The sequence below is a fragment of the Epinephelus fuscoguttatus genome, linkage group LG2, assembly GCF_011397635.1.
Source record: "Epinephelus fuscoguttatus linkage group LG2, E.fuscoguttatus.final_Chr_v1".
NCBI lineage: Eukaryota > Metazoa > Chordata > Actinopteri > Perciformes > Serranidae > Epinephelus > Epinephelus fuscoguttatus.
In genome coordinates, this window is record NC_064753.1 from 39,159,930 (window position 1) to 39,220,877 (window position 60,948).

At 40.3% G+C, this 60,948-nt stretch overlaps 2 protein-coding genes across 8 annotated transcripts; both read right to left on the reverse strand.

Moving 5' to 3' along the window:
* Positions 1-19,205: 19,205 nt before the first annotated feature.
* LOC125899192 (kinesin-like protein KIF23) lies at positions 19,206-34,019 on the reverse strand. Of its 6 annotated transcripts, XM_049593273.1 has the most exons (24): positions 33,931-34,019; positions 32,829-32,895; positions 32,436-32,564; positions 31,967-32,072; positions 31,541-31,677; positions 31,319-31,431; positions 31,007-31,177; positions 30,475-30,516; positions 29,954-30,066; positions 29,643-29,764; positions 29,309-29,411; positions 29,119-29,198; positions 28,851-28,970; positions 28,012-28,171; positions 26,950-27,111; positions 26,619-26,785; positions 26,298-26,471; positions 25,643-25,855; positions 25,077-25,400; positions 22,129-22,362; positions 21,818-21,906; positions 20,231-20,291; positions 19,974-20,014; positions 19,206-19,847 (listed from the first exon to the last, which is right to left on the reverse strand). In XM_049593273.1, the coding sequence occupies exons 1-24, from the start codon at positions 33,942-33,944 to the stop codon at positions 19,832-19,834; spliced, it is 2,958 nt and encodes a 985-aa protein (XP_049449230.1). In that variant the 5' UTR covers positions 33,945-34,019; the 3' UTR covers positions 19,206-19,831. The 6 variants fall into 6 exon arrangements, with proteins under 6 accessions (XP_049449230.1, XP_049449238.1, XP_049449256.1 ...); XM_049593281.1 differs by lacking the exon at positions 30,475-30,516; XM_049593299.1 differs by lacking the exon at positions 25,077-25,400.
* Positions 34,020-35,158: 1,139 nt separating this feature from the next.
* LOC125899229 (membrane progestin receptor gamma-B-like) lies at positions 35,159-55,920 on the reverse strand. Of its 2 annotated transcripts, XM_049593339.1 has the most exons (8): positions 55,663-55,918; positions 53,730-53,857; positions 46,781-46,986; positions 45,522-45,648; positions 44,474-44,518; positions 41,964-42,060; positions 40,060-40,204; positions 35,159-37,720 (listed from the first exon to the last, which is right to left on the reverse strand). In XM_049593339.1, the coding sequence occupies exons 1-8, from the start codon at positions 55,714-55,716 to the stop codon at positions 37,440-37,442; spliced, it is 1,083 nt and encodes a 360-aa protein (XP_049449296.1). In that variant the 5' UTR covers positions 55,717-55,918; the 3' UTR covers positions 35,159-37,439. The 2 variants fall into 2 exon arrangements, with proteins under 2 accessions (XP_049449296.1, XP_049449304.1); XM_049593347.1 differs by lacking the exon at positions 44,474-44,518 and having other exon boundaries at positions 55,663-55,920.
* Between the last annotated feature and the right edge of the window lie 5,028 nt (positions 55,921-60,948).

Genomic DNA, 60,948 nt, shown 5'->3' on the forward strand with positions numbered 1-60,948 from the left:
TTTTACAGTGTATGTAGTGAAAACCATGAACTTCCCCATTAGCCAATTGATTTTTTCTTACATTAATTAAATAATTTGCAACTTTTGGTCATGATTATATAAAATGATTATTACAATGCAACATCTTCCCTTGCAACCCCTTGTTGCATGTTTATGTTAGCAGTTCTTTCTCAGATTGTATCATTTGAATCATTTTGGCCTGTTCTCATTCCCTACATAAGCAATCATCTTGCAAACCACTATATTCATTTTGATACCCCTTGTAGCGGGCCAGACCCCCAGGTCGAGAACCACAGTATAAGCTAAACAAACAGTTTACAGCCCAGTGGATCATCTGAGAAATGCACTGTCACAAGCTACAGTTGTTTTCTTTGCTCATTAAAAGCTGGTGTTTTAGAGATACATGCTTTCACAGCACAGCAACAGCATTGTTTTTGTGGTAAGGTAAGAGATTATTGTTAGAAGCCCTGCAGGAAAATAATAAGTCTGATGTCTGCCTCCAATTTTGTGCTAAAGATGATAAATATCTTCTAATCAGCAAAACAAGGCATATTAAAAAGACACGTCTGCATCGGAAACAAGTGTTGAACACATCAGATGGCAGAGTGGTGCAAGGGGTGGAGGTGAAGCTTGGAGAGAATAAACAGAGCTTGCAGACGTTGTAATGAGAATTTGCTCCATTTGGCAGTAGCCCGCAGCAAAGGTCTCCCATCTGTTTCCTATTGGAGAGGGAGTCAACAGTTTGAAGGGGGGCAAGGATGAGTGGGGAAACGCAAGAATGAACGGACCACAGTGACATCTTATGGCGGCAGCTGATAACACAGGGAAGGGTGAGGATGGGTGCATGCATGTGCAGACATCAGTTCATGTCTAAGAGAATCAACTGTTAAACCAATTACTAAGGGATATAGGGAAGCATGAATTCATTCATTTGCATCTAGTTTCAGCTTTGTGTAACTTTAAAGGGCAGTAACAGGGAATCTAAGTGGAATATGTATGCTGAGAGAGCTTTATATATAGCTAGAATCTGCAGGTATTTTAAGAGAGAGACTCAATTCAACTCATCTCTCTCCACAATGAACCGAAATGTGCTGACCTCATACTTAAGCAAACAGGGCAACACTGCTTGTCTTTGCCTCACAACCTCTCCTTTGTCTTTCTTATTTGCTCATATCTCTTATGTACATGTTCCCTTCTTGTCTTCAGATAGAAAGTGGGATACACCTCTCTTACAGCAAAGCCTCGAACATCACCTTCAGGCTAACCTCAACCTCAAAACTAATTTAAAAAGAAAGCAAAGCCTAAAAATACAAAAGAACAACACAATGTTTGATGAAAACCATGTCAATTATTCTAAAATGAACTTGAATCTCATAAAAATTCAGACCAGCCCTGTTTCTAGTTGACATATAAAGCCATAAGGGCACTGACAATAGCTTACATTGGCTTTAGAGTCTAATATTTTAATTATTTGAGGACATAGAAGAGTCTCAGCTTTGTCCTCGTGTTCCCCGTCTCTAAAGATCGTGGGAGTTGGCTGACAGTGACAAAAGATTTGTTTGCATATTAAGTGACGGTCGTTTGTGCAGGAAGATTAAACACTAAGGTCAATGCTGAACCTGCAGAAGCACTTGACAAAGAATGGCATTACAGTTGTTATTAATGTGTGTGTTTAAATTGGATACACACACTCATGTTTCGTGTGTGTGCGTGTGTTAAGGGGGTGTGAGAGGCTTTTAGCAAGATCAACAGGCAAAGCGGGTAAACAGGCTCAACAGTGGCCATCACCTGTGGAGGATGTTATAGCTTTAGCGAGCACACAAGCCCTGCCTTTAACTTTCAAACTGTGGCTGAAAGATTTCAGGGGATTTTCACAGGCTACATATGCAGAATTATCTCAGCTGCTGTCACAACCACATACACACAAAAATAGGTATGTGGCCGACATGAAGTAGCTGCAATGAGACTGTTTTGGAAAAAGTTCTGCTGTGACACAGGAGACTTAATTCTCATGTACTGCTGCTTTGATTTTAAACAGTCGGAAAATGTATGAAGAGTTGAAAATAACCTAGAACTACCTGACACTAGGCTGGATTTGATTTTCTCTTTATCTACATGTTAAAATGCTCAGCTTTTCAACAAAACACAAAGGTGACAAAGGTCAATTATTTAGGTCTGTACAGAAAACCTACACTAACGACTACTGCAGACTGTGACTTCTTATCCTGCAACCTGTGTCCTAAAATTACATTTATATTCTAATCATTTGCTCTATTTTCATGGTGACTAAAGCATGATTAACACTGTAATGGTTATTTAGGTATCTCAAAGTGTTTGGTTAAAATAGGAGAAGATCATCCCCTTAGTTAAATACTGAAAAAGTCATCAGGGACATCAGACAGGATGTGTAGCACAACCTTCAAAGCCAAAAATTACCCTTCAGACACAGTACCTAAACCCTTGGTCTGCTTAGCGTTTCCACCATAAACAGTACTCTTTCATGTGAGCGGGGTTGTTGTCACTCACTGCTCCGTCCAACACTCAGTGTATTTCCTCTGCACCTCGTTTATCGTCCACAGAACAGGGTTACACACCGACATTTTCAGAACAAAATAAAACAGGCTGCAGTGAGAGTCTCTCTCCATGGGATATCCAAAAACAGCGGGATTGCGCATTTAGTCCTTCTAAGGCAAGCTCAGGGGTTTAGTGTTGCCGGAGCCCACAGGGAAGACACACCGCGACACTTTCCTGTGAGTGAGGAGTAGAATATATGCAGTTCACGTAATTCGGTTGAAATTAGTATATACGTTTAAGCGCTTGAACATCCACTTATTACTAAAAGTCTGTGTCATCCAAGAGAGACAATAAAAACTAAAGTAATGGTCAAATGGATTCACGTAATCAACTCATACATTGAGTAACATTACAAGTAAACATTCCACCTTAAAAGTTGCCGGCAGTCGGCCCAGTGAATTAAGTTATTTTTTCTCAGACTGCAACTGCTGTGAGAGGCAAAAATCATCATTTTATGTTATAGGTACAGTCTACTAATGTATGTAAAACTCTCCATGGTATGAACAGTGGTTACATGAGCCTCAAAACCAGCCACAACTCAGCCCTGAGCTGAGTGACCTTCTGCTATTGACCAATCAACGAACTGCAGTATGCACAGCTCCAGATCTAGGTGCTAGGTATCCCAACAGAGGGGTGACCAAAAATGGGGACGGTGCAAAAGCTTCCATTGGTACCATCCACAACTTGTCACAATGAAAACGGAAAAAAAGTGTACTAAACTGTACTGCTCGATGGAAACAGGTCTTATGTCCACCATCTCCTTTACTACCTTCCTACTATTTCTGTGTGATACAAGAAAGCAGCACTTATTTCCAGTCAATGTAATCCAGCAAAATGTATGCAGTAATCCCATATAGTCGTCTATAAACATATTTTTAGGAGACAGGGTTGCATTTTGTTGTCCTTCCTTAAAAATTCCTCACAAGCCTGTCTTCCATCCACAATAAATGCATCCCATTGGTTTACCTCCATCTCTGCTACGTGCAACACTATTTACAGTTGCTACACATTTGTTTTACCACCACAAATGTGATGAAACTGTGTTGACTTTCCCACAACAAGGAAAGGTCTAAGGCAATAGGTATGGATCACTGAGGTGCGACCTGAAAATTAAATGGGAAACAAGGGAACCCAGTGCAGCTTCAAACCACCATTGTTTACTCTGAACGCTCTTGTACACACACACACACACACACACACAACGGCTGTACAAACACTGTTTGTTGACTCGGGAGGAGACACAGGAGGTAGGTGGAAAGAAGGGGGGTTGATGTGGAAGAGGGATGTCATACATTTTCTAAAGCATTTTAGGACAATGGTGTCAGAGGGTGTAATTTACAAAGACTAAAGGGTTAAATCAATATAGTTAATCTTGACACTAATTTCTCATTATGGTGCAATAAAGGGCCTTGGTTAAAAATACACACGCTATGGCAACTGACAGCAATATCTAACACACTGGCCACATCTAAAGATGATCATATCTACATACATCACTGTATAAAGCCAAAGATAAAAGAAAAAGCCCTGGTCTGAATGTCCCTTATCAGTACAAACCAACAGAGTAGCTATCAGCCACAGCTACCTAATTTAACCTCAACATTGTATGTAAGACAAAGCTAAAGCACAATACAGAATGACTGACAAGCCAGGATTCAAAGGGAAATCTTTCACTCCCTAGGCGAGCATTCAGATCAAAAATAGCCCTGCATTAAACAACACAAGGGGCGGCACTGGTGTGGGCATGCTGCTAAAGGTACCAGTAGGAAGATGAAATGTGATACTATCAGGCAGGGTTTACAAAGGCAAAGTTATCAGAGCAGCAATTGTTTTATCCTGTGTTGCTATGATTGCAAAGTAAACAGCAAAATTCTGCCAAATGCGTGTGCTCTTGCACGTACTTGATTAGTCGTCATAAAGGGTTCACATTTACTTCCATGGGATATTTAAGGTACAGGGGCAGAACTGTATGATGCACTGTACTCTCAATGTTAATTATTGTATTGTGATTACATACAGTGAATAAACAGGACATGTTAAAGCATTTAAGAGGTATTTTACATCAACAACTCCCATGACCATAGAAGCCCTGACAAAAGTTACCAATGCAGCAAAAGTTCAGCCAGGTTCAATTTTTTGTCCTCTGTGTCAGCACCCTCACTGAGCCAATGCAGTGTCCTCATTAAAATTAACAAGCCAGACATGTACTTTTGAGGTGACATTGTTGGTCTAAACACGGCCATACAGTACAGTATGCACACCAAGCATGACCAGCAAAATATGAATGCGACACAGGACTCCAACAAGACACCAGAGACATTTGTGTTCCTGGTTCATGGACAGTCCCTAAAAAGGTAGTAAAAATTTACCAAACACTATAATATTACACAACAATATGAAATTATTGTTGTATCTAAAACACAATGAAAAAACTTTCAGTTTTAAACTTTGAATTTTCCTAAACTGTGGTCAGTTTAGTAGTGATACAGTGTGATAAACTGATAACTATTTTTGAATCCAAGAATATACACTCATCAGCCTCTTTATTAGGTACACCTTGCTAGTACCAGGTTGGACCCCTTTTGCCTTCAGAACTGCCGTAATTCTTGGTTGCATAGATTCAACAAGGTGCTGGAAAAATTCCTCAGAGATTCCTGGTGACTGTGGAGGCCATTGGAGTGCAGTGAACGCATTGTCATGTTCAAGAAACCAGTTTGAGATGATTTGAGCTTTGTGGCATGGTGCGTTATCCTGCTGGAAGTAGCCATCAGAAGATGGGTACACTGTGGTCATAAAGGGATGGACACGGTCAGCAACAATACTCAGGTAGGCTGTGGTGTTTAAACCATGCTCAGTTGGTACTAAGGGGCCCAAAGTGTGCCAAGAAAATATCCCCCACACCATTACACCACCACCAGCAGCCTGAACCCTTGATACAAGGCAGGATGGATCCATGCTTTCATGTTGTTCACACCAAAGTCTGACCCTACCATCTGAATGTGGCAGCAGAAATCCAGACTCATCAGACCAGGTAACGTTTTTCCAATCATCTATTGTCCAGTTTTGGTGAGCCTGTGTGAACTGTAGCCTCAGTTTCCTGTTGTTAGCTGACAGGAGTGGCACCTGGTGTGGTCTTCTGCTGCTTCAAGGTTGGACGTGTTGTTGGTTCAGAGATGGTCTTCTGCAGACCTTGTAACCAGTGGTTATCTGAGTGACTGTTGCCTCTCTATCATCTTGAACCAGCCTGGCCATTCTCCTCTGACCTCTGGCACCAACAAGGCATTTTCATCCAGAGAACTGCTGCTCACTGGATGTTTCCTCTTTTGGGACCATCCTCTGTAAACCCTAGAGATGGTTGTGTGTGAAAATCCCAGTAGATCAACAGTTTCTGACAGACCGGCCCGTCTGGCACCAACAACCATGCCACGTTCAAAGTCATTTAAATCACCTTTATTCCCCATTCTGATGCTCAGTTTGAACTTCAGCAGGTTGTCTTGACCATGTCTACATGTCTAAATGCATTGAGTCGCTGCCACGTGATTTACTGATGAGCTATTTGCTTTAACAAGTAGTTGAACAGGTGTACCTAATAAAGTGGCTGGTGAGAGTGTGTGTGCATATAGATAGATAGATATTTAGCTCCATTATAACATAAAGATAGCTTGTTCTGGTACCAGTGTTATAGAATCTGCAGGTGACTGTAGAAAAATATGAAACTATGTGACAATAACCCAGTTTTCCAGAGCACACTGTAACTCACCTTGTCAGCTGTCTTCAGTAACATCATTAGACAGTGGGCGGAGAGCTGGTGCTTCAGTCCGTGGTTTTTTTCTGAGGGTCATGTGTTTCTAAACACTGCTCACTTGGCCTGGAAGTAACAGATAATAATCTCATATGGATTTTATGAAACGTCATGGTGGCCCCAGCTTCTCCTACTTCACTTCATAAAGTGACGTCAACGTACAAATCTCAATACTATCCAATCAATCAATCAAACTTTATTGCAGACTCCAACGTCCAAACAGACATACAATCACATAAAGTACATAAAACAAAAATACAGTAAAAAGGCGTTATATCACATAATATTAAAAAAGTACTTGTGCATATTCAGTAAAAGGCATCTAATAAATAAGAGCAACAAAAAATGCAATTTAAAAAAGTGCTTATACACATTTTATAAAAGGCACAAATACCAGTGTTTCCACATATAGGATTGGTATCTAACAGAACTACACCTTGGATAGGTCAACTGTATAATAAGATTATTCTGGGACCCCTGCAGTCTACATATAAACTTAAACATCAGTCTTCTCAGGGTGGCCTGGAAGGTGTTTATCCCTAAATCACAAAAAGCTTGCTGGCACCACTACCCCTGGGCTGCTTGAGCAGGATTCTGAGACAGTCATTATATGCAACCTGGAGTTTACGCAAGCTCTCTTTCTTATACCTCACCCAGAGGGCGGCCGTGTACATAGGGGTGCAGTAAGCTCTAAACAAGTTCACCTTCACTTCACCAGAGCAGTAGTGAAATTTTCTCACTAACATATTAGCTTGGACATATAGCATTCTTCTCTGTCTAAGCATGTCAGCATCATCCTCCATCTTATCATTGATGATGTGGCCTAGATATTTTGCATTGGTACTCACAGACAGGGTTTGACCAGACAAATAGAAACCTGGGAAATTAAGATGTTGATCCTCCTTGGTCCTACATATCATTATCATACTCTTTTTGGCATTATACTTGATGTCAAAGTTGACTCCATAGTCTGAGCATATGTTGAGAAGCTGTTGGAACCCTGCACTACTGAGAGATATAATGGCCAAATCATCAGCGTACATAAAGTGGTTGATTAAGGTGTTACCCATTATGCACCCTGTTCTACAATCTCTCAACTGCCTTGACAGGTCATCCATGTACAGGCTGAATAGGCCTGGGGATAGAAGCCCACCCTGCCGTACCCCATTGCCAACTCTGAAGGGAGAGGATAAGATACTCCCCCATTTTACCTGCATAGTCTGCCTGTCGTACCAATATGCCAGGATACGTATGATGCTTCCCGGAACACCCCTATGCTTCAGCTTGGTGAAGAGCTTGTGATGGTTGACTCTGTCAAATGCCTTAGAGGCATCAATAAAGCCTACCAACATTGTTGAGCCCTGCCCTCTGTACTTTTCTACTGCTTCTTTTAATGCATAAATACACAAATCAGTACTGTGCTTGCTCTTAAACCGAATTGGTTGTCTGTGGTGCAAATAAGATCCCCAACTCTGTCTATTATTACACTTTCTAGCACCTTAGACAGTATGCTGGCTAGGGTGATGGGTCGATAATTGTCCATACTCCCTACCTTACCAGCCTCGTCTTTAATGACAGGTACTAGAATAACTGTCAGCATAGCATCTGGCAGGATGCCATGCGTTACCAACCCTGTAAGACAGATGGAGAGCAACACAGCAACCCTAGGGCTGGCTAGCTTCAGGTGCTCTGCAGTAATATTATCCATGCCACATGCTTTGTTACCAGCCAGTTGCCTTATGGCTTGGGAAATCTCATAGGGGCTGATGTGTACCACTTTTTCTTCTATGTTACCTGTACAGGAGGGCTCACTTCTGACACAGTTGAACAGAGCAGCATAGTGCTGCCTCCATAGTTCAGTTATATTTTCTCCACCAGATACACCCTCAATGTTACATGGCAATGCTGCTTTAACCCTATTTATATTTTTAACTTCTTTCCAGAAGCCAGTGACATTGCTGTCAAGCAGTTTTCCAAACAGCTAGCTAGTTAAGACTGCTATTTAGCATTTTATCTCCGAGAATATGCGCAAAATGTAAAAAGTTACTGTACTAGAACTGCAATGTTTTCCTAACTAGCTAATTAACGGTAACAGTTACATCACTGATAAATTCGTCGTTAGTTAACGTTACGGTTAGCGCTACCTGTCAGGCAGCAAACCGTTAACGACACTAAAAAGCTCACCTTCTGTCTGACGGACGACTGTCGTTCGTTGCTCCCTTATATTTTAATTGTCTTGTACTTTTTCTCCTTCTGACGTGCTCTGTTAATAATCTAACAATTTAACCTTTGACTTTATATAAAAGTTTAAAGTAATAAATCGACGGTAACTGACGATGGTACCGACTGTAATCAGTGCAGGTGCGGACTAAACCATCTGCGTCACAAGGACGGGGGTTCGAAGGGATTGCTACGTGCTGCGTCACCATGGTAACCGCCACATTCGAGGCCCCCAGTAAATTTAGGATTTGCTTTTGTATTTAAATGAGATCTACACAATACACACATAAATAGTTTTTGTCTAACTTTGGGGCTGTGTCACGAGTTAATGAGGGTTTTTTTGTTTTGTTTGGTTTTGTTTTTTGTCAAATAAAAGTTAAAATTATAAAAAAAAAAAAAAACGCACGCATAACAGTATCCTTAAAGGTCCAGTGTGTAAGATTTACGGGGATATATTGGCAGAAATTAAATTGAATACTTTAGTGTTTAATCACCTGATTATTAGGAATAAATGTGTTTTTGTTACCTTAGAATGAGCCGTTAATATAATAAGTATGTTTTCTTTGGTGTACAATCACCTGAAAATTGTGTTTTCCTTGCCTTAGCATGAGCCGTTTATATCTACACAGGGAGCAGGTCCTCCATTCACGTTTTCACGCTGGTCACCGTGGTTAGCAGCCCCTCCACAAGGTCCAGTGTCGATTTTTTATCGTGAAACTGCTTTAGTCAGTGTTATTACCAGCTTAAATCACCTGTTGCGTTTGATTTGGAAAGACCATATTTAGTTATCGGAGAAATAATGTGAGCACACATTGGCAGGTGCTGGGCAAGTGGCCTGTTTGCAATGTGCTAAACATCATCAGAGAAACAGATTTGTTGTATGAAATAGCTTGATTCAGTGTTTTTACTGGTTTTTATCACCTGGTCCGTTTGTTTTGGAGAGGTAAAGAGGTAAAGGGTTCATTGTACCTCTTGTACAATGAACCCTGAAGGAAATCTAACCGAGTGAAGTTTCAGCTGGTTGCAATTTGCAATCCTCACCATTAGATGCCACTAAATCCTGCTAAATCTTACACACTGGACCCTTAAATTCAGTGTTTCAATTTCAATCAATCAATTTTATTTATAAAGCCCAATATCACAAATCACAATTTGCCTCACAGGGCTTTACAGCATACGACATCCCTCTGTCCTTTGGACTCTCGCAGCGGATAAGGAAAAACTCCCCAAAAAGACCCCCTTTAACGGGGAAAAAAAAACGGTAGAAACCTCAGGAAGAGCAACTGAGGAGGGATCCCTCTTCCAGGACAGACAGACATGCAATAGATGTCATACAGAACAGATCAGCATAATAAATTAACAGTAATCCGTATGACACAATGAGACAGAGAGAGAGAGAGAGAGAGAGAGAGAGAGAGAGAGAGAGAGAGTTGCAGGTAATGACAGTAGCTTACAACAACATTAATGAAAATAATAATATTATCGTTATAGTTCTGGCTACTGCAGTACAATATGTTGAAAGTATATATTAATATCTGGCAGTATACATGTGTGACAATAATCATATGTGTTAATAACACATAACAATAACAACAGTAATAACAGTAGAAGTATGACTAATGACTAATGATAGTAGCAGCAGCAGGAGGCATCTGGCAGGACCACGGCAGCAGCACAACCACACACGTCACGTTATCCAGGCACCGCTGCGATATGAGTTAATCTGAGAAACAGTGGAGCACAAAGGCTCTGGAGAAGAAGTTGAGTTAGTGACATCCAGAATGGCCAAATGTTTCTGTGTTGTGAAAAAAAATTGAATTAAATATAAAGAAAACCTTGAAAAAGAGGAATTTACAGAGGGGGGATACATCCAAAGCCAACAAAACAAACCCAGTCACACCACCTACTCAATACTGTATCTATTTTCACATTTCTAAAAGACCATATAAAGTAGGTAGATAGTGACGATTTTTTTTTTGGTGCACAATGTACAAAAATGTGCGTCCTTATAAATTCCAACTCATGGCTTTCTGTCCTATAGTGAGGCCTATATGCAGATATTGCACCATATTATTATAGTCAACTGGTTTCAGTCATTTCACTCATATAAACCAAGTTTGATCTGGCTTTTCATCACACACTTGTTTTTTCCACCATTTTTTTTTTATTTCCTTATGCATCAGCACATCTTTGTGTGTGTGTGAACACAGGTCAGCAAAACCCACAACACACTCTGTATCAACGTCATATTTGTGTCACACCGGAACAAAACTTATCCTGAAAGTAAAAAGCCTCAAACATCAAATACAGCGTTTTGTAACCTCTCACTTTCACTCTCGTCAGTACACAGAAAAGGTGACTGGTCTAATACAATGTACCAAAGCAAACACAAAGCCCACGGTGGATAAGAGGAGTCCTGTTTAAGCAGCCATTAGCGAGTGTTTGAGTTAAAGAAGCCATTTAGTAAAGCAGTGCTGTCATGTGGTATTTGCTCCGACACTGCTTAAAGGCTGGCTAGTTAAACAGGCAGGGGAGGAAGGGTCAATATTTTCTCAGGCAGGTCTGGAGACACAACGGTTGAGATTGGCTGTTTCCCACATTCTTACCACTTCCAACTGGTGTTTAAACTGGTCAGGCACAAGACAGGACGGACATCCTGTGGTCAGCAAATATCAACACAGGATGAAATGACCGGCTAATATTTGGTGATTTATGGTGAGAAGTAATGCGTCAGACATGTCACCATTTTTTACAGTGGTATACCAAAAGCCCTGTTTACACAGCCAGCTGTGAGCCAGGGATTAATAAGACTGTTTATTAAACTGGGCCAATGATTAATCACCTCAATATCATGGTATAAAGTAAAACACAGTGCTACTGCAAAGGACAGAGGGGCACCCAAAATACCCACTGACAATACTGTATTGTTCAATCAATATTTATTCCAGCATTCTTTGCACTAATACACCCACCCTGCACTGTTGTTTACAGAATCAGACTTGTATATAGACATTCAACACATTCTCACTCCGACCTCATCACATATCGTCGTTTGGTCATGGGCTTTCCACGTCCAGATACACTGTGAAGGGTACCCTGGATGTGTTGGTTGTTGACATTCTGGGACGCCGTGTCAAGTTCTGCCTGTTACATGCATTGTCTTCTTTCAAAATACACCTCAGTTTTCACAGGAAATTGTGTTGTTTGTGCACATTGAGAGTCAAATTGGAAGCTATGTGTAAAACATGCTTGGCCACTACATCTGATTCAAATTGTGAACACATGGGGTTACTTTAAGGTCCAGTGTGTAAGATTTAGGTGGATTTATTGACATCTAGTGGTGAGGATTAGAGATTGCAACCAGCTGAAACTTCTTCAAGTTAGATTTCCTTCAATGTTCTTTGTTCAGGAGGTTGTTACTGGGAGACAAGTTATCAGCAGAGGTCTCTTCCTCTCCAAAATAAACAGACCAGGTGATTTAAACTGGTAAAAATACTAAATGAAGCAATCAACCTGTTTTCTCTTATAACTTATGAGGTTCGGTAGGTTTCCACCGGGAACCGAACTATCCACAGAGGTTTCCTTTTCTCCAAAACAAACAGACCAGAGGATTTAAATTTGTAAGAACACTGAATAAAGCAGTTTCATGTTAAAGGTCTGTGTTTTTTTCAAAGCTGTATGGCTTGTCGCAGAGGGGCTGCTAACTATGGTGGCCAACACAAAAACACAAAAACATAAATGGCCCTATCTGGAGCCAGTGTTTGATTTGCCCATTTTAGGCCACCATAGAAGAACAAGGCCTTCTCCGTGGATGACGACCAGCTCACTATGTAGATATAAATGTCTCATTCTAAGGTGACAAGAATTTTTATCATCAGGTTGTTATACACCAAAGAAAACATCTGTTATAGTTTATTTCTGCCAATATACCCCCCTAAAACCCACACACTGGACCTTTAACCTTAAAGATTCAACCTCACCAGTATGTAACGTAACAGAAAGTGTCACTGGAACATCAAGATTTTAACCCCCTATGAAATTGTCACCCTCCAAAAACATATTCAAGTGAGTAGACAGTGTGACTTAATGTTCAGTGGCCTTTAAAAAGAAAAAGAAACCCAAGCTCATCTAAGATCAACCAGTTCCAGTAACCTAATTGCCTTCCATAGTCAATTTGCCAAGTGCACATTGCCCATTACCACGCACACTTTTCAGCTTCATTTGCTGTGAAGTGAAAATGCTGCAATTTCAATCTTAGGGTGACATTAATGACAGCTCATCATCCAGGCAGAAAAGTAGTTCAGCAAATCAGTGACCTCGTCATCCTGGTTGTCCAGGCATTCACTGTGAAATGATACCAACGAGGCAGCAGGGCGTCCTGGGAAGCACAAAGCTGTCTGGAGTCAGTGGCACTGAGCACACCTCCATTAATGGAGGACTGTCAGACTCACAGTGTTACTGGATCATTTCAGGTATGAAGAGTAACTTGCAGACAGCACTATTCTAAAGCTTTTTTTAAAAAGTGATAATATATATAACATCAAGCCCATATCTCAGGCATTTGAACAGACCTGACAAACATATTCCTCAGTGATAGACATTCAGAAACATCAGCTTTCTAAAGGTATTTAGTTCCACCTGCTGTTCAGATTGTAAACTACACATGTTGTCACTGCTGAGCGTGGCCATCACTTGTGCCAGACACTGGATTTCACATATTAATGTTAATAAACTCACTGCCTGCACACTGCACTGCTCCTTTCATCACATTAATATTAATAAAAGCTGTTAACAAATAAACGGAAGAATGTGAAGTGTTTCCTTCTAGGTTTACTTGTGCTGAGGTAAATTTAATTTACCTGTTATTTTTAACAGAAAGGTCAGAATGAAGTTTGTAGAATGGGGTCTCATGCAGGAAGCAATGAAAGAGCATTTTTTTCTTTTATTTCTGATCGAATCCACAGTTTGTTTTTATTTTGTTGATATCTATTGATTTCTGTGACACACCAGTGTTTTCTTATATTTCCTCTTTTCTTAGGGAAGAGAAAATTTCACAAGTGGTCGAGAGGGTTCTTACTAAGATTAGAGAAAAACATCTGGTTATGACAGTCAACAAATTATTTGTCCAATGTGAGAAAGTTTGAAATCTGAGGAACATAGAAAATGCATGAATATCATGTAATTAAATTTAGATCATTTTATTTTAGTTTTTATTTATTATTTTGTTATTCATTATAAAATAATAAATCTTATATTATATTTTTTATTATTTTATTAATTATTTCTTTTTTATATTATATTTAGATTATTATTTCAGAGTTATTATAATGGTTGGATTACAACATTCATGGTCTAAAGAAATACTACTATACTGAGCCAAGTGATCCCGGTTACTGTGATACCAGTAACTAAGATGACCAGTGCTGGAATGTAACTAAGTACTGTACTTAAGCACAGATTTAAGGTACTTGTATTCTACTTTTTTTTTTATTTTATTTTCTGCTTCCACTCTAGTAGTTACTAATTACTTTACAAATCAAGATGATGTACACAAACCATAAGAAAATATACAAGTTCAGCTGAAATAATTATTCAGTTGATTAGAAAAATTAATTGGTGGCTCTTTGATGACTGTTTAAGTCATTTTTCATGCACAAATATTTCATGGTTTCAGCTTCTCAAATATAAGAACTTGCTGCTTTTCCTTTTGATTATTTTGATATATGAAATTGATTTAATGTTTTCAGCATGAACTACTTTTACTTTTGATACGTAAATACATTTTCCTAATTATACTTACATACTTTTACTTCACTAACATTTTCAATGCAGGATTTTTACTAGTAACAAAGTGTTTTTACAGTATATGATATTCATGCATTTTTTAATGTTCCTCAATTTAAAACTTTTCCTCATGTTGGACAAACAGTTTGTCTGCAGACACATCATTTAACAGCTTGATAAATATTGTGCTATTGCTGGGTTTTTGATTTTCCTGTAGTGCCAGTGCTCACACTCACAAATCAAATTTTATCTTTTTAAAGTTTATTTTAAAAGGACGTCAGTTTCACTTCTGCAGATGTTCCTCTGACATCCTTCTGTGGTGGCACCTCTCCAATTCTGGGGCATGTACTGTTGTATTTGCCCTTATATAAAACACCTGCCCTTATATAGTGTTTAGAGGGCGTTACCTATGCTAATAGGTTACTTATGATCACGTGGGATTCATCATTCAGCACACCTGGGTAAAAGCAGATTTGGGTGGTTAAGAATGTTTGATGCATCTGGAGTTGTCTTCTCTTAAAGGAAAATTAAGAGAAAATAAAAGGAAACTTTAAGAGAATGTTGCTGCATGAGGCCCACTGTTGTAGTCATAAAGTACAGTGCAGTACACCAACATAAATGAGCCTTTGTCAGACTAAAACATAAACAAACCAACACTGAAATATTATCACCAGGGAGAAAGAAGAAAGAAGTGGCTCTGCTCTGTAAATACTTTAATTGTTCACAATCAGCACTTTGTATTGGATGACACAGTGTTCCCAGAAGCTGACGCTACAACAATCTGTCACCCAATATTTGCAACACCGACATCCTCAAAGCATTTGAAACATGTTGTTGGAATTCTACACAACCAGAGTGCAGGCAGAGAGCTCCAGCTCACAGGATTTCAGCAGCAGTGAGAAGAAAAACATACAGTCTTGCTAGTGTACGCTGCTACCTGGTTGTGTAGTTTGGTTGGACATTTCTCACCCACTGACAGCCCAAACTGTTGCACAAACAGGCCCAGAGTGTCGACTTGTCAGCAAGGCTAACTGTGTGCTTAGCCTTAAAATGAGCCTTTGACTTCAGGCTGAGTGGGTCATTGTGGCTTTGACAGAAAGTTGGAGGAGATGAGTGTTTGACCTCTCGCCTGTGGAGTTTAGGCTGTTTATGTAACTTATTTGACAGGAAGTCCTGTTGCCATTAAAATTAATTAAAAGAGTCATTCCTGTTATGCAGCAGCATTTCTGTCCCAATGAGTTACTTCTTCATACTTTCTTTAAAATGTGTCAAATATTAATGACGAATGGCTTAAGTTATTGATTAAGGTCTTCTTTATCACACAAACACAAAATAATGCACATGAAAAATACTTATTTTTGCTTTACTGAGATTTATTTGGTACATGTGCTCAATTATACCATGTCACCTTCAACCTTCGGCAGAGGGCAAGCAATTTAACAACAAGGCTTATTACAATATACAAAAGAACACAGACATATAATACAGTAAGGGGGGCAACAGTAGTCACTGGTATCAGACAGATAAAATAAATAGTGGCCAAATATAACTAAAATGACCCAGTGCAAAGTGATCAACCTCTACAAGAACTATAAGCCATTAAATGATACAACACATCACTCATTCTTGAGATTTGGGACTCACATGTCCCACCAAACAAAAAAAAAATATATATATACAGTACAGGCCAAAAGTTTGGACACACCTTCTCATTCAATGCGTTTTCTTTATTTTCATGACTATTTACATTGTAGATTCTCACTGAAGGCATCAAAACTATGAATGAACACATGTGGAGTTATGTACTTAACAAAAAAAGGTGAAATAACTGAAAACATGTTTTATATTCTAGTTTCTTCAAAATAGCCACCCTTTGCTCTGATTACTGCTTTGCACACTCTTGGCATTCTCTCCATGAGCTTCAAGAGGTAGTCACCTGAAATGGTTTTCCAACAGTCTTGAAGGAGTTCCCAGAGGTGTTTAGCACTTGTTGGCCCCTTTGCCTTCACTCTGCAGTCCAGCTCACCCCAAACCATCTCGATTGGGTTCAGGTCCGGTGACTGTGGAGGCCAGGTCATCTGCCGCAGCACTCCATCACTCTCCTTCTTGGTCAAATAGCCCTTACACAGCCTGGACGTGTGTTTGGGGTCATTGTCCTGTTGAAAAATAAATGATCGTCCAACTAAACGCAAACCGGATGGGATGGCATGTCGCTGCAGGATGCTGTGGTAGCCATGCTGGTTCAGTGTGCCTTCAATTTGAATAAATCCCCAACAGTGTCACCAGCAAAACACCCCCACACCATCACACCTCCTCCTCCATGCTTCACAGTGGGAACCAGGCATGTGGAATCCATCCGTTCACCTTTTCTGCGTCTCACAAAGACACGGCGGTTGGAACCAAAGATCTCAAATTTGGACTCATCAGACCAAAGCACAGATTTCCACTGGTCTAATGTCCATGCCTTGTGTTTCTTGGCCCAAACAAATCTCTTCTGCTTGTTGCCTCTCCTTAGCAGTGGTTTCCTGGCAGCTATTTGACCATGAAGGCCTGATTCGCAGTCTCCTCTTAACAGTTGTTCTAGAGATGGGTCTGCTGCTAGAACTCTGTGTGGCATTCATCTGGTCTCTGATCTGAGCTGCTGTTAACTTGCGATTTCTGAGGCTGGTGACTCGGATGAACTTATCCTCAGAAGCAGAGGTGACTCTTGGTCTTCCTTTCCTGGGTCGGTCCTCATGTGTGCCAGTTTCGTTGTAGCGCTTGATGGTTTTTGCGACTCCACTTGGGGACACATTTAAAGTTTTTGCAATTTTCCAGACTGACTGACCTTCATTTCTTAAAGTAATGATGGCCACTCGTTTTTCTTTAGTTAGCTGATTGGTTCTTGCCATAATATGAATTTTAACAGTTGTCCAATAGGGCTGTCGGCTGTGTATTAACCTGACTTCTGCACAACACAACTGATGGTCCCAACCCCATTGATAAAGCAAGAAATTCCACTAATTAACCCTGATAAGGCACACCTGTGAAGTGGAAACCATTTCAGGTGACTACCTCTTGAAGCTCATGGAGAGAATGCCAAGAGTGTGCAAAGCAGTAATCAGAGCAAAGGGTGGCTATTTTGAAGAAACTAGAATATAAAACATGTTTTCAGTTATTTCACCTTTTTTTGTTAAGTACATAACTCCACGTGTTCATTCATAGTTTTGATGCCTTCAGTGAGAATCTACAATGTAAATAGTCATGAAAATAAAGAAAACGCATTGAATGAGAAGGTGTGTCCAAACTTTTGGCCTGTACTGTATACATATATACATATATATATATATATATATATATATATATATATGAAAATTGCAACTTATCAACACACTAATTTTCTGAGGTGACACATTATTTATTTAATACTTATTTCTTCATTTTTTAATTTCATTTTTATCCATTTTTTTCTCAGCTGCGTCAACGCTGTAGCCTATCTCAATCGTAATTAATATAGAACTTTTTGTGAACTTTCTAAGATGTGAACTCTGTCAGATCTCACCTCTGACATCCATTATGTTTGCTATTAAAAAAATGAATCACTGGGTTGTTGGCTAATTACATGGTCAAATGGTCAAGACTTAAATCTTTTAGAATATATATTTCCAGCCCAAAAATGTAATCCTCCCAAAATAAGGGCTGGGCTTAATCAGGACTGAAAAATGAAGCCAACTGAGAGTGCCAAAGCTGCAGTTCCTTGAACGGCCACTTGAGGCTGGCTCCAGAAGAGAGTCAATCCCCATAGACCCCCATGTTAAAATGTCAAACTTCACAGCAGAAATACAAAAAAACTTTACAGCCTGGTACAAAAACAGTTTTATGGTATATGGCTATAGCTAATTTCAACAAGCCTGGTGAGACCATCCTGATGACATGAGCTCAACATTCTGTGTCATTCTCTGTATGTCTGGACTCACTGCCACCCAAACACTTTCAGTGAGCCAGAGCCCACACCCTGACAGACAAATTCCTTCAGCCAGTCAGTGTGACAAAATATCAGGGAACATCTTCATCATCAACAGAGCCAGTTGGAGGAATGGCAAATTACATCTTATCTTCAGAGAAACTAGCAGTAATTGTTGCTATTGACTCTATTTCTGCAGTAACTTCACTTACTGCTGTGTTTACTGTACTGATAGAGTTGGCGCTCGTTGCTTTGAGCTGCCATCATGGTTCTGCATTCTGCGGCCTGCATTTTACGCCATAAACTACAATGCAGTCCCTGACTGGCTGCTTAATTTGTCAACAACAGTGTGGATGCATGATTGAACCCGACTGAATTCTGATTTCTGGAAATTGAAAGAGTGAAACAGAATGTTGAGCTAACATCATCAGGTTGGTCACACCAGGCTAAATTTCAGCACTCATGACATCTGTACATTTTATTAAGGCTCTGCGTTATGCAAAATTAGGGGCGGGCCGCATTGAGTGACAGACTGTCAGTCTGTTGAGTGTCCTTGGCCTCTCTCTCAGATCCACCCCTCGCTCCTCCACAGCGCCAGCCTCTTGCCTAAATATGGTCACTTCAAAAAACCAAGATGGCGACGGCCAAAATGCAGGACTCAAGACTTCAAAATGGGAGTCCAAAAACCAACACGTGACATCACGGTTGCTAAGTCCATTATTTTTAGTCTATGCAGGAAACTCAGGAGTAAAGTAGGATACTCAGTTAAGAAAAATGATGTGGTCTGGATATGCTCACGGCCTTACAGATGGAGGCTTTAAACCCTTCTTCAGTTACAACACAGTTCACAATTAAAGAAATCATAATAACAAGACTTGGTGTTCAAATAAATTTAATGACAGCAAAAAGAGTAGTGTGCTACACATCTCAGTTGTTTCAATAAACAAATGCAAAAAGCTTCATAATATTTACAGAAAGTCAGAGCTTGATTTCAGCAAAACCTACTTAGCAGCTCGATATTTACAGGTCTACACATTTTAACTCTGCGACAACTTTGTTCTGGACTCTATTTTTTGTAATCCAACATATGCTCAGTGTAACATCCAATAAATGTATAACACACAGAGAAACGCAATGACACTATACAGTAAAAAAAAATATTCTAATCTTTGGGTAGCAGTAAAAAGGCAGTGAAAAGGTTAAGTAACAAAATATTAAATTTAGCACGAAACATTCATATTTGGCTACTCAACATGTCCTCGTCTTATTCAAGCACTCAAAAAGGAAACAGCACACTAATCAAGCAAATAACAATCCAAAAATTCTATGCTGTGTTCGACTATGATTAAATTAGAATTGCACCCTAATTAGTTATAAGATAAGTCATGATAGAAAAAAATGCCCCGACTCTCAAAAAGATGCATAGTTTCACACGGCGGTCCCTTCACTGCTCCGCAAAGTCTTGCTGCATGTTTTCAAAAAGATAGTTCCTTCATATGTTCAGTGTCTTAAGGCTTCCTGCGTCTGGAAGGCAGAAAACAAAAAAAGCCCAAATTTTAAATCCAGGGCAACAGCTTCAATCATGTAGCCTATATAACACAGTAAATGGGGCATACACACATCAACACACACACGCTTTCATATGCTTACTTTGGATACCCGAGGACTGTACTTGTGTTTGCCACCGGAGCCTGATGGGAGGAAATTATTAGAAATTCTCATTAGATTAAAAAATGTCTTGAAAAATAATTGGCTAAAGGCCTGATTTATTGATACCTGGAGACATGTTGAAGACTGTAATAAATGATACAGTAATTGTACACTTAACTGACCAGGAAGCATGAGCAAAGTTTAACAGTTCTTTTATATTTTTGCTGAAATCTGAGTTTAATTAATTGAGCACTTACCCTGTTTTCTACATCCTCCATATGAGCTGGTCCTTCTCCAGACCCTGATCGCCTCTTACGACTGAAACAAAAAAGGGTATTTGTCAGTTTTTAAAGACAAAAATGGATTCATCAAACTTGAACTTAATTTTACAAAAGACTTAATAGAGGTATCAGAATTTATGGACATTTATCATGTAAGACATAAAGGCTAGATTAATGAGTGACTCTATAATCTCTGAAAGTTTTAACATGGATTTAAAGGTGATTACCAACTAAATTAAGTATTTAAATATGTTATTTCTGTGGCCTGAAAGTTCAATTAATATTTGCCTGCATGAGCTACTCTCTCACAAAGCTAGAAACCAGGGAAGTGAATCTCAACTTGAGATGTTGCAGGGTACAAAGTCTGTAGCTGTACCGCATACAATGAATGAGAGCCTAATCAGTCCCTCCAGGATCTCGCAGCAAAAAAAACCTTGAATTTGCGGACAATTTTGTCAAAAATTGCGATAAAAAATTCGGCATTTTTATGTTTTTTTTTGTGTGTGTGGGAAATTGCAGCAAATGACAAAAATTGTGGCTAATGACAAAAGGAAAAAAATAAGTGATTTTTTTTTTTTTAAACTACTACCACTAAATTGTGACATTTCTATCTACAAGGTCAAAAGTATCTGGCAAATAAATACATTTTAAAACTCAAATTCACTAACAAAAGTGACAATACAAATCAAATTCATATCAGATATACTTTTAACTTTATGTTCCAAGATATGATTGGACCTGCAATCATTACGTGATGCTGTCAAATACATTAAAACTAGGTTTATAGCATATAAACCTATATAGTGGAACATTACTGGGATAGTCAGCACGCTCTTGGTTTGGAGAAGCAGCAAGACGACCACCACAGAACCTAAGCTGTGGAGGGGGGTCAGCAACAAAATGTGTGTTTGTTACCTCAAAAGGTTTCACCTAAGACAAATCAGTATCGGTTTAAATGTACGCTAAATTTAGAATCTTTTTCACTGCTTTACCTTGCTGTCCAACGGCGATGGGGAACTGGAGCAGTTCTATCTATCTCTACAAACCCAGACTTCATTGATAAAAACAGTGATTTGACATCACTGAACACAGAAGCTGGTCTACTACTGCCTCAAACAGGTAGTTTGTTTGTGTTGTTGTGTGACTTTGGCATTTAAAAGGGTTAGTTTGGATTCAATAAAGTCACACAGTAACACAAACTAACTAACTGATCGAAGCAGCAGCAGACCAGCAGCTCCTGTGTTCAGTGAGCCAAAATGACCGTTTGTGTCAATGGAGTCTGGTGACTTTGACGAGAGCATAGATGGGGAACTGAAGCCGTTAATGGCTTTCCTATCGAACGGACTGTCTGACTCCAGCCTGCTTCTCCAAACCGGGAGCACAACGGCTGGCATCTACTGTCGGCAATATACTGACTATGGATAAGTACTTCATACAACCCCACTTCAAAAATTCTGAACTATCCCTTTAACATCTGTTTCATGTAATTGTATTCTTGGTGATGTCATATTGCTCTGCACATATACACTGAAATATCACAACCTGCAGTAGTAAATACTGTACCTTGATGCTGCTGCACACTCTTGTTTTAGTGTCTCAATGTCAGTGAACTGAACAGCTTGTCCTCCGCCTCTGGTCTTAAACACATTGCCCTGAAGATTTAAAAAAATAAATAAATAAAAAACAAAACCACACATGTCCAAAAGGAGAATACAGGAAGAGAAACACACTCACAATCAATGACGAAAAACATAACAGTGTTCAAGTCATATATAAAACAGGACCCCAATGTGAAATCCCACAGAATGTGATTAAGTCAAATTCATGCAAAACAAAATAATCAAGTCTCAAATTAAGCAATTAAGTGATTTTACCTTAATCAATTTGGTCTCGATCTCCCCGTCTGAGGCAAGCTCTTGATGTCTAAGTACATACTTGTGACATTTAGACAGAGCTTTCTCGTTCGGGGTCGACACCTTGATTGCATTGGGTATGATTGGCTGCATGACAGTGTCTAGATCCAAATTAGAAGCTGGTTTGTGGTCTACCCATTTCTCCCCACCCGCAGAGTGTGAGCGCCTGTGCGTTGGATGAACCGGAGGGGCCGTCTGGTGATCCCAGTGTGAGAGAGACAAACCAGGAAGTTATTCACATGTGACACCAGCAGGGACCGTTGAAAGTTTGTCGGGGGTTAGTGGCAGGGTTGGAAATTAGTATTAGCCATCAGCCACATGCTGGGAAAATATGCAAGTGGCTGCAAGATTTGTTTCACTCACCAGCCAAAAAAGACAATGGTAAGCTGGCAAGCTGAATGGTAGATTTTGGAATCCAGCAGCCACAGTGGCAGGTGGACTAAAAAGTTAATTTCCAACCCTGGTAAGTAGTGACGGTGAATCGTTAGTAAGGTGTTGAAAATAAATGTGCTACTGGAAGTCCACAAGGGACATATCATGTCCCACTAGAGATTTTTTTATATATATTAATTTTTAGAATTTCAGGGGGAACAAGTGTTTCCAAGGTATTGTAGCTCACATCCCAAACAAATGATATTCTGGCCTTCCAGTAATACACATTTTCCTAAAGTAATTAAAACACACTGCATTAATAAAAATAGCCCAGCAGAGTGAAGAAGAATTAACATGCAAAGCACAGGAGTGGTATGGAAATTGGTCTAGCAATTAAGGTTATATGCAAACATAATACTGATGTGGTTTGCAGGTTAGAGATGTATTCTAAAGCACAGGTGACTGATGCAGGATTTAAACATCTCTTCATTTCAATATGGCAGCTGATACAGACAAATCTTTGGCTGAGGCCAACAGTTAGCCGCTGGTTAATGTTGGGACGGTTGGTGAGCATCACCCTAGCTTTTGCAGTATGTCCCACACCGTTGGCACCACTCGGCCCTTGGTGGCTTTTTTCTGCTGATTCAGCATGGTAAATGGCGTGAAATTACTCTAACTGGCAGTTCAGCTCAGTGCACGAGAGGAAAAATGGAAGTGAGGAAAGCAAACAAACTGCTAAAGAGATAAAAAAAAAACTTGTTATATAAGGAAAGATTTTTTTGTTGTTGTTGTTGTAGCGCTAACTGGCTAATTAGCATCTTGAATCTGTCCATTTGGTCTTCAGGTTTCCCTTTTTGAATTATGAATACAGACTATGGAGAGTTACTTCTAGGGATGCACGATAATATCGGCACATTAGCCATAGTCTTTAAAATGAAGAAATCAGAATCTAAAAATCAGAATGGGCAAACATGCTTTGTCTTAATGAATGAATATTGCATACATTGAAAAGCTTCATATTTCATGTCTCCATCTGCTGGTGGGCCATCACAACAACAGTATGTATGCATAATATGATGTTAATTCTACTACAGAAGAGACCTAAAATTAGGTCTGGAAAAAACTGGATATATCAAAATCAATTATCGGTCAAATGAGTTGTTACATATCAGACATCAGCAAAAAATCCAATATCATGCATCCCTAGTTATTTCTTCTCGTGCAAGCACGGAATGTACGCGCTAGTTGACTGCTGTGTGTTCAAGTGCAACTTTTTGGCCGAGACACAGGCGATGTGAGGGGATACAACAGTCAGCCTTCATCGCCACCTGTTCTTTGATGTCCTTTTGGTGTGTCTGGGCCCTCAGACATAAGATGGAGACTGTTCTGGTTCAAAAGAACTGAGAAGGTCGACAAGAAACTCCCGTACTACTTTGTTTCTGATTCAAAGTTCTGTGTGGCCTGCTGAGGATGGAAGATTTGATTTCAGACTGATAATCAGACTGAATTGCTGTTTTGTTTCACTTCATTTTTCATCAAGTTTTTGAGAGCAAGCCAGAAGTCTGGAATCAGACTAGGTAAACTAGAATTTTATGACACAAAGCAAAACACAGGTCCAAGTCAGGCCTGGACAAACAGACCAAACAGCTGCACATCTGCATATATGTGAAGAAGCCAAGTACTGTAAAGAACTGCAGATTATAATTTGGTGATTTGGCCCCCGTGTGTACAGTCATACCAATTCTAACTTCTAGGTCAAGTAGAGGCTGTAGTTTATTTGTACACTCACATATGTGGGCACCCAAAACCCAGCAATATGCCTTTCAGTCCCATGAAGACATGAAAATAGATCCAAACTAAATGGCCACATTTTGATTGTAGCAATTGTTAAAAGTGGGACACTCAAGACATTTGTGCAAGCCAAGTACACTGAAAATCATCAGCGCTGAGTGCCACATCAAATCACTCTACAGAGAGACTAATCAAGCCTCAACACTGCAGCTGTAAGAGTCCACTGATGTTTTAGGTTTCCTTAACCCATTTTTAGGTTTGTTTTTTGACGAATACCGGGTTAATAAATATGCTACTGTCTGCATCAGTCTTGCTGCTGCTAAGTGACGGCATTTTCTTGGAGAAATGACTACTTGTGTGTTTATTTTAGTGATGATAGTCTGGTTTTGTCATTTTAAATGGTGCTACTGAAATGTGTGATGATATAATACATGAAAAAGCAGTTCTAAAGAGCAGTTGGCAACAGGAAATACTACAAACTATGCACATACATGATGTAACTATTCACAAGGCTTAAGATGCAAGTCAAGAGGATTCACAAGCATGACAGATCCGGCTGCCTCTGGATGAGAGAAACACCAGCCTACACCAATGCAGCATTTCTACTTCTAAACAAGCAGACATCTACTGATAACACTACGGGAGCAGCTCTACACTACGGCAAAGCTTAGACTATAGGCTCACAGAGATAAACTACACACATCCTTAAGGGCATCTACTCTTAACACACACGCACACACACTAACCCTTATGCCTGCCTCTAGGTTTAGCCCATTGACAAGAGTTGTAGCAGGGGCCTCAGTCTCTGCGACCCAACGCTGGCCTCTCCTGCGGCCCACGCTGCTGGTGATGAGGCCTGAAGCGGGAGTCCGGCTCCTGTACTGGGGAGTCCCAGGGTGCCTAGCTTGGCTGCTTGAGTCTACAGGGAGCCTTTGCTCCCAATTAGAGATGCAGGAGGCTACTGAGGGAAAGGCTGAGGAGGAAGAGGAGGAGGTGGTGGAGGTGGGGTAAGCATCCTTAACTGCCCTAACATTGGCTCGATTATGGTGGGTAGGAGTTTGGCTGCAGTCCTAAAGAGTGATGAAGGAATGGGGCCAAGCATTGTGATGTTAGGGACACCAGATGAACACAGATACAACAACAGCGTGATACAGAAAAGAAGATGTTGAGTATAAATATAAGCATATGAAGCTTCGTGTTTAAGATCATAACGATTACTCACATGCAAATTTCCACATTGATTTAAGTTTCATACAAGAGTGACGAAGTGCGCACTGAAGGAACAGGCAGTATGACAGAGTAAATAACTCACAGGAAGTGGCGATGGTGAGGCAGATCTCTTCTGGCCATAGTTGCGGTCGCGTTCCCTCGAAGGTCTCTCAGGCTTTTCTGGACGCTCAGTGGGAAACACGCCGCCGCCGCCGCCGCCGCTCTCCGTCACGATGGCCTTGAGCTGCTTCAACTTTTCATCCTTCACCCACAACTTGTTCTGCATCTCCAGCTGCTTGGCGTTCACTCTCCTCTCCTGATTAGAAAACACCAGCAGGAAACAATATAAGTGGTTGATAAATTAACTGGTTGACAAGAATATTGACTTATTGTCATTTATTAATTAGTCTTTATTTAAAAAAAATACTGACTAGAAACAAGTCTGCAATAACTTCAGGTATTCTTTACCTCAGGGACAGCCAAGGCTCCCTAAATGCTGCTGTTATATTAGAAAAATAAACCTGTCAATCTAAAGATATGTATTCATTTTCCAGGGCATATCATGGTGCAAAACAAAGTGTCCAAGCTCATCTAGCACCATTGAGCTTGCTAACGTTACAGCTCAACAGAGGAGGACAACATAAATGTTTACATCTCATGTTGTAACAAGCACAAGCCTCTTGTTCACAAGTAGGTATGATCAAGCCCTCAATATATAAAGCAAAAAGAGTAGGGCTACTATCAGTAATTCCACTTACACACTCCTTCTCCCACTTGAGTTTGGTGTCTGTCACGATGCCCTGCATGCGATGCTCCATGCGCCTCCTCTCTGACAGCTCTCTCTGTAGCCGCTGCTCCCGCGTCTCCAGCTCCTGCTGAAGTGAGCGTTTGTCCTGCTCATACATGCCTGTTGTCTTCTGCAGGATATCGATCTGAAAAGGAGGACCATTACAGTGAGAGAGAGGTCAAAACATTAAACATAAGTGAACTCACATATCATCACATTTAAAACATGTTTAAAATGCCTCAAACCAAATATAAAAAGAGCAGAATAAGAGTTTTGTAGCTGAGGGAGACACCTTGTATTCCAGCGTTTTGGATTTTTTCTCTAATCGTTCTAGCTCTGCCTTCTGGCTCATGATGACTCGGTCCCTCTCGCTCAGTTTGCTCCGTTGATCATGGAGGAACGTGTCCTTTGCACTGAGCTGACTGTCAAACTGCTGAAGCATGGACTTCAGTGTGTTGGCTGTGGGAGAAAACACATTCATGTAAGCCGTAAGCCATTTGGCTTGAAATGTAATTAAAATCTAACTTCCAAAGTTACAATATTGTTCTTTAAAAACAATAAATTCAGTGGCTGGTTCTCTATAAACCCAACACTTATTTGTAGTGTAGAAAATGGGTGTATACCAGTTTTGTTGAACTGCTCTGTCATCATATTACGGACACGCTGCCTCCTCTCCAGGACCTCAATCAGGCGGGACAACGTCTGATCATCAGCTGGGTCCACCAGCTCACAACGAGGCATGGCTGGGAGGCTTTCAATGAGCTGACTCAGCAGAGCCGGGTCATCTAGTGTGTGAATAAGTCATGAAAAAGTTCGGGTAGAATTAGTAACGTACAGTAAATACAGGTACAGACACTTAAATGTCGAGAAAATTATTATCCAAATTTAATTGCAAATGTTTCTGTTATCCCTGGTTTTATATGAGAAGAGAAAAAGAGATTACTCGCTGCTAAGCTAATTTATACAATGTAAAATAACACTGACTTGTGCTAATAACATTAGCATGTTGTATTTGTGGGAAAAATGTGTCCAGATAAAGACAAGTGTTCGTCTGTAAATGCTGCAAATTATAGTGAAGCCAATTTGTGTACTTCAATCAACTAAACATTACAGCACTTCACAGAAACTCTGCCACTGATTAGTGTTTTGGAGGTGTAACTGCAGAGTGACACAGACACACCACCGCACAAGTATAAATGCTCACAACGGCATAGGCAACATGTGTAGGCTAAGGCGTGGGGTCTGCCGCCTAAGTATAAATCCCACTTAAGTACAGAGGTTAGTAGAACATACATGTAGTCCCGTGCAGAGATAGGTTTAACGTAGGAATATGGTTAATGGATTGATTAAGGTTAATCTACATTTTGCTAACAGGTAAATGCAGGTATAAAGTAAAAACACAGTATTAGGTTCAATGGTGGGTTTAAAGATTTGCAGCATCACATGTGGATGTTGATACAGAAGATCTCAACTCATTTTGACAAAAAGAAATTAAAAGATGAATAAATGAAATTAGATAAAATGTTTGTGGCAAGTAAGACCGCACAAACTAAAATTTAAGACTACTTAATGACCTTTGAGCACTATTTGAGCACTATTCATGAAGTTGAATTTAAAGACTTTAAGGACCTGCAGGCACCCTGTGAGCACAGTGAGCCAGTAGTACAGATCTGAGGATGATTTACCAGCGTTACTGGGACCTCCTCGCTCTTCCAGACGGCGTGACAGCTCATCCTTGAAGGCCCGGTTTCTGTGTCTGCGCCCAGCAGCAAGGCCACAGATTGGCCGGTCAACCGGTCGTGCCACTTCCACCTCCTGGGTCATCTCTGCGAAGCGCATCACCAGCTGCAGCACACACAGTGGAATACCATTAGATATACACTCGGTGGGGCGTCGGTGGCTTGGTGGTAGAGCAGGCGCCCCATGTACAAGGCTGTTGCTGCAGCGGCCCGGGTTCGAATCCAGCCTGTGGCCCTTTGCTGCATGTCACTCCCTCTCTCTCCCTCTTTCACACTTGTCTGTCCTATCAATTAAAGGCTTAAAAATGCCCAAAAAATATCTTAAAAAAAAAAAAAAAGGAATACACTCGGTGGGGCATCGGTGGCTTAGTGGTAGAGCAGGCGCCCCATGTACAAGGCTGTTTCTGTTTCTCTCTCTCTGTCTGTCTCTGTCTCTGTCTCTGTCCCTGTCTCTGTCCTGTCCTGCCCTGTCAAGGCAAAAAATGCCCCCCCAAAAAATATCTAATAATAAAAAAGAAATACACTCGCTGACTTGTTGAAGCTCAACTGTGAAATTTGTTGAGTTTCAAAAGTGTCAGCACTAGTCTTGGATGAAATCAGGGGGGACACTGCTGGGCAAAGCAACAAAACCAGGGTTAGTGTTTTGATGGCAAACCAGCCAGCAACTGCTATAATAGTTCAGCCGTGCAAAGGATGACATGATTTTCCTCTGGGAAATCAAATGAGATTAAAGAGACAAGATTTTATTATTCAAGCCATTTTGCAACACAAATACAATCTCTTACCATGGTTTCGTCGTAATCATCAGCCTTTGGGTTGACACACACGATCATCCTGACTTTCCCTTCTCCATCAAAGTAGTTTTTAAACAGATGTGTAACTTTAGAGTCCCTGTAAGGCACCATCTGGAAGAAAATAGAGGCTTTGCAAAAGTGCACTTACTGGAACATTACCAATGCTAACAACAAAGATGAATAACAAGACTCTTGTAATAAAACAGAAATGGTTAAATCAAATGATGAAACAGTGATGAAAAGGTCATGAAATACAAACCTTATTAGTTCCACACATCTGGTTTTCACGCAGGACCTCCATGCATGTGCGCAGTGTCATCAAGGACTGGTTAATATTGCCTGTAAATGAGACATTACTAGAGACATTTGGTCTCTGCACACTGAATTAAAAATTTAAAAAAAGCAAATGCCTCGGGTTGATTTAAGACAGAAGCCCACAGAAACCTGACCTGCTTCACGGAGGCGGTTTCCTTCTGCTCTGGTTCTGCTGGTGCGCTCGCTGCCTGCCAGGTCAACCAGACACAGCTGACTCACATTCACCTGGTTTTTATCCTGCAATTTATTAACAAGCTGTTAGCGACACCAAACATTGGCTGGGAACCTTTGTAACACATGAGGTGTATTTATTTGGGCTGCTATGTGTCACAACCTTTCTATCTTAAATTAAATATCAGAAATGATTCCCCTGCTTTCTTTGCATAATCATTCATCATTAAAAGAAACAGATAAGCCATTTAAACATTAAAAAAAACAACAACATGTGAGTTTGGAGCTGCATATCACCTGTAGAATGTGGTCACCATCAGCGTCCAGTGGTGCCTGGGCCAGCTTTACTGTGAACACACTGTGGGAACGACTGGATTCACGGTTCAGTTCAGTGTTGGCTATCCTCCTTTTCTTTTGCCCTGGAGACACAGCAGAGCAACTTTAATACAGTATGACATTAATAACAACCGTAACAGTAGAGTTCACCATCACTGAACGTTGCAAAACAGCTTATTTCAAGTAGTTGCCTGTTTCAAATTGTGTCCTTGTGAATCTTTGGTCTGAACTGGGCTTTAAGTATTTAAGAAGAACGTTTTTTAACCACTCACCCTTCCAAAAGACTTCAAAAGCCTCCTCTGTAGATTTGACCTCAACTTCTGTGCAGCCAGCCACGTACATGTTATGATTCTGATCTTCACGGAGAATCTTAGATTGAGGCGCTCTGAAACAAGTTAATGAAAGAATCAACATAATGTCGCTAACATAATCATGTGTCGCTTTAGTAAGACAAGCAGCAAAAGCTACAAAGACACATACTTGATGTTAGTGTCAACGCTAAAATAAAATACAGTCTAGGGAGATACAGGCACATTCAGGGGCACAGACACATGCACATAAAGCTTGAGCCATACAGGGACGTTATGTGTCTCCATACTGACAGTAACAGCAGGAAGCCAATCCTTTAAGCCATCAGCATGACACAGAGCTAGAAAGGTACTCCTATGCTATGGACAGGGCTTTGGATTAATGGGATGGAAATGCACTGACGACCTATGAGACAGCAGCTACAGCCAAGTTATGACTATGAATAAACAGAGTACTGCGTCATGTTCTTTCACTGGCCACATACATGAACTCATTGTTCCGTACAGGCGTGCCTCCACCCAGCCACCTAACAAAAACAAGATTTTTAAAAGTGCGTCTTCTCAACACAAAAAAATGTCTAAATGAACTTATTCAGCACACACAGTCAAAGTGTTTGTAATGCAGAAATGCATGGTTGCACCTCTACTAGAAAAACCATTTGTAGTGCTCATTAGTAGCGTGTAACTGTGTGGTTACAGTGGGTGTAACAAACTTTATGGACAGAGCCATCTCATACATGAAAAGCACCACAAATAATTGAGGTTATTAAATGAAGGTTGGGACACACTCCTTGACCCCACCCCAGTGTGGCAGCAATTGAGTCATTTGGTATGTAGACCAGACTCTACTGCACATGTGTTGTACCCCAGTGATATGATGCAATATAACACTGTGTCCCAGCCGTCATTAAACAGCCTTGCAAAAAACCTGGATACAAATAGGCTTTACACAGACCACCCTTCAACTTGACATTGTGTTTCAAAGAGCATACACGGATGTGAAAAGCTGTCTCTTACTTTGGTCTGATTGGGTCAAATGGAGCATCTTCAAGGAGATCATAGATGTAGTTGTTGTAGATCTCAATGTAGGACACAAAAACGCTGTAACAGCAGTCTTCATCCACATTCTCAGATTTACATGCCTCCTCTGTGCTGATCATATCTGCAAACTCTGGGTCCGGCCTCTGCCTAATAAAATGAACCAGAAGAAAAGCAACGCCTTTATCAGCAGTCAACATGTACTTTAAATGCAGTTCTCTCTAAATGTATCAATACTTGTCACACCATAGTGTATAAAATAAAACGTGAAGTTAAGTTGCTCATAGCTACCTGGAGGACGGCGTTTTGGGCACAGACTGCTGACTGTCTCGCTTCTGTCTCTCCAGGAGAGCATCAACTTGATCCTGGATCTCCATCCCATTTTTTTCATCTGGTTTAAACACCTGATGCAGATTTGATACAAATCAAGTCAATGTCCGACCACTCTTCAGACACGTAATACATTTTTTTTTTTTTTTAGAAACCAACAACATTAAAGAATGAAAGTCTTACAAATCTTTTGGCCTGAAAGGGGCCAATGCTGTTGAAGAGCATATCCAGAGAACGAGGGAGGAGTCCACCTTCCCCAGGTGAGCCGGTCATGGTGAAGGTCTTACCACTTCCAGTAACACCATATGTAAACAGCAGTCCTATAAAACACAGAATATCACAATTACATAACCACTTTTACACAGAGGATTAGGGCTGATGCTGGTGCTATATTATGTAAAAACTTAATGTGTGAGAGTATGTATTAACTGGGCAACAATACTAATCCCAATCAGACTTCAAAGATTAATCAACTATCTTTTCTTAAAACTAATTTTCTGTTGACAAACTAATCCTTTTCAGCACTAGGGAAGACACAAAGACAATTTATGTTTATGAACAGTAAAAATCATACATGTCATGTCTCAAAAAAACCTTAGATTCACTTACCATTCTTACAATGAATAAGGTCCTCTATCAGGGGCTTGGCAACATCCTCAAACAGCTCCATTTGAGTGGTATTAATACCAAATACTTTTTTAAAGGAGTACTGTGTCTAAAGGATGAACAGAAACAAAACATACAGTACATGTAGATCATAATGGATTAAACCAAATAGTGTCTAAGAGGGTCTCAGGTCTCTGAATGCAACTAAGACCAAACCACACAAAAAAAAAAATAAAACAAAAACACAAAACAAATATCCAACCAAATCACTGACTTAATAAAAAGCATTATTGCATTATTGTCATGTGACAATGTGTAACTAAGTACAAATCAGATACTTGTTGAGGTCAGTTGAAATGTAACACTGGTGGTGTCCGATTATATCAGGACGGATCAAAAGCAAGTATAGATGATCAATTTGTTTTACATGCTCACGTGAGTCGCCAAGCAGAGAGGCTTGCAACACACTTACCTCTTTGTATTCTCCATTGCGGTTGGCTTTGAGGCCATCAGGAGCGTGTAGCTGGATAGTGGAGCTGCTGATCATCTCAACACAACATTCCTCATCCTCTGCTCCAAGTGGACGTATACGGCAGTATACCTATGAAGATGAATGAATAGATGAGGCCTGCTGTGGAGAAGCTATCACAGCTGAGAGATCTAAATTCAGAAAAATCTAATTTGAATGGTCTTGAAGACTTCATTAGCCTATGATGTCAGTCATAAATTCCGTGTTGTATGTTTTTGTAATCACAAGATTAGCACAATGTTAATTGAGTTTAAGATTAGTTTTTCCGTCATTTCTGTGTGACTGTGTGATATTGTTTCAGTTTCAGTAGTTACAAAGTAAACAGTGTTCACTTACTCCAACAGGATCTTTGTCTATGTTGGATGCCTTTTTGGGGCCAGGCCTCCGAGGAGTCTTCCCTTTGCTATAAGTGAAAATAAGAATTACACAATGTCTAACATAGAAAACAATGCATGCTATATTCCATCTTATTAGACACATGACTTATGTGGTGTGGCAGTTGCTCAGTCCACAGGGACTTGGCTTGGGAACCAGAGAGTCTGCGTTCACTTCCCCATACGGACCAAGCGTGGACTGGTAGCTGAAAAGGCAACAGATCGCCTCCTGTGCCCTGCCAAGGTGCTTTTGAGCAAGGCACTGAACCCCTAAGTGTTCAGGTGTTCCTGTCCAAGGTAGCCCCCTCTCTCTGACATCTCTCCATTTAATGCATGTATAGGTCCTGTTGTGCATGTGTGTGTATTTCAGGCTCGTGTGTATATATGACAACAGAGTGAAAGTTATACCTAGCTCACACTCTGTGGTTCAATTCATCCCCAAACTCAACACCAAACCCAGAAAAATATTTCTTTATGACTTGTTTCACTGTTGTCTCGAAGGGTCAGGCCGGCCTGGACCAAACGTTAACGTTACATGTGTAACTTTTTTTAACAGGTATGTGGAGGGCAAACCTGTCCCCATACTTTTAGCCATGTAGTGTAAAATTCTGTAATATATAGGCCTAATAAAAAGTATGTCGTTTCACCTCATCATTCATGCTAACAAGCTAAATTAGCTCAGGTGTCACTTGCTAACGACAATTCTCAGGTTATGGTCAACAAAAACATAAAGTCGACATGACAATTGCTATTTGCTACATTATTATGAATATAACCGAATTTAAACTACGTTTTTCACAGAGATACAACACAAATCAAGGACACCTTAGGTGTAATGTCGGTTGAAAGGTGAGCTCATAACGCGATATTGACCTGTTGCCAGCCAGTCAACCAGCCTTAGCTAGCAGTGAGCTATGCTAATATTATGAAGCTAGTACACCTTTTTCTACGAAACAAACGCTAGCAGGTTGCGCTAGTTAGCTAGACGGTTTCGCTAACACAATTAGTAGCTGTCTATTGCTAGCCGTTTATCGAACTAAATGTAAAAGGACGGTAATACTCACTTTGGTCTCTGCATTGTGTGTGTTGTTAAACTCCTTTCCTGTGAACACAGAGCGCTTCTTCTCGATTTGAAAAATTCCCTCTGTGAAACGTTTTTCCGAGTGGCTGATATTTCAACCAATCACAGAGCAGATACGGCGGTCAGCACCGGAAGTCCCGCCTACAGCACTTCCCCCCTGTGTTGCGTGACTATAAATAGCCGAATTATCTTCTGTCATAGATAGTATTTGTATTTGACCTGTTTTTATACCGCGGCGCATGTTTCAGAATTATTTGCTATTTCTTATTTTGTGATTTTGCTCATTATGTGGTCTAAACAAATAAACTATATTTAATTTTAGGGTGAAATAACTCAAGGTAGTCTGATATAGCGGTAGTATCCACTACATATAATGCTAGAATTTGGAAGCTATTCGGATATTTCAATTAGTCCTTGGCTATTATTTAGTTTTATCCATACATAAATATTATTTAGGAACACTGGTCAAGTTGTTATGGTGTACAATAGGCAGGAATGTTATCTTATTAATTTTAATGTTTATTATTTTCATCAAATTGTACATAAAAATGAAATAGAATCAAAACCTACATTTATTCACTCATATACAAATACAAATCTATTGAAATTACTTGACATCTTGTGCATCTGTACCTCATATTTTTCTTATAGCTTTTTAATGTATAGTTTCCTACATTTTCCTGTATCACTTTAAAATGTGACACAGTTTCATGGCACCTTGATCCTCTTCTTGTTCTTATGTAACAGGGTTAATTATACAGCAGTAATATGTGTAACAAAATCAAATGTACATTTGTAATTTTAAGTATTATAATTACACAAAATTTGTTTCAGTTGTTATTACCTGACATGCTTAGGCCTCAATAGTCAAAATGTGTAACGTCTCAGTTCATACTCAGTTTCTGTACCCCTACGTTCACCTTTGGGGTACCCCACCTATAAAGTGGTGTCTCCCACCTTATCTCTCCCCTTTTGCTGTTGTACTCCATTGGAGAGGGGCTCAAGTTATATGGTTGTAGTTGACGGAGGATTTTGTCTTTACCTTTTGCTGCCAGTTGTCAGGAATAAACGGAGATTGCCTCCACAGATATCCACAGTCTGGGCCTCTTCATATCAACACAACACAGACAACACTAGTGTCCACAGGTTCACTTTCTGTTACTATTTTTCTAAGTTCTGATACACTGACATTAGAATGACACACAGGCATGTTTTGTTGATAGTTTATTTGAAAAATCATAATAAATAACATTGCACATAAATACTTTATCTTTGGCATGTCTCACAGGGTTACAGGGACGGACACAGCAATCATATAAGGGAAATAAACTACTCTGAAAACATTTACTCTGTCTTACATATATCTTATGGAACATTAACTAAACTTTTAATTATTTAGTTGCTGCTCTGCAGGCAGCTCAAACTCAAGAGCAAAACATCTTTCTTCCCTTGTCATAACTGTCTCTTTAGTCTTGACATGTTTTATAAGAGTGACAGTAGTATACAATGGACTCTGTACAAGCACAGGCACTATAAATATGAAAAGGCACGGAGTGTTAATGCAGCACTACAATTGAAAATTGAAAGTGAAATCTGCATTTTTAAATTTACATAATTTTTGTTCTTTGCAGCTGACAATCTCTTCATACTCCACGTGTGGAAATCAGAAAACTGAGCAAATCAGTACTTTACAGACACACAGAACTGCCTCATAATGTAGCTAACATGCTACATTCATAGCTTTTTCAGTACGAAAGACTTTCCTCAGAAACATTTACATTCATTACATATTATGGTAACGAGCATTTTGTTTAATTTCCATTATATGCTCATGCAACATGCAACCTGATTTTCATTTTCGCTCACATCTAACAGCAGTCGTCACAGTGATGTCTGAAGGCCAAGCACCACCTCGAGTTCAGTGCAGACTACTTGATAGCATTCAGTCTCCTTGTAATTCAGGAGGGTTCTTAAAAATGTTTGAAAGATGGAATCACCTCTTATACTGATGTTTTTCCTAATAATAACCGTTTTAAAGGTCTAGTGTGTAGGAGTTGGCAGAAATAGAATATAATATTAAAAACAATGTTTTTTTATTAGTTTATAATCACCTGAAATTAGGAATGGATGTGTTTTTTCTTAACCTTAGAATGAGCCGTATATATCTACATGTGGAGCGGGTCTTCTTCAGAGATGTATACTAGACACCGGACGCCAAGATGCCGTCTCATATTGTCAGTCATTTCAATTAAATACCACAATGTAAAATGTGTGTTTTCTCCTTTAAAAACCGACAAAGAGACAGCAACGCCTTAAGCGAAGATTTTGAGTGCACAGCTAATAACCAACGTGGTTTGTTTACATGACGTCACAGAAGTGCATATTTAACAGATTCAGTGTGGACAGAGAGGTACAAGCTGGCTTTTAGGACATTGTGTTAGGCCTACATATCTGCAGAGGGAAATATTTTTACTGGACATCATGACCAAAGAGATATAAATCTATCAGACTTCAACAGATAGGTCAAACTGCCTGACCTGCGGGTCAACCCACAGGACCCACAGGCTGTTATGTTGACCTGTGCGTCACTACTGATTGGAGGTCCTGGAGACCTGATCCAGCTTTACAGAGTCTACCATGGTGTTCTATAGTGGCCCAGAATGGACAAATCAAACACTGGCTCTTGAGTTCTGCATCCTCACCACTAGATGCCACTAAATCCAACACACTAGACCTTTAACGGACATTAAAAAACTGAGATTCAGACCAAATGAATCTTTTTTTTTAAATTATTGTTATTTGAAATAGTTTTAACCTCAAAGAAGAAGAATTCTATGATTTAGTGTACGTCCCCAAGTGTTGCATTACAGGGGAGAATACTGTTGTAACTTGGATTCTGAATTTGTTTTCAAGTCCAAAAGAGTTTAAGTGACCTCCGATCATTATTGAACCACACTGGTGAAACTGGGCTTTAAAAATATTTTTCATAATATGTTCACCTGACACCTTCTGATCCAGGTCCAACAGTGCTAACCCGACACTAACCTTCTTCTTCTATTGTGTAGTTTGAAGAACAGCTTTGTGAAAGTGACACACTGCTGTTAATTCCAGCTTGTTAAAGGCATTATTGTGCACTTGACACTGAAACAGGAACCTGTTACAATTTACACTTAGCTTCCAGTTTCTTTTTCTTCTTATTGGTGATTTTTTCTTATCTTGTTGAACTGTTACTCAGAGGTATTTTTGTCTTTTTCTGCCCTTTCAATTGTCAGTCTGGTCGAACCATTTTATGGCTTTTTGTTCTGCAGTACAAACCCCCCCCCATACAAAATAAGATCTGTTTGTCAAAACGGACTTTCTACAAAATAGAGAAGCCCTGTCAGTCATCTGACTGTTCTCGATCAAGATTTTGTGGCAGGAATTGTACATATATCACCCATAATGCCCTCTGTTCGCATGTCTCCAGCATGTCCGACTTATGAAGCCGGAGGTTTAGTAGCAGGGGCAGACCTTGGCTGAGGCTTTCTTTGGATCTTTATCATGTTTCTTCTCTGGGCAGACTGGAGCAGAGAGCAGAGGTAAACTGTACAGGAGGATGATAATCAGATTCACCACCACACAAAGCAGCGCTACACCCAGTGAGTTGGCAAAGGTGATGGGGATGGAGTGTTCAAGGAGCCAGGGGCGCCGTGTCACCATGTCCTGCTCAGCGGCCTTCATCTGGAAGTGGGTGCCGAGGATGCCGCACACATGGAAGAGTTGATGGCTGTGACCTGCAGAGGGAGCAGTCGAGTCATGTTTGAGTTCAGGCAGCACAACGACATGTCACAGTAGAAACAGTAGCAGTAAATACAAGCCCTCACCACTGAGTGAATGAGTCACATTGCCAACTGATTTCAACAGGATGAAGAAAACATGGAGGTGGTTACGCATTAGTGTTGTTTCGCAATGTTAAACACAAATGAGGATACACTGAATGAGTTAATGTGAATCCAGTGTTTCACAGAGTTATTTATAGTGGACAAAGATCTGAAAGGTGACATTTGATCTCTGCGTTCATAAGCTGACTTCCTGATCAAGACACTGATTCCTCCAATACTCTAGGTGCACATGAATGCATCCTAATGGCAAACCTTTTCACTCCATCCACTTTTTAGATTTGTGACTTACTTTAAAAAAATGCTTCAAGTTTAAATCACACATTTTTATGTAACCATACTGATGTAATCCCAGTCATCTTTGACTGTCGAAAGTTTCTCCCATTTTTTTCTTAAATGGCTTTGAGAACAGTTTCCTCACATATAACAAGGGTCCGAGGTTGGTGCTGAGTCACCAGTGAAGTCAATCCCTGCATTCATGTCAGAGTAGCGTCAGAGTAAAGTTAGAAATGAGTTCACATTTAGAAAAAAAATAGTAATTAATTCAGAAAGTCTGCAAAAAGGTTGGTTACATGAGTTGCCAAGTTGATGTCATACATGCGGAAACATGACAGATGAAGGTAAATGTTCATTTGATGGTAATGAGATTTCTATTAATGGACATATTGTAGGTCAATTTTTTGTATTAGGCTGCTACCTTTAGTTGCTCTCTGTGTCGTGTGACCTAAATTAGCTTGAAAAGTTGTTCATTAACATTAGTAATGTAAATAACTATTTCAGTCAGTTGAGGTGATGTACTGGTGCAGCAAGAAGTCTGGGGCTTGTAATACAAAGCTTCACACCATGATCAATGCGTTGTTTAAATACCCTGAGCAGTAACATACAACACTTCATCTTTGTAGCATCCATGTTGCTTCCACATTACGACTCAAAGCTCACGAACACACCAAAGTCAGAAGAACAACTTGCCAACTTAGAATATGGGAACCATCCGAGGAGCATGTGAATACAGCATTAGTCTCTGTCTAACATGCTCTTCTGAATCTTGTGCGTTGCTCTGATCTCATGTTTCATACAGTGTGCGTGTCATTTTGTTTTAATAATTGACCATTGATTTGTAAGATTTAGGTAGTTTGTTGTCTGTAAAGTCATTTGAGACATGGTTGTAAAAAAACAATACATTAATTGATGCAAATTAAAAAAAAAAAGGAAGAAATTATACTTGAAATCAATAATTACCATTAATGCATCTTCACTGACTTTATCTACAGTATAGAACCAACTCAGAGACTTCACAAAATGCTTTACATAAGTTACTGGTACTTAAAAATGAATTGTAAACACAAACACTGGAAATACCAGTTGAAAAGTGAGGTGGACGTAATGTACATTTGTAATTAATTCAAACCTGCTTTAAATGAATACTTATGTGATCCCCTTTGACTTCATTTGTTAAGAATTTCTGTTTTTGGATGCTTTGTTTACTGGAGGCATGAAAAAAAAAAATTGAAGCCCCATTACTCCGAAAAATATCCAATTGGATTGAAAGCCCATTTCCTTGACAGCCGGTTATCCTAAAAACAAAGACCCATTGCTTCAAAGTCCTGTTCCTTCAAAAATACACACTCCTTACAGTTACTTTCAGTTTCCAAGTGGTGTTCGGGCACTTTTGTGCCACCTAATGTGGGTGTTTAAACCAAAACATGATCTTTTCCTGACCATAACCAAGTGGTTTTTGTGCCTAAACACAACCACACATTCACCGCAACATTGATAATAAATGTAATGTGTCTGAGGTTTACAGAAATGTACAATGTTGTCATTTTTTTCCTGGCAGCTTAAACACAAAACTGACGATGCACCTCTGAAGCTGATGTGACTTGTCAGCAAACAGTTACTGATTTACACATCCAGCAGATATGAAGCAACATTCACTGATACAGCACACTCCTTTAAGCTTTGTTTTGGTCTTAACCAACTCTTTAGGGAAATATCTGGCTCTTTTGCTGCTAAAAACTCATCCACCTGCTAAGTGTTAGCTTTGCCATTTGGTGGTGTGTCTAAACCGAAAAATCAGCTGGTCATCATCTGGTGAAACTTCCTGCAGAGTTCAGGGGAACAGCAGACTTTGGTAGTAATTTGCTGTAGTTTCTGGTTGGCACACTGGGCAAAAGTAAAACACTACTTAACGTGCTCATGAAAACAACAGCAGCTTCTCCTGAGTTCAGTCTTACCGATGTAGTCGAAGCTGCCAGGCGCCAGGCGCTCAGGTAGATGTGTGGCGAACAGAAAGCCTGTGAGGAAAGCCAAGGCGATGTGGTAGTAGTGGAGGATGTTGGTATCATTGTCTGTGCAGCCCTCTCCTACACACAGAAACACCTGTGAACACAACACACACACACACACACACACACACACACACAGCAGATTTGATTACAGTGCTATCCCCATTATTACCACTTTTATCATCTTCACATTTCTTAATGAGGCATAAACTGTTTTATTAAGTATCTGTTAGTGGAGCTGCTGCAACGTTAAACTGTGGTTCCAGTTTCAAGGGTGTAAAATTTAGCTTTTTCACTGCAACAGGACCAGATTCTTTTCATATATCATATCGGAACTTAAACACTGAACTTCTATGTACAATTACTTCAAATCATATCACATCAGAGATACCCCTCGACATGGACATTAGCACAAAGTAATGAATATTAAAGTATGAAAAATGGAGCAACAGAGCACTGAAAAATTATGATTTTGTCGTCTAATTCTTTACTGCAAAAAAGTAAAAAGTAATTCCAGTTAAAGAATCAAAATGGACAAGTTAAAGATTTGTGTTTTAAAATAATATCCAGTATATTTTAAAACAGATTTACTGTACATATGAACTGCTATGCCATGTTGAATTTATATATATTGATGGTTTGCAATAGGGGAGACCGGGGTTGTTTGGCACACAGCTATTTTTTGGTCCTCTCAAGGTCACAGAAACAAAAATGTCACATAAAAATGTTTGCTTCCTTCACCTGCACTCGGATACTAGGTTAAAACTGTGTTAGATAGGGATAAAGTGTTACTTTTGAATAATAGAAACAGGAACCAGCTACATTTTGACATAAGATTTGAAAGTCTGTGATGAGTGTCAGTAGCTGGCCAACATAATTTAACCCCAAAATTAAGTGAAGGGAATAAGGGGTTGTTCGGCACACTGATCCCAGGGTTGGTTTGTAACAATAACACTTGTGACTGTAGCTGTATTTTTAGAGATTAAAAGTATTTTGAAAGATTAAAAACAATGTTTAAATAAATCTTAATCAATTTTTGAATGGTCAGAGGCAACAGTAATCCGACATCCTGCTGATAAATTGCTTAAAAACGTTGTTTGGTATTTATCTTTTATTTTTAATTTTCCCCATTTTCTCCAGATACATATTCTTTCTAACTTCCCTATAGAATTGTATTTATCTTGTCCTGTCACTTCTCTCTTTGGTTAATAATGTGTAGCATATTCATGATTTGCGAGCCACTGAATTGGTAGGTTGACCCGATTGGTTATGGGTGGTGGGGGGTATGTGTTGTTGTTGTGAGGGACTGTACTATGAAGACCATGTGACGCAAGTGATTTGAATATTATAAAATAAAAATTCCAAGTCATAAAAATATGTTGTTTGATTTTAAAAATGGGCAGATAATCAATTAAATGTTCACATTTTCTGGTACTTTTTGGACTAAATTTTCAAAATAACTTTTTAAAGATTAAAGTTTCACAACTTTAATCACAAATTACTACATTTTAGAAAACATTTGTGTACATTTAAACACATTTATCTGTAGCTCTAACCCAGACTTTTCATTTGCTAGTTATAAAATTCTGACATAAATTAAGCCAGGGAAATAAAACAGAGAGTGAAAGGTGTGCCAACCAACCACAATGTCCCCTACTTCTTTTTACCGTTTATCTATTGTTATACACCAAACACAAACTCCTGTACGTTAAACCCTGCTTGGCAGTAAACCAGTTTCTGATTCAGTGTTACTGTATCTGTAACATCTGCATCTCAGTGTATGTATCTGTGGCACACGTTGTTGTGTCTCGTGTGAGGACACACGCGTGTGAAGTGCACAGCCGTGGCCCTACCCTGTAGAACAGAGGAATGTTGTCAAACAGGTAGGGGAAGGCGAAGGCAACAACTCGGAGGTATTTGCTGAACTTTGGACTCTGGCTTTCAGGAAATCTGAAATAAAAGAGAAAACAATACAGTTCTTATATTCATTAAATATTCCTCGTTTGCAACTGTTAGAGCTGTGGAGGAGGAAAAGTGGAAATGTCATGCACAGCATTACCACTAGTAATGTCATCCTTATGTAAGAGTTTATGATTAATGTAATCCATGTGTGTACAGTTTTAATGTCATGTCATCCATAACCAGCATGGTGCACTTCTCTGCTGAGGACACAGTGTGCAGCAGCTGGAAATTTTAGCATAAATAAACAAAAATCTGTTAAATAAATACATTTACACTGAACAAAAATATAAACACACCACTTTTGTTTTGCATCCCATTTTTCATGAGCTGAACTCAAAGATCTAAAACATTTTCTATCCACACTAAAGACCATTTCCTCACAAATATTGTTCACAAATCTGTCTAAATCTGTGTTAGTGAGCACTTCTCCTTTGCCGAGATAATCCATCCCACCTCACAGGTGTGGCATATCAAGATGCTGATTAGACAGCATGAATATTGCACAGGTGTGCCTTAGGCTGGCCACAATAAAAGGCCACTCTGAAATGTGCAGTTTTATCACACCGCACAATGCCACAGATGTCGCAAGTTTTGAGGGAGCGTGCAATTGGCATGCTGATTGCAGGAATGTCCACCAGAGCTGTTGCCTGTGAATTGAATGTTCATTTCTCTACCATAAGCCGTCTCCAAAGGCGTTTCAGACAGTTTGGCAGTACATCCAACCGGCCTCACAACCACAGACCATGTGTAACCACACCAGCCCAGGACCTCCACATCCAGCATGTTCACCTCCAAGATCGTCTGAGACCAGCCACCCGGACAGCTGCTGCAACAATCGGTTTGCATAACCAAAGAATTTCTGCACAAACTGTCAGAAACCGCCTCAGGGAAGCTCATCTGCATGCTCATCCTCCTCGGGGTCTCGACCTGACTGCAGTTCGTTGTCGTAACCAACTTGAGTGGGCAAATGCTCACATTCGATGGCGTCTGGCACGTTGGAGAAGTGTTCTCTTCATGGATGAATCCCAGTTTTCACTGTTCAGGGCAGATGGCAGACAGCATGTGAGGCGTGTGGGGGGGCGGTTTGCTGATGTCAACGCTGTGGATCGAGTGGCCCATGGTGGCGGTGGGGTTATGGTATGGGCAGGCGTATGTTATGGACAACGAACACAGGTGCATTTTATTGATGGCATTTTGAATGCACAGAGATATCGTGACGAGATCCTGAGGCCCATTGTTGTGCCATTCATCCACGACCATCACCTCATGTTGCAGCATGATAATGCACGGCCCCATGTTGCAAGGATCTGTACACAATTCCTGGAAGCTGAAAACATCCCAGTTCTTGCATGGCCAGCATACTCACCGGACATGTCACCCATTGAGCATGTTTGGGATGCTCTGGATCGGCGTATACGACAGCATGTTCCAGTTCCTGCCAATATCCAGCAACTGCGCGCAGCCATTGAAGAGGAGTGGACCAACATTCCACAGGCCACAATCAACAACCTGATCAACTCTATGTGAAGGAGATGCGTTGCACTGTGTGAGGCAAATGGTGGTCACACCAGATACTGACTGGTTTTCTGACCCCCCCCCGCCACAAAAAACAAAACTGCACATTTCAGAGTGGCCTTTTATTGTAGCCAGCCTAAGGCACACCTGTGCAATATTCATGCTGTCTAATCAGCATCTTGATATGCCACACCTGTGAGGTGGGATGGATTATCTCGGCAAAGGAGAAGTGCTCACTAACACAGATTTAGACAGATTTGTGAACAATATTTGTGAGGAAATGGTCTTTAGTGTGGATAGAAAATGTTTTAGATCTTTGAGTTCAGCTCATGAAAAATGGGAGCAAAAACAAAAGTGGTGCGTTTATATTTTTGTTCAGTGTACTTTTAAAATTCAAATCAATCCCTTGAACTACATCAATTACTTTATAAATAACTCAAATTGTGTTTGAGTCAGTGTGATGACTTATGTGACATGACGTCTCTCCTGAGCAGCACTCATGCAGCCTCACAGTTTCTTTCATGTACACAGCTTTAAGCAAAAGTCATTATGTAACACCAGAACAAGAGTCAAAGTCGGTGAGTCTGGCTCACACGGAACATGTTTTACGACTCCTTTTGTCACGTCCTCGGACCAACCCAGCTGAGACTACAGCTCAATTAAATCACAGTTCAGGGCTGGTCTCTATAGTCAAGCTTCGGTAACACCCTTTGTATGAAACACAGAGTTGCTCAACTAATGAAAGTCAACAGTGTCTGTGGGATGAAGTCCCGCCTGAAGACATGTCAATAATCACACATGATCAAGGGGTGAATCTAAACAGAAATTCAAACAGATTATTGAAGCGATAGGACAGGCAGATTTTTAGCAAATGGAATGTCTTTACCTCATCACGGTGTCATGATTATATTGCAGATACGGTAAGCCAAGCCTTTGCAGCGGGAGAGATGAGTGAAAGAACAATGAATTAGAGAGTCAGCATTAATCCAAGACACAAAGAGACAACAGTGTTAACAATGTGATGATTGCTGTGAATTTTACCTTTAGTTACTAATCAATAAAAAGTAAGTAATAAAAATGAATCAATTTTGAATGCAGGAATTTTACTTTTACTGTAATATTGCTACTTCTACATAGGCTAAAGATCTAACTACTTCTTCCACCACTGCACCAGGACTACACTTTGAAGGTATAACATTATCTTTAGGGACTGTTTGTTGTTTATGAGAGGAGGGGGTGGAGCAAAACAGGGGAGGCACGTCAAATCATCTTTTAGAGGAGGGACTTATGTATGTTATTTTGGCTTAGGGGAGGAACATACAATTTAATGTAAAGTCATCTTACAACTTAAGATAGAAAGGAAATGTGGGAGCGAGAAAGGGAATGACATGCAGCAAAGGGCTACAGGTTGAAAACACTGTGGGGGCTTTAAAGGGCATGTCTTTAAAAAACGCCAAAATTAAACCATTTATCAACGCCAGAAACTGCAAAAACAGATATTATCGTCAGATATTCTCTCTGTGCTGTTTGCTTGTTGCATTGGCTCCAATACTCACATTTCATGTGATTTAAAAAATGGTTATTTATGGTGTAGGGAGGTTTGTGCATTTTCACCCAGTCACTCAGGGAGGCTCAAGGAAAACTATTTATAGATCTGGGAGGGTGAAGTTAAAAAATAAAATAAGAAAATAAGAAAAAAGAAGTCACAACCCAACTACCCCGCTCCTCTGATAAACAACAAACAGTCCCTTATTTACAGATTAAACTGTGATATGATTGAGCCACTGGAAAAGGTGGGGATGAAACCAACACTGACTTAAAATAGGGGGTAGCTAACATTAGCATTTTGTCATCGATATGCATCTTAGCAAGTTAACATATGACTCTTTGCAAGAGTTATCATTGGCTGTATAAAATGAATTTTCTGACTCTACCTGGAGTAGCAGGCGACGCTGGTGCAGATGACGCTGTTGATCACAGTGATGGGGATGTAGCACCTGTGGAAGAGGCTGTTCACCCATTTGTCCGGGAAAACATAAGCTGAGTAGATGATCGATGACCCTGCAGCAGGACACAGCAACAGAGGACAATAGTTAAGTCAGAACACTTTGTGGATTATAATAAAAACAAAAAACAAAAAAAACCTGCAATCCAATGCAACGCTAACTTCAATCACGGACAGGCATGTGCACAGATAGACTCCGGGACGTGCTCAAGCACCCGCCCTTTTGCTCTCTGTCTCGAGAAGCGCCTTTTTTGCAAGACATGTTTTTTGAAATAATTCTATATTCCAGTTTTTAAATTAGGCCCATGGCATCAATTTCTAGTTAAAAGCGTGTGTGCTGTATGCCTGACAACTGCATTTGAGTCGAGCCCCTGGCCCTTCCTCTTTAACTTCACTTTCAGCAGCTGAAATCGAGCGCCCTGCAGAGCAGCATCACGTCTCCCAGCCAGGTAATGATAGTGTTTGCCCTGAGGCTCGGCATTGTTTGTCACTGCTGTGACATTAAGCCACTATTAAAACATCTTAATACAGCCAGTCTAATTTAGGCAATAACTCACCATTAACAACAAATAAGCTAGTCTGGCATAAAATCACACTGTCTACTTTCAATTCTCTGCCAGATTCTGGTTCACCAACTGCCCAGTACAAGCAGAGACAGAGGCTGAATTGCTTCCCACTTACATGTATCTTTTTAAACTAATACCCAACTTGAATTAAAGCTTCTGTCTCCCACGTCACGTCTCTGATAATCAATTTTTTTAAAAAAAAGCGGTTTGGGGCAGCACTGTGTAAAGGGCACAGAGGAGGAGAGGAGTGCAGGGCTGCTTGTTTCTGTTATATGGAATTCTTATATTTATATAAGTATATAGTTCTCTGGAATAGGTGTGTGACTTTTAAAAAGAAAGGAGGAGAGGAGAAAGCACTTAGCCCTAATTGTTGCAACTGAACATCAGCCTACTTTGTAGTTTGGAGGATAGATTGGTTGGTTTATCACTCTATATATAGGCTATTAATCTTGCATCAAAAGGTGTACACTGTGTCACATAACTAAACACAACACTTTAAGACTCCTGCCTTTTTTTTACCGTATGTGGCTGAGTTACTGATACCACAGCAAACGTTTCACAACATTGTGTGTGTGGAGGGCTCAGTGCATTAAATATGCCAGTGTGAACCACATACACTTACCAATGCTGTAGAAACTGAGGGCGCCGTAGTCAAAGAAGAAGCAGATGTGGCGTGCCCGCACTGACATGCTGCTGAAGGTGTGAGCGCAGCTCGACGCCAGCGGGTAAATGCAGCAGGTGAGCAGGAAGATCAACAGAGGCCAGATGAAGGAGTCCTGCCATGCCGTCTGCATCAGCACCACCGTCACTAATTTCCATAGGAAGTACCTGCCGGGAGAAACAGGTTACATTAAGATGATTAGATTGGATGCAGCAGTAAAGGGTAAGGTGGAGTAAGATGCCCCCACCGTTTAATTCCTCTCCTAAACATTATATGGCACTAGGTCTACTTTCAACACATGGAATGGATATGCTGTAGTGAATGGTGACATTTCATCTTAACTGCTGTGTTGTTAGTCACAGATCTGTTATTTCAAATCACTTATTTTTGGAGCTTGATCGTCATATCAATATTTAAACAATCAAGTGTCTAAAAATACAGAGGACTGACATATTAAAGGAAAACATGCAGATACTTCTGTACAGGACATGAGGGGCCACTGGATGGTGTCAACAGTATAACACTGATGTGAATCGTATGGCCTTCACACGTCATCAGGTATAAACCCAGCTGAACACCTATATATTTTGGAACCTTATGCAGCCACATTGCCAGAAGAAAGTGTTGGCATTGTATGATTCTGCAAACCAAAAATACATACATTTGCATGCTTCATACATATCATATAAACGTTTTTTAAGTGACATAGTACATAAGCTGACATTCTCATCAGGAGGTGAAGTGGAAGGTCGATGATGTGTTACCTGGGCAAGATGCCTGCCAAGCTGTAGACTACTGTTTAACATTAACAAACAGCAAAACCGGTTGTTGTAGCTCGTCACTAATGTGTTTCCATCGGCCTTTTAGGTGTCAAACGTGGGTGTTTTGTAGCGACAACTCAGGGGGGACAGTGCCACCCAAAGTGTTTTTTTCACCACTGTGTGCTGCTGGTAGTGTGCCCCCAAAACCAGGTATTTCAGGCCAAAACATGATCTATTACTGACCATCACCTAAACGTAACAACACCTTAACCACTGTGTTTTAAAAAGATTCAACATATTCATTACATAATAATGTCTAAAGGTAACACATCCATGGTTGGCAGAAACATACAATCTCAACATTTTTCTACTGATTGGGATGTTCTTTTTCGTTTGTTTGTTTTTTTCATCCATCTGTTCATTTATACACTTTGGCCCTGATCACTGAGTGTTTCAGCAGCTGGAGGCGGCTTTTTGTAATTGTTTTTAATGACAGTGAAGGTTTTTCCTCACTGTTTTTGTGCTGCCACACGCCCCCATTGTCAAATCGGATGACTTGAGAGGCGGGCCTTCTGTGGTGGTCACGAAAACAAGTTTACAGTCGGTAAACAATGGAGGAGAAACTGGTGGTACTGTAGCAGCTGGTGGATACCCAGAGCTATACTACTTTAAGAACTGCAGTTCCTACGATCTCAGTAGAAACCAGCAGGCGTGGCAGCATTTAAGTGCAGTACTTGAAACGGCCATCATCGAGGCGAAGCTCCTGGACCAGCTGGTGATACTCCCCGTGATCCACCTTCTTTTTTAGGGTCTCATGTACCCACACAGATCTCTGTTTCTCTGCGCCCAACAAACTTTTATCTTACAGCCTCTCACCCTCAATCAGACCTACAGCAAGTAGCCTCTGCCTGAACATTTTAGGAACTTGATATTAATTACTGTTAAATAATTAAAATCAATAAATAAACGATTTTAAAAAGGCAGTGCAGAGCGTCTTGTGTTTTTCAACCTGCAAAACACTTTTGTTAGAGTTTGGGCGTAGCTTCTCCCTTTCCTTGTGTTTTCCTGTTTTCCCCTCCCTATTGTGTCATGTTTGTCTCAGTCTGTCTGTGTTGCTGGGCGTGGACTCTGGGTTCCCTCCTCCTGCCTGCCCATCTGATCTCCTGCAGCTGCTGGTTCTCCTCACCTGCACCTAATCTCCAATCAAGCCCTGCAGTGTATATAACCCTGGTTCAGACCTCCAGACTCCGCCAGATCGTTCAGTCTCCGTTGCGGTACAGACGTCTAGGCTTCCTTTCCTAAGACTATTTGGATCATTTATATTTTTGGTGTTCTTTCCTGGACAACCAGTTTACCTGTTTTTTCTCTGTGCCTCAGATCCTCCACGCCAGCTCCACCACTATACAAGACTCGACCTGCCTCAATTCTGTCTTCAGCAGCCAATTTGGTTTCTCCTCCTTCAACTTCACCACCTGCCCTGCTCCGCCGAACCCAACCTGTCCACTCCAGCCAAGCCTTCAACCAACTTTCCTTTTTTCCCAAAAAAATAAACTGTCTAAACTGTTCAGTCTTCTGGTGGTGTCTGCTTTTGGGTCCTAATATTGAACTGCCTTAACAACTTTGTGTGATCGGGACCTTCAAGTGAAGGTATGTAGTATCTTTGATGAAGTGAATGAAGGTGAATTTGTCTCTAAAAGTGGTAACATCCTCACAAGTGGTAGATAGAGAAGCAAAATACTGGTCAGAGGGACTACTGACGCTCATTTGGTGTTTTGTCTCACTTTATTTGTGTTTTTCTGACAGTGTGTCTCTTGGATGCCTGCTATTTACAGTCTGGCACCTCGTTGCTACCTTTTTGTAAAGCCCTGACCTCACCTGAGCACTGTGGGGGTACACACCCTTAAATGTTTTGAGCACGGAAAATAAAAGGAAAATAAGAAAATACAGGCAGGGGGCAGAGTCTCTGCAGAAAAATACACCCTCACACACTTCCAGTGTGTCATAAGTGATAATTGAGAAGGATTACCTCTGTATGAATCTATAAATTGTTTTATTTTTTTAGGAAAATCCTGCATAGGTTATCATTCATGTCACCAAACACAATTGAATAATGTCCCTCTCCTCAGTGTCAGTGATTACTACATATTGTCGGTCACACTGTCGTAATATCACTGCTAGTATTGCTGGAATATTTACACATAAATGAAATAATAAAGGTGTAGCTGAACATTTGGTATGTGATATTTGTACATCAGAGTTGCAGCATGTAACTTCCCATAAAACCACAACTTGTCATTTTTACATTTCTGTTTGTTTAAGGATTAAACAAACAAGATACAGTGTGTTAACCGCTAAGCTTCAGGTGTGTTCTCACCTGCAGAGCGAGCCGTGCTAGCTGTTTCCCTCTGCTTACAGTCTTTATGCTAAGCTAACAGCCTCCCAGCTCTGGTTCTGTATTACATGCACAGACACGAGCGTGATGTCCATGTCTTCATTTAGGTTTCAGCAAGAAGGTGAATATTTCTTTCTATTTAATTAACCAAAACAAACTGGAGCATTTAAGCAGCAGTAACATTAAGCTGGTTTGAGAAAAGGCTTATTAATGAGCATAACTACAAAACAACAAACCTCCTGTCTAACAAACAATTAGCTTCTTTAGCTGACATAAACATAATGGAAATGACATCAGATGTACATACATTACATATATGTAATTATACATATATTCCCTACATGATGACAGTTATAGACTGCTAATTATCTCTGTGCACGGCATTTAAAAGACACACACTTGTCTTGTAATCCCTGGACCTGTCAGTACCTGTCGATGAAAGACTTTCATAATAATGTATTTCTCAGTTTAATCCTGCATTTGTCAGCAACTGTCAGTTACACAACAGCCTTATCGGGAGGCTGTAGTTTGCTTTGTGTATCTCTTTCCACGTCTCAGTGCATCTCATTAACAAATCAACATTATTTGTGCTTTTCCCCGTCACTGAGCAGTTAACTAATTGAGGCAACTCATATGAAAGCCTCCAGCGCAGATCTGCTCATTAGCGGCTTGCCTCGAGGTCTACGCCGTGCCCCAAAGACACAAACACCCATGTGACCTGCTACACACACACACACACACTCCCTGGCAACTGGCATCTCAGCAGTGAGGAAGTGCAGGGTGGCTCGTGGGAGCAGTAACCTCTGTAGTAACTTTAAATTCTGAGACCTACTCACATAAACACACACACATGTGCAGAATGAAATAATTGCATCACTTAAGTCTTGGATATATTTAACCTCCACGCTGTGATGAAGTGTTTGTCAAACTGAGAAGAGACGCTGAACTCAGGGAGGAAGCTGAGGAGCCAAATGTTGCTTTTATGGAGCGCCAGTCAGAGTGAACATACTGTGCTGAGATGTGCAGCAGAGGGATATGGGAGTGATCCCTCCTATTTATCTTTGGCCTTATTCCTCTTCAGCTTTTGAGCCTCTCTAGCTGCTTTCACACACGCACTGCAAACATGAAATTATGTAGACATTACCCCGAGGAGCTGTATGTGAGAACCCAAATCAGCTGGACTGGACATCACATGTACTTCACCCTGCCAGCTGCCCAGTGTAAAGTCTGTGTAATGTCTGATTGAGCCCATGTGTGAATAGAGCAGGTCATTGTCCAGAGAATTCACAGTGTGCAAGTGGACATGTGGACTTGTGCAAACCCGGAAGAATACAATCATCAGAAGGTGAAGAAGAAGAAGGATCACATATGCAACAACACAAATGAAAATGTCTCACTGAAGAGATAATGAGATTCGAGATTACGTACGCACGCCTACGTAATGCTCTAAACAGACACCATCCCTCGCCTAAACCAAACAGGTTATTTCCAGTTGGTGAGAATGCTCACGACATGTACAACCTCCCGTTGTGTGCTATGTGTGAAGGGGCAACTGTAGACAATGTACGGACCTGATCCTTTGGGTATCGTCCAGAAGTCATATCAGAAAACAGTTCGTGTCCGCACAACACATTCTCTGACCTCGTCACATATCAACAGTTGGTCATGGACTTTCAGTGTTCAGATGCCGCAAGTCATTGCCCAAGTATCGGGGTTCATTGATTTCTTAGTGAGACGGGGTTGGTCTGCACCTACAGGCGTTGTATCTAATGTCTAACAAAACCCTGTAAAAGCTGAGAAAACTCGAAGAAATAAGGCCACAAGTTGCAAAGTCTTCTTGAGTTTACTCAGTTTTAGGGCCGGCTAGCTGTGTCAACTCAGTTTAAGAAGTTTTACTGTTTGTTTCATCAAAGTTTGTTCTTACATCGATCACATTTCATGTCACCAGTCATATCACGTCATCATATGAAGTTTAGATAACTTGAAAGTTTTGAGGTAGACAAACAGACAAAGAATTTAAGTTGAACCTACAAGTAATTAGTTATGTTGTCAGTAGCTGTCAGACTGGATCTCCAGTTTGTGAAGCAATGTCAGGTTTGACGTCCTCGTGCACAACAACTGATCTAATCACTGCAGTTTCTGATGTACTTCTAACAGCCATGTTCAAACATGGATCAGTGGATCATAGTTTGCAGTGTGACGCTGAAATGTGTTAGAAAAGACCACGAGAAGTGAACTGTTAATCTTCATTATGTTTGAATTTTAAAAAAATTAGAGAGAAGACAAGGTGACTCATCAGAGACACATGTATAAACACACATATCAAGCCTCTGTCAAAACTGCCAACCCTAAATGTTGGCACTGTGCATTTCTGCACACCGGATATGTAGCGGATGTGTGGACACTTTATGCTTCAAGGATGCCGTGGTTAACGTGTGGCTATGTTTAGGCACAAAACCGACTTGGTCATGTTTAGGAAAAGATCACGTTAAGACTTTAATTATCCAGTTTTGGAGGCACAGTCACGGCTGGAAATGCTGCCGATGTGATGTCTTGCTAAAAAACAATGGTTTTTGTTGTTTGTCGCCCTGCAGCTTGGTAGCTGTCTCACCAGGGTGTCACGCCACCATCCCCTCGTCCTCATGATAACAAAGTCAGCACACATGCATATAATTTTTAACTGATATGATGAGGTGGACTTTCATGCACTCTGTACCTAACAGTATAAGTTGACATCTTTACAGTGTATGGGGAAAAGAGTTGACTTGAATAAAGGATAAATAAACTGTATAAATACAGCCGTATAGAAGTCCTGCTGCACACAAAGCAAGAGGCCGTTGACAGGGAGACACTGCAGGAGGTCTATGGGACCCACATGGTTGCTGGGATGTATGACTTCAAAACAAACCTGTCTGTATGTGCAATCCTTCTCATATTACTTAAGTAAATCCAGCCCGATGGCTGTGGTGATTTGGCACACATACGTGTCCTGCGCCAGCTGTCTGCAGAATCCACAACAGCTTTATTACTATGTAAAGTCCACTGCTCCTCTGGCATCTCTGTAACTCCTTGAAAAGTGCATTTATGGTAATAAATATACACTAGGATCTACTCGCTGACAGGTACCATGAATACTAAGCAGACAGATACTGTAACTCTGGGTATGAGCAGTAAAAATTAATGGTGGTCTTTAGTCAGTAATGTGGCGGAACTGATGTAATAAATCCGCTGTCTTTGCTTCATAGTAGGTATAATAGAGCTGCAACTTCAGAAACTGTCAGTCTGTGAAACCGCAGAATTAAATTCTAGATGACTATGTGACCTACGAGATTAACAAGCTGTGCAAGATTCCTTTTAACATGAAGCTTGAAAAAGAACACCCGTGACTGTTATCAAAACAAAAACAGTCAGTAGGAATTTAAAAAATCTTGAGCTTGGAATGAAAAGAATCCTAAAACACAGATGTAGATGTAAAGATGTAAGAGGTGACTTTTATGTAACGAACTCTGCAGTAGGACTGAACTGTGGAGGATAAGGTGATAATCCTGAGATGTGACATCTTGCACAATTTAGGCCACTTGCCTCCACAACAGCTGACAATCAAGATGCCCTCAGGTGTGTCAGATATTGTGAACACACGACAGGTAGCAAACACGTGTTGATGAATCTCTAAAACTGCAAAGCACTGGAATTTCTCAATTATGGGATCAATAAAGGTGTATCTTATCTTATTAAACATAACATTTGTCAGTCGTACCAGGTGGGCAGGAAGTGGGTCCAGATGTTGAGCGTCTCATTGGTCAGCTGGAAGAGGCTCAGGATGCAGTCGGTGGCTGAGCTGCGGGGGTGTCGGTAGCCGGAGATGATGCTGTCCTCGTGGAAAACCTCAAGAGAAAAAACTCTGTCAGTCCTCAGCCAGTTTGACAACTACGTGCAGCTCACAACAAACAACAAAACGCACGAGACGGGGAAATCCTCAGTGAAATGCTGAGTGCTGGATGTTTAAGGGCTGGATTCAGGAACCCTCCCTCCTCAGGGTGTCCCAGGTCAAAAAAATGTAAGCACACTTGCACTTTTTATGACTTATTTAAAGTATATTTAAAATATGATGTTTAACATGTACTTCAAAATAGACATCATCAAGTTCAACTTTAATGTAAGTAAGTATACTCATTCTGCAATACTTAAAGTGGTCTTACAGTGTACTTATTAGCAGTGTACTTTATTCACATTGTTTTGTAAACTGTATGTCAGTGCACTTTTAGTTATACTGCTAATTTAGTGTAATTATGTAAAGTTATTTGAAAGTCCTTTTTAAGATACACAAACCTGGAGTAATGTCCCAGATGATGTTAGACCAGCCCCGGATCATTTTAAATAATCTTTTTAACTTTGCACCTCTTGTCTGTACTTTTGCAAGTTTTAATGGTGATTTCTTTTAAATTGTAAATCATTTAATAATTAATTTTACCTTTCATATCTTTTTTCCCTCTTTACTCTTTTATTGTAAATTATTTATGATGTTTTACATTTTATTACTTTGAATTGCCCTGGTGTATGACATGTGCGATACAAATAAAGCTGTCTTGCCTTGCCACACTACTGGTATGCTTTATTAGAGTTTACCTAAATTTCACCTCATGATCACCTTTTGTACTTTTTGTAAGATCACCTAAAGTGATCTTACAAAAAGTTCACTTTAATGTAAGTTCATTTAAAAATGCATTTCAGTGTACTTTTAAAAAGTATATTAAATTGCTAAAACTTAAAGTGGCACTTTGGTGTATTTATGGAAAATGTTCTCATTTTCAGGTCCTTTGTAATACAATATCAGTATGCTTTATTAAAGTTTAATTTAATTTCACTTCATCAGAGGTGTATTTAATGTGACTCCAAAACAGTGCACTTTAAAGTTAGTTTATTTCAAGCTTTATTTTTTGTGCACTTTTAAATGATAATAATAATAATAATTAATTAATTAAATAAATAATAATAATAAGGCATTTTATCTATATGTACCTTTCAAAGCAGGAAACCTTACAAGACAGCAAAAAACAACAACACAAGTATTGATGTATCCATAGATCCTAAAATCACACATATACAATAAAAGTTAACAAATCTGTGGTTTGCAGAAACAAACAATGCATGAATGCCCACCTCATCACATCAGTTAAAAATCCAGAGACCCTTGTTTTTACTAATTTGAGAACAAAAATCCAGTAACCAGAAGAAAATTTAAGTTTCTGCAAACCACAGATATACACTATTAGTATGCTTTATTAAAGTTTAATTTATTTTCACTACTTACTTACAAACAGTGCACTTTAAAGTTTGCTCATTTTAGCTGTATTTCAGTACTCCTTTACATTACATTACTTTACATTACTTGGCGGCTGTTTTGATCCAAAGCAACTTCAAACTCAAACACGTGTGCAGTCCTCTCGCATAAATAAGTGCTTATGTTTTTCAGTCTCTGCACACACAGGATTAATCAGTGTTTATTTCATTAGGTGAAATATTAAAGCTGTAAATAGGTTCAAGTTTGACTCTGTGAGCAAAGCTAACGCACTAGTTTTTTACGTTTTAAAGTTTCTTCACCCAACTCTCCACTTCCTTTTTGACTCCAGCTCAGTCTGACTGTGTGAAAGCTGAAACTTCCAGTTAAGATATAGTGAAGATGAACTTACTTTTGGCACTTGATTGATGGTGAAGACTCGTGGTAATTTAATGAGGCTGAGCATGACGACTGCCAGGTGCTGCTGTTACTGCTGCTGTCGCTGTCAGGGAGGAGAGCTCAACTATGGCCACCGGCTGGGTGTGCCTCCCTCTTTATAAGGTTTGTGTTGCCATGCTGCCCTCAAGGTTTTTCCCCTTCATCTCCTCCCTCTTCAAACCCAGCGAGAATATCCAGTGTACCTGTGCCACTCCTCCTCCTCCTCCTGCTCCTGCTCCTCTCTGGAGGTGGAGAGTATGTGCACACAGGTGTATACTTACACACAAAAAGGCATGCACACACACATAAACACAAGTGCTGTTTGGTCACCATTATTCTGTAAAGGAAGAAAAGTTTTTTTAAGATCATATAACATCTTAACATTCACAAAAAAGGCAGGTGTTTACAAAACAAAGCTCCTCTTTTTGTGGTTGCGTAATCCTGCCTCAAAGACATGATAGTCGAACCTGTAAGGCAGGTTTCAGTCACAAAATATCAGTCCAGTGACACAGCTGTGATTGACATGAATGGTCTGTAACTGAGACTTACATTTTCCTGGCACAAACTCTCAGCTAGTGCAGCAGACGAGGAGCTCAGCTCAGCTCAGCTCAGCTCTGAACTCAAGTTATCAGAGTTTCAGCTGAGTTTCAGATAAGCTCTGACATCATGAATATAGGGTGTGAATTGGTCTGGGAGAAAAGTCAACAAAGTTCTTTTCATGCCACTTTCTTGCTCCTCTCCTGGTTAAACTGGCATGTCATCATCTGCCCACACAGACCTGACGGCGGTGGCTGTCACACCCAGACAGTCGAGCCCAGCCTGAGTTCCCCGGGCATGTTATCTTGTTCAAACTGTGAAGCAATGAATGCAAACACGTCTCTGCCACCGCAGAATTAGGAAATGGAGATTTTATTTATGGTTTGTTTGACAATTTCATCATGTGATATAGAAAAGAATACGTTAATTACATTTTGTTGGTGTGATATATGTTTATTTTGGTGACGTCACTTCATACAGAAGCTCTTTTGCTTTGAGCTCAGTGATCTATAACAGATGTCATGCTCGCTTAAGTTTAAACACACACGATAAGTTAATGCTTAATCTCAATGGCTTGATGGAAAACTGAAATTATTCTGTAATGTCTAACCCTCAGTACAAAGTCCAGTATGGATGCTTATGTTTAAAGGAACAGTGTGTAAGATTTAGGAGGATTTAGTGGCCTCTAGAGGTGAGGACTGCAGACTGCAACCAGCTGAAACTTCTCCTGGTTAGAATTCCTTCAGTGTTTATTGTTCAGGAGGTTTTAACCAGGAGCCGAATTATCCACAGAGGTCTCTTCCTCTCCAAAACAAACAACAGCATGTCGCAGACAGGCCGCCAGCTCAGCACCTGCTAATGTGTGCTCACCTATTTTTCTCCGATAACTTCATTAGAGCTCATCGTTTCTCTGATCCAGAAGTTTATACGGATTTTACTAGGGCTGTCAAAGTAATGCATTCATTTTGATTAATTAATCACAGGAAAAAAATAGCGCTGATTAATCGCGTGCCGTGGTGCCCTTTGACTCGGTGTCATTGAAGGCCACAGTGGCTTTGTCATATGATGGAGGCAGGCGAGACGAAACTGCTCGGCCCCATAAATGGAACATTTACATTTAAAAAACGCCCAGATGAAACTGTTGATAGGTGCACCGTCCTCTGCAGTTTCTGTAGTAAGGACGTTTCATACCATCGGTGTACTTGAAGCCTGAAACATCACCTCAACGTAAAAAGCATTTAGCAGCAAACCCAAAGGTCCGAGCTGGCACAGCCTCTGATGCTAGCGCTAGCAGCCAGCCTCCTCAAACCACACTTGACCAAGCGTTCAGACACAAATTAAGTACGTCTACTTGTGACCGACTACTTCCCTGGCAAAATGGATTGCAATGGACTGCAGATCAGATTCAGTGGTGGAGGACAGGGGGGACAACTGCGTTCAAGATCCAGCAGCTTTACTATGACACATCTACCAAAATTCATTTGAATCGAAATTTTAAAATACTTTCAAAAAATTGATGTATGCAATTACTTTAGATTAATTAATCAGGTTAGGTTTTTTTTCCAATCATTTGACAGCCCTTGTTTTTACCAAGCTAAATAAATCAGCAAGTGATGTGTGCTCAACGTTTTCTAATCCAGACATTCAGGAGGTTTTTACTATGAGCTGAATTATCCGCAGAGGTCTCTTCCTCTCCAAAACTAACGGACCCATTGCAGTGGTGTAAAGTAGTTACGATTGGCCCCAGTGTATGTTATTATGATGGGCTCTAGTGCGCCCTAGTTACTAGTTATGAAGCACACACACACACACACACACACACACAAAGCGTTAGGTGTATATATATTTTACCAACAGTGTGTCTTACTGCCGCTTTTATGTTATACTGTAACCACTTGCAGATGTGCCCAGTCTTGAGTCGTGAGTCAGTCTTGAGAGTTTTTGCATCTAAACTAGCTACTGTACGTCATATCATCTCGTTATATGATTAAACAGAGACGTGACATTGGACATCATCAACATAATTATTACCCAGCAATCATCATGACATATCTGTTTATGATAAGAAGTACAAAAGAAATTAGGAAGTTATTACTTTAAATAAATAGTTAAAGTTAAATTATATTTTTTTATAGTTAATGTAGAATAAGCATATCATTTTGTTATAGTTTGATAATATCTTACAAAAACAGAAAACCATGATTGGGATGGGTTTGCCTTTTTGAGGGCATAAATAGAAAATTGCACAATTATTTCATTTAATGTGAGTTCTTTGAACACGGGCGTATTTCAAGGTGGCAATCAGGCCTCTCCACCCACAGGCCCCTGTGCAACCACTGCCTGCACTGTCTATATTTACAGTCCTGACCCACTGATTTGAACCACTAAAAACTGAAAAGCAGTGTTTTTCTGACGCTTTCGTCGTGGACAACACATTCTCACTCCAACCTCATCACATGTCAATATGTGGTCATGGATCTCCCACGTCCACATACAACATGCAAGGTACCCTGGGTGTGTTGGTTGTTGACGTTCTGGGACACAAGTGTCAAGGGACACTGCTCTCCTGGGTGAAAGTCAGTGTTTGTTGGACCCATCCACCACGCTGGTTTCTGATGCCACAAGTCACTGCAAAAGTGCCGGATTTTGATGACTTGAGAGTGAGACTGTGCTCTAGAAACATGGTGGTGCAAAATGGTGATCTCTGTAGAAAAAGACCTGCTCCCTATGTAGATATAAAAGGTTCATTCTAAGGTAACAATGACACAATGATTCTTATTTACAGGTGATAATACAATAAAGAAAACACACTTATTACATTATATACCATTTCCATCAGTATATCCCCCTAAACCCTACACTGGACCTTTAAAGCAAACACATTTCATCATGATGTTCCTTTAAACTCTTTGATTTTCTTTTTCCAAAGAAACAAGATCTAAATTTAGGTGCAATCTCCAAACCATCAGCCATGATTTCATTAAAACCCACTTTCAGTAATCCACCATGTTGTGCTGTAGGCTGCAATCACAAAAGCTCAGTGCCATGAACAAACCCATGCAGTACAGCAAAGCACCTTGGGATCTCATTCAGCTTTCTCTCTCTCAGAGGAGCAGAGCTGCAGTCAGAGCCGGAGCACCACCACAGATTCAGGGTGAGAAAAAAAATAAACCAACAGGAGATGAATGTCTGCCTGAAAGTCAGTTTGGCTTGGCTCGGAGTCAGTTAGTTAATATGTAAGTCATTAGACTTTAAGTGGCAACAGTGTAAACAAAGTCAAGTGAGGAGGGTTATGCCCCGGAGACAAGAAATCAAGGTCAAGAGACAACAACAAAGTTATTAGAAGGAATATGATGAAACAAAACATACCACGCTGAGAGTGAAATCGCAGGGGTCTCTGTGGTAACTGATTAACATACACCCTTAGGTTTATAGTTGTGTTTAAGATAAGATGCTTTTTGTAACATTTAGGTCGTACCATTCATACTCACCATACTTATTTAACCCAGGCTGAAAACAGTGTTCGCTGCCCTCTCTGGTTTGAAGTTTCATGACTGCTGCACTGACCATTGGGTGGAGTCAGGACTGAGCTCTGTGGGTCAGGTGGGCGTGGTTTCAACTTAAATTCAGGTTGATACACAATATGGCACATGAATCAACAGCTGTGTGCAGCACATTGGTTAAACAAACCCCATGTGTACCAACAGAATCATAAACAATAGACTGAAAAAATGAGTAATGGCTGAATCCAAATAGAAAAGTGTTTTTATCACCATGTACAAGCTGTAAAGAGATTAAAGTTTATCACACCTTCCCTCTGATTATCAGCTGATAGAGATTTAACATCATACCTCATGGGTCACCAGCTTGCACCTCCTGTTAGGTGTTTGCACCTGAAACCAAAAGTGACGTCACTGTGCACTGACAAAGGTCAACAGAGACAAAATTTCCAAGCAGTGTACAGGGAGCTGTAAGCGACACTCAGACTGTAGTTATGACTGGCTGCACGCGGCTTGCAGCACCATTAGCTAGTAGCTAGTGCTAACAACAGCAACAGTGCTGACAGAGCTAACATTCTTAATCTGGAAGGAGGGGGACTGGAGAGTGGGGGCAACACTTAAGTGACAGTGCTGTTACCGTGATTAGCAGTAACCGCTGCATGAGCCCAGTGCAGAGCTGCAGTGATTAGCTAGCCAGTTGGATACGCACACAAATGTGAATATCACAGAGCGACTCTTCCACCTAGCTGTCTTGAGGAATGGGTGGGTCTATGTGGTACAGTTCCTAACTGGTTTCACTCTTATATTTCTGAAAAGAAATTTCAGGTCAGAATTGGTGAACACATATCAGAGACAGTGTTGACTATGGTGTAGCCCAGGGCAGTGTCCTAGGACCTTTTGTTGTTTTCAGTTTACATGTTGCCACTGGGATCAGAGCGCTGTTGCCAGGGTTTAAACAATGAACTAAAAAGAGAGACCATATAACTCCTGCTCCATGTAATCTGCACTGGCTCCCAGTATGTTTTAGAATTGATTTTAAAATCCTTCTTTTGGTTTTTAAGGCTCTTAATGGCATTGCCTCCTCCTATAAAATAGATTCCCTATCACCCTACGTCCCTCCACCCTGAGAACCTCCGCAGCTGCTCTTTTATCTGTTCCTAATATCACTACAAAAACCTTTGGGGGGTGCTTCTTTTAGCTGCTATGCCCCAAAAAATACGGAA

What these genes read in the sequence shown, in the direction of transcription:
- LOC125899192 (XM_049593273.1), bottom strand. An exon ending in TTTTGAAGTCTTTTGGAAGG is followed by an intron (nt 29,765 to 29,953) that starts GTGAGTGGTTAA and finishes CTGTGTCTCCAG; the next exon opens with GGCAAAAGAAAAGGAGGATA. An exon ending in TCAAGTGGGAGAAGGAGTGT is followed by an intron (nt 25,856 to 26,297) that starts GTAAGTGGAATT and finishes TTTTCTAATCAG; the next exon opens with GAGAGGAGAGTGAACGCCAA.
- LOC125899229 (XM_049593339.1), bottom strand. Translation starts at nt 55,716, where the DNA reads ATGCTCAGCCTCATTAAATTACCACGAGTCTTCACCATCAATCAAGTG. An exon ending in ACCCACTTCCTGCCCACCTG is followed by an intron (nt 46,987 to 53,729) that starts GTACGACTGACA and finishes TTCTCCCGGCAG; the next exon opens with GTACTTCCTATGGAAATTAG. An exon ending in AATCATGACACCGTGATGAG is followed by an intron (nt 42,061 to 44,473) that starts GTAAAGACATTC and finishes CTTTTATTTCAG; the next exon opens with ATTTCCTGAAAGCCAGAGTC.